Below are 72,089 nucleotides of genomic sequence, written 5' to 3'. Positions count from 1 at the left end.
CCCCTTCCTTTCTTCTTATTATTAGCGGAAAATGAAGTTTCTTACCAACCACCTTACAACTTGCTTTTCCTGCTTCGACTGGGTGTTTTAAAATACTACTATGCTTTTTCCGCAAATCTTTGGCACCTGAATCACACGGTTTGCCATTTTCAGATACGAAATACATACATTTTATGATTTTTCTGAACCTGAAATGTTCCCCTAGACATTTTTATATTATTCAGGTTGTGTTCTTCGAAGGTTTCGATCTCTTCCTCGCCTATTTCTGAGTTCTGTGAGTCTGAATCGTTACTATCTGTATGGTCAATGTTATTTGGCAAATCTACCGCTATTTCAACATCAATCGGATGTCTACTTGCTGTAGTTTTAATTGTTTTGCCTGTTACTTCCTCCTCTCTCTGTATCTCAGAAGAAAGTGGAATTTTTCTAGGCCTACCCCTTTTTTTCAACATAATCGGAATTTCATTTGTTTCCAAATGTTTTGTTTTCTTGGGTCTTCCATGTTTTTTCAACAAAATCGGAAGTTTATTTGCCACGAAGTTTTTTAATTTCTTTGGCCTACCCCTTTTTTTCTGAGTAGATTCTTGTATTGCCACAACCTCAAGGGGCCTTGTTTCAACAATAGGTTGAGACCTCTTATTTTGGTTTCTTGTGACAATAAAAATTTCCTTTTCTTGATCAACTTTAGGTTCCTCGATTGGATTCCTGGATAGGGCGTCAGCGTTTAAATTTAATTTACCTGGTTTATAAGCCACATTGAATTTGTATTGAGCCAATTTTAACCTCCATTTACAAATTCTATTATTATTGTTGACTGGGTTACTGAACCATTTTAAAGCTTCATGGTCAGATACTACAGTAAATTCTGAATTATATACATAAGTTCGAAAATTCACCACTGAGTCCAAAATGGATCTGGCTTCTTTTTCGTATGTACTATAATTCAGTTCAGCTTCTCTAAGAGCTCTTGAAAAATAAGCGATCGGCTTATATTTCCCGATTTCGCCCTGCGATAAAACGCCACCGATAGCATATCCAGAAGCATCCGTAATAATGATGTACGGTTTGCTTAAATCTGGGTATTGTAGAATTGGGGCATTACAAAGGAGGTTTTTGAGAGTCACAAATGCTTTCTCTTCCTCCTCTGTCCACACAAATTCGACGCCATCTTGTAATAATTTCGTCAAAGGTTTTGCAATTTTTGAATAATTTTCGATAAATCTGCGGTAGTATCCACTAAGCCCTAAGAATTGACGAACATTCTTTTGGTTTTTGAGCCTAGGGAAATTTTTGACCGCTTCGATTTTTTTAGGATCGGGTTTTACCCCATTCTCGCCAATTACGTGGCCCAAATAATTTACCTCGGGTTTTAAAAATTCACACTTGTCTGGCTGCAAGCGCAGGTTAGCTTTGCGAAGTCTTTCCATCATTTCAGTGATTTTTTCGTCATGTTCTTCGAGGGTTTTTGCAAAAATGACTATGTCGTCTAGATAGATGAACATAGAGATTCCTTGCATACCGACAAAGACTAAATTCATTAATCGCTGGAAAGTCGCAGGGAAATTTGCCAGGCCAAACGGCATGCGCGTGAACTCCCAGTGACCACGTGGAGTCGAAAAAGCAGTCTTGTGCGCATCTTTAGGATCCATTTCTATTTGATGGTATCCAGACGCTAAGTCAAATACAGAGAAATATTTTGATCCCCCTAACTGGTCTAATATATCTGTGATGTTGGGTAGCGGAAACGCATCCGGAATGGTTTTTTCATTTAATGGTCTATAATCGATTACCATTCTATGTCTAATATTGCCTTTAGAGTCAGGCTTTTTAGGGACTATCCAGACAGGACAATTATAAGGGCTTTCTGAAGGCTTAATTATGCCCTTCAAAACTCCCTCTTGTACCTGCCTCTCAACTTCTTCCCGCAAATTATGAGGAGGTCTATAAATTTTATTATTTATAGGGAGTTCGTCTGTTGTGGGGATACGATGACGAACCAAATGTGTTGAACTCAATGGTTCATCAGGCAATTGAAATCTGTCAGAATATTTTTTTATTATATTACTTACATGGTCCAATTCTTCCGCATTTAAGTGTTCGAGTCTTAATAATTCTTTAACTTTATCGTAACGTGTCAGATTATTTACTTCATTTATTGTATATACTTTATTGGTTAAATTTATTTCCGCGTATCCGGAAAAATTGGACTCTGTATTATTTGGAGGAATTAATTTGTCTTTATTTAACTTAACATCAGAATTTCTTCGCCAATTATCATTCCCTTTTTTCTTTTTAATACTTTTAAATGCTTTTTTATCATATGGGTTGAATATTCTAATTTGATTTTCAAATTCATATTCTTTTTCATGCAATAACTTTTCCTTTAACTCGCGACCCTTTTTATCAACATTTAATTTTTTATTTTCATTTGTACCCAAGGCAATTTTATTTAATTCAACATCATTTATTTTTAATAATTTTTCATCAAAATGCCTACTCAAAGGACTTTTATTTAAATCAACATCATTTATTTTTAATAATTTTTCATCAAAATGCCTACCCAAAGGACTTTTATTTAAATCAACATCATTTATTTTTAATAATTTTTCATCAAAATGCCTACCCAAAGGACTTTTATTTAAATCAACATCATTTATTTTTAATAATTTTTCATTAAAATGCCTACCCAAAGGACTTTTATTTGAATCAACATCATTTATTTTTAATAATTTTTCATTAAAATGCCTACCCAAAGGACTTTTATTTAAATCAACATCATTTATTTTTAATAATTTTTCATCAAAATGCCTACTAAAGGACTTTATTTAAATCAACATCATTTATTTTAATAATTTTTCATCAAAATGACTAGCCAAAGGACTTTTATTTGAATCAACATCATTTATTTTTAATAATTTTTCATTAAAATGCCTACCCAAAGGACTTTTATTTAAATCAACATCATTTATTTTTAATAATTTTTCATCAAAATGCCTACCCAAAGGACTTTTATTCAAATCAACCTCATTCATCTTTAATAATTTTTCATCAAAATGCCTACCCAAAGGACTTTTAATCAAATCAACCTCATTCATCTTTAATAATTTTTCATCAAAAAGCCTACCCAAAGGACTTTTATTTAAATCAACATCATTTATTTTAATAATTTTTCATTTGAAACCAATTTGGCACTCTCCAGAGAATTTCCGGTTCCGGATTCCATCGTTGTCTCGAGCGTGTCGTTTACGGTTTTAAAGTCGACCATATTTATTTCTGATCCATTAATAAACCCTGTAATTTATGGGTTTTCAAAAACAATAGATTTATCATTAATTTCCAAAACATGTTTTTCAAAATTTATTATCGCACCGGTTGATTCGAAAAATTCCGAACCCAAAAAACCCGCGCAATTAATAGGCACTTCATCAGGAATAATTAGGCAGATTATTTTTTTGCCCAAAATATTTGATTTGGCTTTTCCGAATGTATTTATAAGGCCTCCGATATGCCCTGTAAGGTTTTATTCCACCTTCGTTAATCTCGAGGCCCGATGCTTGAGATAAGAGATCGGGGTTGCTCCCGAATCTAACATCATTTTAATCGTCTCGTTACCATTAATCAGCTTGATCTCTATATAGGAATAGTGTTAAAATTTGTTGCATTTATGGTAATGACTGGTTTACTTATTCTACTTTGGTTCTACTTTTTCTTTATCTTAATCATGTCGTTATTTAAATCATTTTGTTTCTTTTTATTATTACACAATCTTTATCAGACACAAACTCAGTCGCTCATATAGTTGCAATATTTTTACTATTTATTGCCTTAATTATTTGTTTACGCCGTCCCTCCTCGCTTAGAGGGACGGTTGCAAGTTTCCCTGCACTCTTTGTTGGAATTTTTTCTTAACGCAATTAATTTCTATATGGTCATCACCTTTACAAAAATCACAACCTCGAATCGAACCGTCTCTCTTCTATTATCCGCATAATTATTACCACCAATGTTCATTATTATTACCATTATTATTACCACTCATATAATTATTGTTGTAGCTTATTTCTATTACCATTATCCAAATATCGGTAAAAATTTTGTAAATAATTTTCAAGAAAATTTTGGGGGATTAGATTTTAATCTAATAATTTATAAAAATAGTACTCATATTATATCAATAAATGATATGAGCAGTTTATTAACTTTTCTAAAGAAATTTAAATTTCCACACGCATGCTAGCGTTCGAACCCAAGTACGGGTGAGAATTATTATTATTGTAATAATCAAAGAAAAATATTTATTTATTCAAATTAAATAAAGTCGATATTATTGTTACTAAAAATTGTTTAACTATTGAATATTTAATAAATAAAAATATTAAATTATCGATTATTAAAACAAAATCGATATTTTGTTAATTAAAAATGTTCAAATGTCACATATTTAAATTATCGATTATTAAAACAAAATCGATATTTTGTTACATAAAATTGTTTTAAGTGTTTGAATGTATAAAATAGAAAAAATTTTGCTTATCGATTATAAAAACAGAATCGATGTCGTATTATATTAACGATGTGTATATGTTGAATATATGTCGATTTTCAAAGTAACCTCGGTTATTTATTTATTGACAGCGTATAAATGTTGAGTATTAGAAATGGGACAATTAATATATCGATTATATATAAAGAAAAAATATCGATTGTTTATTTATTAAAAACGTATGAATGTTGAATATTGGGATAGGAATAATAATATATCGATAATTTAAAATAAACTCGATTGTTTATTAAATGTGTAAATGTTAAAGTATTGAAATGGGAATCATAATATATCGATTATTAAGAATAAATTCGATTGTAAATGTTAAATTATTAAAATCGGAATAATAATATGTCGATTATTTAAAATAACTCGATTGTTTATTTATTAAAAATGTTAAAATGTAAAAATATTAAAAAGGGAATAATAATATATCGATTATTGAAAATAAACTCGATTGTTTATTTTAAAAAATATTTAAATGTTGTATATAAAAAAGGGAATAATAATATATCGATTATTGAAAATAAAATCGATTGTTTATTTTTAAATGTTTAAATGTTAAAATATTAAAAGGGAATAATAATATATCGATTATTGAAAATAAACTCGATTGTTTATTTATTAAAATATTTAAATGTTGTATATTAAAGGGAGTAATAATATATCGATTATTGAAAATAAAATCGATTGTTTATTTTTTTAAAAAATGTTTAAATGTTGTATATTAAAAAGGGAATAATAATATATCGATTATTGAAAATAAACTCGATTGTTTATTTTTTTAAAAATGTTTAAATGTTGTATATTAAAAAGGGAATAATAATATATCGATTATTGAAAATAAACTCGATTGTTTATTTTTTTAAAAATGTTTAAATGTTGTATATTAATAAGGGAATAATAATATATCGATTATTGAAAATAAACTCGATTGTTTATTTATTAAAAATGTTTAAATGTTGTACATTAAAAAGGGAATAATAATATATCGATTATTGAAAATAAACTCGATTGTTTATTTTTTTAAAAATGTTTAAATGTTGTATATTAAAAAGGGAATAATAATATATCGATTATTGAAAATAAACTCGATTGTTTATTTTTTTAAAAATGTTTAAATGTTGTATATTAAAAAGGGAATAATAATATATCGATTATTGAAAATAAACTCGATTGTTTATTTTTTTAAAAATGTTTAAATGTTGTATATTAATAAGGGAATAATAATATATCGATTATTGAAAATAAACTCGATTGTTTATTTATTAAAAATGTTTAAATGTTGTACATTAAAAAGGGAATAATAATATATCGATTATTGAAAATAAACTCGATTGTTTATTTATTAAAAATGTTTAAATGTTGTATATTAAAAAGGGAATAATAATATATCGATTATTGAAAATAAAATCGATTGTTTATTTTTTTAAAAATGTTTAAATGTTGTATATTAATAAGGGAATAATAATATATCGATTATTGAAAATAAACTCGATTGTTTATTTATTAAAAATATTTAAATGTTGTATATAAAAAAGGGAATAATAATATATCGATTATTGAAAATAAACTCGATTGTTTATTTATTAAAAATATTTAAATGTTGTATATTAATAAGGGAATAATAATATATCGATTATTGAAAATAAACTCGATTGTTTATTTATTAAAAATATTTAAATGTTGTATATAAAAAAGGGAATAATAATATATCGATTATTGAAAATAAAATCGATTGTTTATTTTTTTAAAAATGTTTAAATGTTGTATATTAAAAAGGGAATAATAATATATCGATTATTGAAAATAAACTCGATTGTTTATTTTTTTAAAAATGTTTAAATGTTGTATATTAATAAGGGAATAATAATATATCGATTATTGAAAATAAACTCGATTGTTTATTTATTAAAAATGTTTAAATGTTGTATATAAAAAAGGGAATAATAATATATCGATTATTGAAAATAAAATCGATTGTTTATTTTTTTAAAAATGTTTAAATGTTGTATATTAAAGGAATAATATATCGATTATTGAAAATAAACTCGATTGTTTATTTTTTTAAAAATGTTTAAATGTTGTATATTAATAAGGGAATAATAATATATCGATTATTGAAAATAAAATCGATTGTTTATTTTTTAAAATGTTTAAATGTTAAAATATTAAAAAGGGAATAATAATATATCGATTATTGAAAATAAACTCGATTGTTTATTTTTTTAAAAATGTTTAAATGTTGTATATTAAAAAGGGAATAATAATATATCGATTATTGAAAATAAACTCGATTGTTTATTTATTAAAAATGTTTAAATGTTGTATATTAAAAAGGGAATAATAATATATCGATTATTGAAAATAAAATCGATTGTTTATTTTAAAATGTTTAAATATTAAAATATATTAAAAAAGGGAATAATAATATATCGATTATTGAAAATAAACTCGATTGTTTATTTTTTAAAATGTTTAAATGTTGTATATTAATAAGGGAATTAATAATATATCGATTATTGAAAATAAAATCGATTGTTTATTTTTAAAATATTTTAAATATTAAAATATTAAAGGGAATAATAATATATCGATTATTGAAAAATAAACTCGATTGTTTATTTTAAAATGTTTAAATGTTGTATATTAATAAGGGAATAATAATATATCGATTTGAAAATAAACTCGATTGTTTATTTATTAAAAATGTTTAAATATTTGTATTATAAAAAAGGGAAAATAATATATCGATTATTGAAATAAAATCGATTGTTTTATTTTTAAAAATAAATGTTGTATATTAAAGGGGAATAATAATATATCTCGATTATTAAAAAAATAAACTCGATGTTTATTTTTAAAAATGTTTAAATGTTGTATATTAATAAGGGAATAATAATATATCGATTATTGAAAATAAACTCATTGTTTATTTATTAAAATATTTAAATGTTGTATATAAAAGGGAATAATAATATATCGATTATGAAAATAAACTCGATTGTTTATTTATTAAAATATTTAAATGTTGTATATTAATAAAAGGGGTAATAATATATCGATTATTGAAAATAAACTCGAACATTTATTTATTAAAAATGTTTTAATGTTGTGTATATTAAAGGAATAATAATATATCGATTATTGAAATAAAATCGATTGTTTATTTTTAAAAATGTTTTAAATGTTGTATATTAAAGGGAATAATAATATATCGATTATGAAAAATAAACTCGATTGTTTATTTTTAAAAATGTTTAAATGTTGTATATTAATAAAGGGAATAATAATATATCGATTTATTGAAAATAAACTCGATTGTTTATTGTTAAAAATATTTTAAATATTTGTATATAAAAAAGGGAATAATAATATATCGATTTTGAAAATAAAATCGATTGACATTTTTAAAAATGTTTAAATGTTGTATATTAAGGAATAATAATATATCGATTATTGAAAATAAACTCGATTGTTTATTTTAAAAAATGTTTAAAATGTTGTATATTATAAGGGAATAATAATATATCGATTATTGAAAATAAAATCGATTGTTTATTTTTAAAATGTTTAAATGTTAAAATATTGAAAGGGAATAATAATATATCAAATTAATTTGAAAGTAAAACTCAAATTTTTTTTAAAATGTTTAAATGACATATAAGGGAATAAATAATATATCGATTATTGAAAATAAACTCGATTGTTTTTTTAAAAAATGTTTAAATGTTGTACATTAAAAGGGAATAATAATATATCGATTATTTTGAAAATAAACTCGATTGTTTATTTATAAAATATTTAAATGTTGTATATTAAAAGAATAATAATATATCGATTATTTGAAAATAAAATCGATGTTTTATTTTTAAAATGTTTAAATGTTGTATATTAATATAGGGAATAATATATATCGTTATTAAAAAATAAACTCGATTGTTTATTTATTAAAATATTTAAAGTGTTGTATATAAAAAAAGGAGGTAATAATATATCGATTTGAAAATAAAATGATTGTTTATTTTAAAAATGTTTAAATGTTGTATATATTAAAAAGGAATAATAATATATCGATTATTGAAAATAAAATCGATTGTTTATTACAAAATGTTTAAATGTTGTATATTAATAAGGGAATAATATATCGATTATTGAAAATAAACTCGATTGTTTATTTATTAAAAATGTTTAAATGTTGTCATTAAAAGGGAATAATAATATATCGATATTGAAAATAAACTCGATTGTTTATTTATTAAAATGTTTAAATGTTGTATATTAAAGGGAATAATATAATCGATTATTGAAAATAAAATCGATACATTTATTTTTAAAATGTTTAAATGTTGTATATTAATAAGGGAATAATAATATATCGATTATTTGAAAATAACTCAATTGTTTTATTTATTAAAATATTTAAATATTTGTATATAAAAAGGGAATAATAATATATCGATTATTGAAAATAAACTCGATTGTTTATTTTATTAAAATATTTAAATGTTGTATATTAATAAGGAATAATAATATATCGATTGTGAAAATAAAACAATTGTTTGGTTTATTAAAATATTTAAATGTTGTATATAAAAAGGGAATAATAATATATCGATGTGAAATATAAATCGATTGTTTATTTTAAAAATGTTTAAATGTTGTATATTAAAAAGGAATAATAATATATCGATTATTGAAAATAAACTCGATTGTTTATTTTTAAAAAATGTTTAAATGTTGTATATTAATAAGAATTAATATATCAGTTATTGAAAATAAACTCATTGTTTATTTAAATTAAAAATGTTTAAATGTTGTATATAAAAAGAATAATAATATATCGATTTGAAAATAAAAATCAAGATTATTTATTTTTTAAAATGTTTAAATATTTGTATATTAAAAGGGAATAATAATATATCGATTATTGAAAATAAACTCGATTGTTTATTTTTAAAAATGTTTAAATGTTGTATATTAATAAGAATAATATATATCGTTATTGAAAATAAAATCGATTGTTTTATTTTAAAATGTTTAAATAAAATATTAAAAGGAATGTATATCGTTATTGAAAATAACTTCGATTTTTTATTTTTTAAAAATATTTAAATGTTGTATATTAAGGAATAATAATATATCGATTATTGAAAAATAAAATCGATTGTTTATTTTAAAAATGTTTAAATGTTGTATATTAATAAGGGAATAATAATATATATGATTATTGAAAATAAACTCGATTGTTTATTTATTAAAATGTTTAAATGTTGTACATTAAAAAGGGAATAATAATATATCGATTATTGAAAATAAGCTCGATTATTTTATTTTTAAAATGTTTAAATGTTGTATATTAATAAGGGAATAATAATATATCGATTATTGAAAATGAACTCGATTGTTTATTTACATTAAAATATTTAAATATTTGTATACTCAAAGGGAATAATAATATATCGATTATTGAAAAATAAACTCGATTGTTTATTTATTAAAAATATTTAAATGTTGTATATTAATAAGGGAATAATAATATATCGATGTGAAAATAAACTCGATTGTTTATTTATTAAAATGTTTAAATATTTGTATATTAAAAGGGAATAATAATATCGATTATGAAAATAAAATCGATGTTTATTTTTAAAAATGTTTAAATGTTGTATATTAAAAGGAATAATATTATATCGATTATTAGAAAATAAAACTCGATTTTTAAAAATGTTTGTGTGTATATTAATAGAGAATAATAATATATCGATTATTGAAATAAACTCGATTGTTTATTATTAAAATGTTTAAATGTTGTATATAAAGGGAATAATAATATATATCGATTATTGAAAATAAAATCGATTGTTTATTTTTAAAATGTTTAAATGTTGTATATTAAAGGGAATAATAATATATCGATTGTGAAAATAAACTCGATTGTTTATTTTTAAAAATGTTTAAATGTTGACATATTAATAAGAATAATAATATATCGATTATTGAAAAATAAAATCGATTGTTTATTTTTAAAATGTTTAAATGTTAAAATATTGAAAGAATAATATATCGATTATGAAAATAAACTCGTTGTTTTTAAAAATGTTTAAATATTTGTATATTAAAGGGAATAATATATCGATTATTGAAAATAAACTCGATTGTTTATTTTTTAAAAAATGTTTAAATGTTACATAAAAAGGAATAATATATATCGATTATTTGAAAATAAACTCGATTGTTTATTTATTAAAAATGTTTAAATGTTGTATATTAAAAAGGAATAATAATATATCGATTATTAATAAAATATTGTTTATTTTAAAATGTTTTAAATGTTGTATATTAATAGGGAATAATAATATCGATTATTGAAAATAAACCGATTGTTTATTTATTAAAAATATTTAAGTGTTGTATATAAAAAAAGGGGTAATAATATATCGATTATTGAAAATAAAAATCGTTAATTTATTTTTAAAAATTTAAATGTTGTATATTAAAGGGAATAATAATATATCGATTATTGAAAATAAAATCGATTGTTTATTTTAAAATGTTTAAATGTTGTATATTTAAGGAATAATAATATATCGAATGTGAAATAAACTCAGGTTTTTATTAAAAATGTTTAAATATTTGTACATTAAAAAGGAATAATAATATATCGATTATTGAAAATAACTCGATTGTTTATTGTAAAATGTTTAAATGTTGTATATTAAAAGGGAATAATAATATATCGATTGATTGAAAATAAATCGATTGTTTATTTTTAAAATGTTTTAATGTTGTATATTAATAAGGAATAATAATATATCGATTATTGAAAATAAACTCGATTGTTTATTTATTAAAATATTTAAATGTTGTATATAAAGGGAATAATAATATATCGATTATTGAAAATAAACTCGATTGTTTATTTATTAAAATATTTAAATGTTGTATATTAATAGGGAATAATAATATATCGATTATTGAAAATAAACTCGATTGTTTATTTATTAAAAATATTTAAATGTTGTATATAAAGGGAATAATAATATATCGATATAATAAAATCGATTGTTTATTTTAAAATGTTTAAATGTTGTATATTAAAAGGGAATAATAATATATCGATTATTGAAATAGCTCGATTGTTTATTTTTTTAAAAATGTTTAAATGTTGTATATTAATAAGGGAATAATAATATATCGATTATTGAAAATAAACTCGATTGTTTATTTATTAAAAATGTTTAAATGTTGTATATAAAAAAGGGAATAATAATATATCGATTATTGAAAATAAAATCGATTGTTTATTTTTTTAAAAATGTTTAAATGTTGTATATTAATAAGGGAATAATAATATATCGATTATTGAAAATAAACTCGATTGTTTATTTATTAAAAATGTTTAAATGTTGTACATTAAAAAGGGAATAATAATATATCGATTATTGAAAATAAACTCGATTGTTTATTTTTTTAAAAATGTTTAAATGTTGTATATTAATAAGGGAATAATAATATATCGATTATTGAAAATAAAATCGATTGTTTATAAAAAAAATGTATAAATGTTAAAATATTAAAAAGGGACTAATAATAAGTAATTAAATAATTAACGGGCAATAATAATTTATCGATTATAAAAACCGTTGTTATATTTATCAAAACGTATAGGTTAATAAATATTTAAACCGTAATAATAATGTATCGATTACAAATACGATATTTTATAATTAAACTTGTTTAAATGTTGAATATATAAAAAAAATATTCTTCATTATCGATTATTAAAACAACCCGATATCTTGTTAATTAAAATTGTTTAAATATTGAAGAAAAAAAAAAAAAAAAAAAATTTTGAATTATCAATTAAAACAAAATCGATGTTTTATAGATTATTACTGCGTATGTAAAATTAACAATTTTCATAAATTGTTACTGTCTAAATAGTAAATCTTTAAAAGAGGATATTGAATTTTCAAAAATATTTACACTGAAGGTAAAATATATATATATTTGCGGCCGTCGGTAATTCCTAGACAACTTGTCTATTTTGGATGCCTGTTTTACCGGCGATTATAAGATGGTATCTATATTATTTTTTTTCAAAGTAATTGTTACAATTGTTAAACAACAATACTATATTGTTATTATTTATTTATTACCTTGTCTATTAATATTATTTATAAAAGGGTATAAAAGGGAAAAAATTAATAATAAAAAAAATTTATTTATTCCGTTTATTTCACTAAAGTTGATATTATTGTTAATTGTTATACTGTAAATGGTATATATTTAAGAGGAATGATATTAAACTATCGATTAATTAAATAAAATTGATATTATTGTGTAAATAATATATTCAAAAAAAAATGATTATTAAACTATCAACTGTTTAAAATTAAAATTAAAATTTTAATAATTATTGTTGTATAAATTTAAAAATAAATATTAACTATCGATCGTTTAAACAAAATCGAAATTTTATTAATTAAATACCGTGTAATATAATAAATATTTAAAAGGGGATATTAATCTATCGATTATTCCCATTGGATTGATATTAAAATTGTGTTGATAAAAAAAAAATTAAAAACTTGAATTATCGATTATTCACAAGAACTCGAAATTTTATTATTATTATATAAATAACAAATATTTAACAGGAAAATCAATCCCTCGATTATTTAAAAAAAATTTTATTAATTATTGTTGTATAAATAGTAAATATTTAAAACGTAAATATTTACTATTGATTATTTAAATAATATTATATAAAATTTAATAATAATTATTTAAATTTAAAAAGGACGCATTTGACGGCCGACTTTAGGGGGATGCACAGCCATTGCATTTTTCAATGGCGGCTAAGGGTTGCTAGGGCCACCCTTGGCGTTGGCTAGTCCCGCTTTCCAAACGCTCTAGTCACGCATATAGGGGGAGGGTTTGGGCCTTGGAAAATATGGCGGTTTCCCAAGATGTCTGAACTTCTCCCCTAGTTTAATTTCCCTCCGCGTGTCGTGTTTTTCTCGTTTAAATTTCTGTGATGCCCGTATATATATATATGTATATATATATATATATAATACATATGTATATATATATATATAAAAAAACAAATATTACAGACTTGAGTTGTTTTTTGCACAACCCCTTACTTATTGATATTATAAATTTTATTAATGTTTATATTTATATATAAAAAAGCTATTAATAACGGGGCAATTAATATATATATTTTTAACTGTGACCTTTAATTGAATTTTAACAAAAATTTTTTTTTTTTATTGATTCGACAGTAATTTGTTAATATATATTGTTGATTTATCTAAATAAAACAATTAATAAATTTTGTTGTTTATCTTTAAATTATTTAATGTTGTAAAACAAAAATATTAAAATTATTCCACAGTTTATTTTTGGTTACTATTGTTTGTAATTTATTTATATATTTATAATAGGATAATTAAATGTTTTATTATTTAGTATAAAGAGAGAAATATTAACAGAGACTTAACTGATTGTTGGAAGAACAATCACCTATTATCATAATTCATAACAAGCCCTAGTAAAATATATAAAAAAAATTATTTTTTTTTTTTTTATAAGTTGTTTTGGTTAAATTATTGTCTTTTAAAGTATTTAACAGAAATTTTAGAATTAAAATCTTAATTACATGATGTTTGAAATTATGTTGACTTACGAATTAGCCAAAAAAAACCGTGTAATATTTAAAATTTATAATTTTTATTATAGTTTATTCATAAAAGAAAAACAGCTACTTTCCGGTCTCTCTGGGGTCAACAAATGGTTGTGTTATTCGGAACGTACGGGTTTATTTTTTCCGTTATGATTATTATAACCATATCTATTAATTAATGAGTTGATATTAGATAATATAATATTCATTAATAACTTTAATTATGCAGGACAAACCAATTTATTGTTGAAACAAATTATAAACCTGTATATTTGTCAATGAGCGTTTACACAGTTCTTTATCATAGACTTAGTAAATATATATTTTTAAATAAACAATAAGGGGATAATAAATACTTTATTATTTATTATTAAAATATTAACAGAGATTTAAATGATTGTTGGAAGACCAATCACCTATTATTATCATTATTGTTTATAGTTATTCATAAGAAACAAACGTAAAATAAAAAATTTTTTTTTTTTTTTGTTGCTTTGGTTAAATTATTGTCTTTTAAAGTATTAAAAAAAAATTTAAAATTAATATCTTAATTACATGATGTTTGAAATTATGTTGACTTACGAATTAGCCAAAAAAAACCGTGTAATATTTAAAATTTATAATTTTTATTATAGTTTATTCATAAAGAAAAACAACCACTTTCTGGTCCCTCTAGAATCAACAAACGGTTGTGTTATTCGGAACGTAATGATTTAATTTTTCTTTTTGTTATGATTATTATAACCATATTTATTAATTAATGAGTTGTTATTAAATATAATAATATTTATTAATAATTTTAATTATGCAGGAAAACAAATTTATTGTTAGAATAACTTCTGTATATTCATCAGTGAATGTTTATATAGTTCTTGTTATCATAGATTATGTAACTATATTTTTATATAAACAAATTATTTTATTTATTAACAATCACTTAAAGTTCCTTTGTATATATAAAACAAAATATTTAAAATATTCATGTAACTTTTGGTGTAATTTATATTGTATATTTTTTTTTTTTTTTTTTTTTTTAACCGCCACTCACTTACACTGTTTGTTTATTGTTATTTATTGTTACTTGAGATTAATTGTTCACTCTTTGTTGTTAACTTAAACATTTTATGTTATATTATTATTAATAATTATTATTGTTAGCATGATGGTACGCAAATTTATTGTTTAGATTTGGGTTTTAATTATTAAATATTCATTGGTAATTACGTTAAAATTATTTTAAACTAAACAATTACAAATATAAGCACAGTGGTACAAAGGCTTATTGTTATTTAAACTGGATCATGCAGCCTTGTTTGTCATGCCTTATTTTCTCTCTCTCTTTTTTTTTATCGGTCGTTTGTTTGGGGCCAGATGTCAGACGTAATAAAAAAAAATTCAACAGAAAAAGGGCACACTTTTATTATGTGAAAAAAAAATTTGGAGCTCGGGAAATCTAATAGCCCCCCGGGTAGTAAACTAAACAGCAATAAAAAAAAATGAAACTAGAAACTAAACTACATAAAAAAATAAAATTTTATCGTTTTTCTCGAGAAACCCATTAAATTTTTACTGTCAACGTCTTGCACTGCATAAATTTATTTATTAATGAGGGGAAAAGTTTAAATTTTATTTTTATTTTATTTTATATTTTTTTTTCTTGGGAAAAAAAAAATAATAAAAAAAATAAAAACCAAGTGTCAATTTTCACGCACGTACTAACAAAAATTTAGAATTAATTCTTAGAATTTTCTCCCCTTGACAACATTATTTAACGATAAAAAAAAAATTGACGCCAAGCTAAAAAAAAAATATTTCTTGAAACAAAGACAAATGACGCCGAGTTAGAAAATTATTAACACACAAAGAAAAAGGACGCCAAGCTATTATTTTGTCGCGTACCAAAAACAAAATTTAACAATTATTTTTATATATATTATTTTCCACAACAAAAATTTACTCGTTTTTCCGCGAATTTTCCCGCGCGCGACCTAATTTCTCCGGCGTTCTTTTACCCTTCGCGAACACGTTTTTCTATCTTGAAACCGGACGAGCCCCCATGAAATATCGTAGCCGGATTACTTACAAGACATAATTATTTTGCCCTATGAAATAATCCTGCATGATTCGTAATTAATTGACCCAATTCACCCAGCGCACTTAAGACAAACTATAGGTAGGTTTGGGCAGATAGACGCGTAATTTAGGAAGGGTAAATGACACCTGAAAAGGACACGAAAAATATAACATAAACACAAATATAATTTTATAATAAAATAATTGAGACGACACACGAAATTTATTATTCGGAAAAAGCATCAATTTTATTTATAAGAAACACCATGATTTGAATTAAAAATTACATATAAAAACACACTTAATTCGACGTAAAAATTATAAAAATATAAAAATATAAAATACGCAAAAATACACTAAAACAAAGGCCCCACGCGTCGATAATATAGAGAGAGAAACATCAAGTAAATTACGGAGTCAGTGATTTGAAATATTAAAGAAGCGACCCGTTAATTAAATATTGCGCGACCCGGTGAATCATCAACTAGATTGAGAAGCAATCTAGTTGTTAAGAAAATAAATGGAACACTGACTCTACATTTACGTAATTAATACACTTGATTATCGCCGAGACTCTACTTAAAATTACACTGATATAAAACACAAATAAACACTCAATATAAAATTAATAGTTGTACTTACAATGATAGTTGAATTAAAATTACTGGCTACAACGACGTGGACCTCGACCTTGATTTCGATTTGATTACAATGGATACTTAAAGATGTGTAGTGGATTGAGGATGGACAACAGTATTAGTCGTAAAAGTAAAGCACTCGCGTAGTACACAATTTAAATCTTTAATTAATTTATTATTTTATTGAATTTGAAATATATTTAAAACCAATTTAATTAAATTTATTGTATAGCAGAAGGCTATACAAATTATTTAAAATAATTAAAGAATTTAAATCTGATTGAATAATATTAAAATATTGAATAATTAAACTTGTAACTGATTTGACAATAAAAATATTCTAAGTTTTAATCCAAAAAAAATTATTAAATCCTTCCAAGTCAAAATTCAGACATTGAAAATTTTCTAAGTTTTAATTTAAAAATATTAAAATTTTCTAAGTTTTAATTCAGAAAAATAAAATATTTCTAAGTGTTTATTCAGAAAATTAAAAATATTCTAAGTTTTAATTCAGAAAAATAAAATATTCTAAGTTTTAATCCAAAAAAAATTATTAAATCCTTCCAAGTCAAAATTCAGATATTGAAAATTTCCTAAGTTTTAATTTAAAGATATTAAAAATTTCTAAGTTTTAATTCAGAAAAATAAAATATTTCTAAGTGTTTATTCAGAAAATTAAAAATATTCTAAGTTTTAATTCAGAAAAATAAAATATTCTAAGTCTTTAAACCCAAAAATAATCAAATTTTCTAAGTCTTTATTAGAAGAATAAAGCTTCGGCGATTAAGTAGAACTTAATTAGAGCTGGAAGAGCTAGTTATGGTGCAGAGACTGCAGACCAAGTAATCTGTAAAATCTAGATCGATTTAGTTTGGGACTCAATCAACCCTTAGAAAAGTGGGGATCTTTCGGAGACGTTCGGTTTTCTCCTGGTCCATTTCCTATTTTCCTTAGTCTACTTTTTTTCTATTGGTCAGCCCGAAAGCGTGATCTTTGATTAGTAATTAAAAATATTTCTAATTAAAATTTTATAACATGAGTGGTATCAAGAGAATCCTTGTAATTTTGCGATTCTGTTGATATCACTCACTGTACTAATTTATATGTTAAATTAATTAAGAAAATTGGCGGTATTGCCGCTTGGCATTAGTGCCGGCTCAAGAAAATTATTGAGGGGGCCAAGTCGTTGGTTCCCCAAAATATACTACTGTTATATTGCGTAAGATGGAGCTCGGGGTATCGAAATATACCCTGAATATATAATAAGATAAAAAGGTTTAAACAAAAAATAAAAAAAATTGGTGCGCCTACCGCAGGACATTACAATTGTAAAATATAAATAAATAAAAAAATAATATTAATGATAAATTCCATGTATTTAAAAATGATTTGACTTGTTTATTTTTTCCCCTACCTCTATAATAATCATAATAAGAATTTCGGATTTGTTTGTGTTTTCGAAAAACTACGTCAGTCTTTATTTGGTCGTCATGGATATTGCTATTGCTGTTCTTGGTTTTGTAAAAAAAGATTTGACTCTTTCACCAAAAGAAATTGCTGTGTTTGGTATAAATAAAAAAATAGCTGGTCATTGAAAACACGTAAACTGAAAATGAATTGGTTCGATGGTAAGTCTAAGGAAACACAAGTCATCAAAGTTTTAGAGACGATCGCATCAAAAAGCAGACGTATTTTGAGTTCTGACAATGAAACCTGTAAATATCTCGAGAAAGTACTATGCACGCCAATCAGAGATGTTAATAAAGAGAGATTTTGGCCTGAATTTATCAAACAATTACCACCGTCGACAACCTGTATTCACCATGGGCTACAGAAAGAAACAGGATGCGCCCTTCAAGTTGCGCGTCAAATAAAAAAATGGATGAAGAATAGATATGAATTTATTAAACAAAAAAATTATGCTGAGGCTGTTGCTATACCAAAATGTACGCCAGTCATTTAAGTCATTTACGTGTACCTCGTAAGCCTGAAATAGATTATCCAGGAAGTATACGTGGTGTGGATGAAACTGATATTTGAAATAAAAATTGTAAAAAAAAAAATTTGAGAAAATAAAAATCTAATTTATATCTGAAAAAAAAAAAGTCTTAAAATTTATTTCCATAGGTTAAGACTAATATTATATATTTTTATTTTATATTTAGGTTCTGTTTTCAGCCAAAAAAATAAAAAAAAAAGATTTTAAAAATAAGTTATATTTACTTTTATATACTTTTTTATTTTGTGTCTTTCAAAAAATAAACTAAAAAACTCAACTGAAAACTATATTAAAAACTTTACACCTGTACGATTTTCTTATTCTATTCCTATACTACGCTTGCCTATGCTCTATATGTATTTTACCGTTGCCCCGTGACGTCGTCCATGCATTTTTTCTACGCGCCCTTACGATCTCATGCAACCTTTTCCTATACTATACCATCCCATGCAACCTATGCCATACACAAACACACACACCCATACCTCTCACTCGCACCCTTGATATTTTCATTTTTATCTTATACGGGCTCAAGCACCCTGTACTAGAGGCCTATGCACCCCAGCACAACACACTCTCAAGGGGAGAGGAGGGAGTCGCATTCTTGAGGGTGCCCAAAAGAAGGTGGTTACCTTCTACTATTGTCATACACATATATATATACGTATATATATTAGAAATATATAAATAAATATATATATTTTCATAATAACAAGCATAAAATATTAGTACAATTATTCATTTATAATTTTATTTTGATGAAAGTATTTTATGACTGTGTTATATTAATAAGACATTTTTATTCGTTCTTAAATTTACGTAGAAAAGAAATTAAGAACAAAAATAATAAATAATGTTTAGCAATATAAAAAAGGAAAATGGAAAATATAGTTATTAACAACTATTTAGTATTTTTCAATCATTTTTTGAAAAAGTAATGTCTGCAATTAACGATTTTTTGATGCCAGTATATTACATTTTACATTTACTGCACTGTTAAATGTTGATTTACTTGTAGGTGAACCGTGATATTTTTAAATAGCATCTAGGAAAAAAGTAAGTGATTATTTATTTAGAAAAAAATTAATATTATTTAATTATTTATACTGATTTTTAAGAAAAAAAACTAACTAAAATTTGCATCAAGTTTTTTCCGGTCTAAGGTTTTTTTTTCAAGCCTGTGGAATTTTTGGATTTTCCTCCACCATAATTGCTAACAAGCAAAATTTCAAGTGGAATTATTGCTTCTATTAATGCTGCTGTCATAGTTGCAAAGTTTTTTGAGAAGCTGAAGTACTTTTTTCACCTTTACTGTCTTTTTTATTTTCACAAGCTTCTAATTTATTCTCGATTTTATCTTCCATTGATATTTTCTTGGTTTTTTTCTAAAAAGAAGTTTAGAGTAGCTTTAATATTCAATATTTTGGTTTGAAAATCTACAACTATCTTTTAAATAAATCAATAAATAAAAAATACGTAACTTCGTTGTTAAAATTATTTTTTAATATGAGTAAAAATATATATTTACCAAGGGGTCAACCGTTTCTAATAATGTTATTTTACTTACTTTTTTTCTAGATGCTATTTAAAAATATCACGGTTCACCTACAAGTAAATCAACATTTAACAGTGCCGTAAATGTAAAATGTAATATACCGGCATCAAAAAATCGTGAATTGCAGACATTACTTTTTTAAAAAATGATTGAAAAAAATACTAAATAGTTGTTAATAACTATATTTTCCATTTTTCTTTTTTATATTGCTTATCATTATTTTTCCAAATTATCCGATGGTCTGAGTGATGTCATTGTATTGTAATCTGTTACCACTGTAACCTGCTTGCATTGTCTCTTCTCTCCTGTTTCTATTGACGCGGCTTGCTTGATGAACTCCCCTCAATTTCTTTTCTAATGCATGTTGACCTGATATTGTTTTCTTCTTTTATTACTCTCTCTTTTTAATTTTCTGACGGCTATCATTGCAATAGATGCAATATTGCGGCGTTGCCATTAATAACACAATAAAATCCACAGGCCCCGAAAATTCGTGGCTTCCTGTGAACTGCACTTTATTTATTTATTCTAGGATCAAGAAAGATAAGGATCCGGATTTTTACCCTTTACAATATTATATTTTTTTCTATATAAAAAAAATTCAATATGAAATTTAAATTTATAAAAATAGTATTCGATTTTAATTTCGTTTCCTTTTATCATACTTGAACAATTTTGTTATTTACCAAAAAAAAATTCAAAAATTTTATATATTTTGGTTTTTAATCAGCATTTCTCAAAAAAAAAAAATTTCTATGTGTGTAATGTCCTGCGGTAAGCGCCGAACTTTTTTTATTTTAGATAAATTGTATTTTATAAAATTATATATTCAGGGTCCAATTGGATACCCCTAGCTCCATCTTATGAATTATAAGGGTAACATTTAAGGGAGTAAACGCATCCCCGAACACCCCCGAATATTCCCGACCTACCCTACGGTCAGCTTGTGCCATTGACCCAGGATATCGATCAGTTCACTGGGATCTCTGATCCTGTGACTACCAGCTGTAACTGCTTTAACTGCTTCAATAAGTGTTTTACAAAGTCTTAGAATAATTTTAAGAGTCACCAGCCGAAAACTGTAAGTTACATTTATCCAATATTTCATTGATTTATTTTGCTTAAATATTTTTAAGTATCTTTACGTAATATTTGGTTACGCAAATTATTAATTTAAATTCATTAAAATCATACTGGATATAACTGGTAATAAATTCAGACCGCATGGTCTAAGTTGTCTTGTTCTTTTAAATTAAATTCAAGTGCATACTTTTGTGTTAAATTATTTAATCAAATAAATATTGAATAAAGTAAATTATAGTTGGCTGATTTAAGCAAGAATTTGCTTGTTAAAAATATTTAATTCTTTTAAATATAACAATCAACGACCTCGTGGTCATGAATTTGGTCTTAACTACGACCTGTAAAGTATAGTAAAGCGTTTTATGTAATTATTAAACCAAACAAATGTAAAAGTGAACTTCGTTATAATTTTTATTGTAAATTCAGTGTTACACAAGTGCGTCAATTATCTCAAGGTCCACGTCGGTCCAAATTTAAATATGTTATACTCAACATCAATACTATTGGTAGACTCGTGGTATTTTCATAATAAATTTACCATTTTATTTAACATTATATGTTTTGTGTTTGACTCAAGTTCTTATAAATTATTTGTGTTTAATTTGTGTACTATTCTCGCGTATTTTTCAGGTTCCTTTTTACCTCTCCCTACATTACGCAATTTAATATCTCCCTACCTTTCTTATGCGCCCTGGCTGCGCAGGATAAACAGGGTTAATAAAAATACATATCTAACTGGGTTATTTTATAGGGCAATATTGATTGTCTAATAAGTGATCCGGCTACGATATTTCATGTGTAATGTATTGTTTATGTATTATTTGTATATTTGTTCTCGTGTATCAAAAAAATATATCAATTCATATATATATGTATATAAAAAAATTGAATTTTAATTTTATTAGGAATATTTATCCCGATCATTAGTATTTTTTTTGTTTTTTTTTTTTTTAATATTATTTTTTTTGTTTATTCTTTTCCTATCTATATTTTTTTCGTGTATTAATTATTAGCAATTTTTCTTTCAACGAGCTTTTGTCAGGTTTATAATATTCTAGGTTCGATTTTAATCTCGCCCTATCCGGTCTACGCTCCCCTTTAAATTTTTCTACAATATTAATTTTCGATTTACCTTTGTCAATAACTTTATTTTTAAACTTCATTATATCCAACTTTAGTTTTTTATCTTAATGTTTTCATTAGGTCATCTTGGGACTCATTCGCTTTAATATCTAATTTCTTCGGACTCATAATATTTCTATTTTTATTCTTATTATTATTTTCATAAATTTTATTCAAATCAGTTTCATTCAACACGTCATTGGTTTTTCCATACGGTTTAATTATTTTTATTACACTCTTAATATTATTATTACTATCTTTGAGTTTATTTTTTTATTATTAACTTTAACAAAATTATTATCATTATTCAAACTTTTTCTATCAACGTCATCATTATTAACATTTTTCTCGACTTTATTGGCGTATACCCATATATTATTATTATTTTTGACAGTTACTTCGTCGATTTTTACATTACTATTTTTTTCTTGGTTACTTAAACATCTAGTTTCTTCTTTATTATTGAACTCAAAATCTTTTTCATTATCAGACTCATTATTATTTTCATTATTTAGTTCATCATAATTTTTATTATCACTCAAATTATGCATTTCATTATCAATATTTTTTCTAATTTCCTTGAGTATTTTTCTCGAGTTTCCTAGCATTTTTTTATTAAACAAAAATATTCCGTCATTATTGGGGGAAATCTTTGTTTGATCACGTTCATTATTAGTTTCTTCAATAAATTTAATTTTTTCGTTAGCTTCTTTTGCAATAGTAATATTTATATTTCGCGTAGCAATATTTATATCTTTATTTTCATTCATTTCAATATTATTATTATTATTCGATGAGTCTTCTGATACAGATATTTTATCAATAAAATTTACTCTTTTTATTTCATTAATATTATCATTTTTATTTTCATTATTTTCACGTTTCGTATTAAAGTTTACTTTTTCAGGTTGTACGATAGGTTCATAATAATTGACAATAGTATCTTTCGACGTTGATGGTATTGGGTTCATTATATCATTTTTATTTTCAATTTCAGTAATAGAATTTAATTTATCATTTATTTCTGATTTTGAAATTAATTTGACTGTATTAGTTGACTGTATTATTAAATAATCAAATTGATATTGCCAATGCTTTTGCCAATGAATTTAAAAAACCTACACTTCAACTGTTAATAGGAATACTTTTGAAAATTGCTTCGAGGAGTTAATTGTTAAATGCAACTCTAAATGGTTAAATAATCATATTGTTAATATCAGCCATATTAGTATCTCTAAAGCACTTTTGAAATTACCTAATAAGCGCACTATGGGGATGGATAATATACCTGCATCAGTAATTAAATATTGCCCTGATGCACTATTACATCCTCTATATATCATTTTTAATATGTCAATTGTTAGTGGTACATATCCTAGCTATATGAAATCTTCAAGAGTATGCCCAGCTTTTAAAAGTGGTGATAAATCGAATGTATCTAACTATCGTCCAATATCAATCTTACCAGCACTTTCTAAAGTATTTGAGATGTGTTTATACGATTTGATTTATTCTTATTTTGCGCCATTTGTCTCTAATTGTCAACACGGTTTTTTACCAGGCCGTTCTACTACTACTAATCTATTAGTTATGTCAGACTTTATTAGTATACATTTGGCTAATAAACAACAAGTTGATACAATATACACTGATTTGTCAAAGGCCTTTGACAAGCTTGATTGGTTAATTCTACTAACTAAACTGACGTCTATTGGTTTACCTACATATATTATTAAACTATTAAAATCTTATCTAACTGATAGGCAATGTTTTGTATATGTTAGTGGACCGCTTTCTGTTGCATACGTACCTACTTCTGGTGTGCCCCGAGGTTCTAATCTTGGGCCACTTCTGTTTAAGGTTGATTCCCAGTCACATCACCAAACCAATATTTATGCCACGAAGGGCCCGTATATCAATAACGCTATTTTTTATTCCCGTGTCCTAAAATTTTTTGTGGCGCCACTGATGAAAAAAACAAATTCTTTAGTAGTATGTGTGTCGTGGCTACACACTAGCGAGCAAAGATTACATCGTACACTGAAGCCATGCTTGTGTTCATGTCTGTGTGCTGCGCTTCTCGCGAAATTTTTGAATTTCAAAGTTATTTATTTTTTAAACTCAGAAGACGAAATACTAAAAATTTATATCAAAAAATTTGTCTTTTCTAGCACTACAAACTGATAGAAATTTAACGTTTTCTGTTGCGTTTTGAAAAAGTTATTAATAAAAATATGAGATACCGCCTATACCTTGCGTGTTAAAGTTGTCAACTTTGACAGTAAATATCTCAAAAAAACCGAACAAAAAAAAATTGAAAAAAATTGACAATGTAGATAATTATTTCATTTAAACATAAGATAAAAAAAAAAAAAATCTGTTGCGATTTCAGATTTCAAGAATCAACCTTAATATATTTATAAATGACTTACCAAACTATCTCAGCTGCCAGGTGTTAATGTATGCTGATGATGTTAAATTATTTTTACCAATATTGTCTGATAACGATTGCACTGTACTACAAAGTAATATTGATGCATTTGTTAGCTGGTGCAGCATGAACAAATTAATAATTAATGAAAAAAAGTGCAAAGTTTTATCCTTCAACAAGAGTAAAAATATAATATCATCTTCGTTTATAATTAATAAATTAAATCTAGAAAGAGTTGATTTTATTCGAGAATTAGGGGTAACTTTTGATATGCATCTTAAATACGATCAACATATTAACAATATATGTAGAGAAGCTGTCATATCTCTTAGCTTTATAATGCGATTATCAAAAATATTTATTAAAGAAGAAACATTAGTATTATTGTATAATGCTTATGTTAGACCAAAAATTGAATATGCATCCCCAGTCTGGACCATAAATAATAAAAAGCAAGCTAAAATAATAAATAAAATTCAAAGACGATTTCTAAAAAATTTAACATGGTTTAGTACTGGTGAATATCCAATTCGAGGGGTTTGTGATGATGTTTTATTTGGTGATCGCAATGTGGTACCACTACATGTACGTAGATGTGTGTCAATTATATCATATTTCATTAAAATACTAAGGGGTACGATTGATTGCAATCACTTGCTAAATAATGTTGTTATCATTGATATTGAAAAAAATAATAAATTACGTAAATTCTCCCCGTTCATAATATAGACTGATAAGCAATCAAAAATGTCGCCAATATCTGTTATGGTTGATATTGTCAACAAGGTCTGTCGTTCAACCTGTCTATTTAGTAGGATAATTGATACATCTAATGGCATATCTAATGCATTTTTAACCCAATGTGTTTTGGCTACTGAAGGATTGAAGGATAATTACCTCATTAATATAAAAGACTTCTAAGTCATTATTGTTTTATATTGTTTTATAGCGCTAACATCACTACCTTCTAGTATTAGTTACTAATTTATTTCGACTAAGAATATATCTCGAAACTATTTATATGTATATTTTAAATTTTCTAAATCTTCTAATATAAAGTATAAATATTGTTATAACTTTTGTAAATCAGTTCCCTGTTAATGGAGCAATCTGTTGGGAATATAAATAAATAAATAAAAAATAAAATAAAAATTAGTTGATCTGATTAAGGGATTGTCTATTTTTGTGTTCCTCCCTCTTGGTCCACCGGCCTATCCCCGTTTTTTTGAGCTTGACGTTCAAGACATTTTTTCTGAGCATTTTGTAATGCAAAACAGTTATTCATATGATGTCTCAGTTTTTGGCAAAAACCACAAACTAAATTATTATTCGTTTTATTATCATCTTTTTTATATTGACTGATATCATATGACATAAACCCATTATTATTATAAACATTATTATTTAAATTTTTATTATTAACCGGATCATTTATTGGCGTATAAGAATTATTAAAATTATAAAAATCATAATTATTATTGTAAGATTTTTGTAAATAATCATTTGTTGAATTTTTATAAGAATTATAGTAGGGCGTATTATTAATATTATTATTGTAATAAATTGGGAAATTAACGTGGAATAACGATAATAATTTTTCACAAATTTACCTTCTTTTTATTTTTAAGTTTTAGTTTTGCCCTGCACAATGAAGTAACAATAAGCGGGATTAAAACCAAGGGATAATTTTGAGGTGATAGGAATGGAGTATAATGGATTAGACGTAAAATAAAAACTGAGACACAATTTTAATTTGAAAATTATATGGAATATATTCAAAAGACATTATATATTTTGGCGATTACAATGAGATTATATTTGAGTTACGAAATTGACCAAGACTACCTTTTGTAAAGAAATTCGCGGTGAAATTATATTGATAAAATAGATTAAGTACTTGATAATTTTTGACAATTATAATTACGGCATTTGAATAATAAATTTGGTAATAACTTACATTTGTTTGAAGAAAAAATGTATTATACTTGGATTGGATTTTATTTGACCAGAATGTGAAAAGCGGACTCTGACTGTGCGACCAGGGCTTCTTGGAGCTTCAGGTAGATTGATGTGGTGATTTAAGTTGAATTCGTTTTATGAATGAATGATGTTAACAATGTAATGAGTTTACTTGTAAAGATGGTTTTTGATATACTTGAAATTTTATAATTATTGTAATACAAATGAGATTGATTTTACACTTTACTGATGAAAATGAAAATGAAACTTAGAAAATCTTAAATGCTTGTGCAGAGATTTTGACTAAGTTAATTAAATGAATTATTCAGAGCACAAATTAATGGAGGCTAATCGATCGTAACTGTGGGTCAGTAGCTCGATTAGTTCCAATTTACTTGTTTGACTGAGATGTATGAACTAACTTATTTCCGGGCGTGTGGCCTGTTTTTAAGGAAGGGCCCTGTCGCTGTGTCACACTTGTTTCGTGGACTTATTCTTTTTCTTACTAGATTCTGGAGGCGTCGACCCGTCAGATTCCGTACTTTCCATTAATTATACAATATTTAGTTAATAAATTTAGCGCATGATTAGACATATTTTAAATATAAAATTTAGTTGGATTTTATTAGCAAATAAAATCAGTTAAATTGGTCTGTTAATTATTTCAAATGTTCTGCAGAATATTTAGGTAGTCGTTGTTGGTCATATTACTTAAAATTAGTTTTCGATTATATTTTATAAAAATAGTACATAGATTAAATATTTTGTATTTTTCCAGATATATTTATTTTACAACTTATAGTTGTATTAATTTTAAATTGTATTTCAAACTAGATTCATAAAATTGGTTACGTTCAGAATTTATAATTTTCTGTTGGTATGAGCAATGTAATAAATGGTGTAGTTCACACTGAGATTAATGGCGGGCCTTATTTTAGCTGTTGAGGTCTGTTCATTACGAGTAGATGGCGCGTAGACCTCCGCTTTAGGCTTTAATGAAATGAAAAAAAAATTATGTGCTGAATATTACATGTGTTGGTACCGTAGGATATAACATTATTATTGATCTCGACTGGATTCGAACCAAAGTTCCCAGGTGAATTTACATTTGAATTTTTTTGCGTATTTAAATTAATATTTTGACTTGAAAAGATAGGTTCGTTTTGATCATAATTTCTAAAATTGTTATTAAAATTATTATTATATTTTCTTGAAAAATTATTATTATATCTTTGATTTGAAAAATTCCGAGAAAAATTATTATTTGATTCAGTGATTACTTCCGACGGGTTTTCGATTTTATTTGCTCGCACGGTTTTAACTTCTTTTGATTTTCTAAGCTTCAAACTGTCAATATATTCATTATAATTTTTTTTGGTATTATTCCACACTTTCAAAAAATCTGCAATAATCCTTTAATAAATTGACTTATAGTTCTTTCTTCAATAATAGATTTACTCATTGTTCCAAAACCATCATTGTTACCCTCATTACAATCAATCGAATCGTTATACAATTTTAATACTCTACTTCCATACTCATCAACATTCTCATTATCATTCATTAATACGATGGATAATTCATTACAAATTGACTCGAAACTTTTTCCAGTGTACGTAACTGTACGGAGCAATACGTCTAGCTCATCAAGAGATGTAAATTCTGTGTTAGCGATTAGACTAATTTTAGGATCTGTAGATTTATTTTTAATAGAAAGCATAAAAGCTTGTTTCCATTGTGGGTCTGAAAGTTTCAAGGCTGACCGACAACTACCAATAAATCCTCGAATAGAATTTGTTTTTCCGTCATATTTAGGAATTACGTCTAGAGCGTCTCGTAAGAAACATTTACCGACTGTAATCGTTTCAACTGGCTCTACTGTTTTTACTTCTAAATTTTTGTGATTAATGAAAGAATATAGAGGTCTACTTAATTGTGAATTTGGACGTTCGGTTTTTAAAGTAGAATTTACATGATTGTCATTGTTATCATTAAAAAAATTTCATTTAAAATTATCTTTACTTTGTTGATTAAAATTTTCCATAAGGGAAATCACATACTCGCGATTGACTTGAGGTTCTTTTTGCAAGGCCTCGTTTTCACGTTGCAGCTGATTAATTATCTCCTTCAAAACATTCTCTTTCTCTTAATTCACATATAAAAATTATACGTTTCGCGTTCATTCTCTAATCTCTCAAGTTGCTGACGACACTCATTCTGTTCCTTACACATTCTTTCTAAATTTTTATTTGCATGCATAATTTCTTCACCCAGAGTACCATTTCTATCTCTTAAAATTTTATTTTCCTGAATTAATTTAATCACTCTCTCTTCTCACCACACCATTTTTTTGTTAAATTTGAATTTTCATTGTATAAAATACCATTAGTAAAATTTAAACGATCAGACGCAACTTTCAATTTACCAGTAATATTCACCATTTGATCTCCACATTCTGCATGTTGTTTTGATTTTTCAATTGTTTCTTTAGTATTTGTATATTCGACCCCATTAATATTTTTTTCTAAATCCACCTCATCCACTTTCCGCATCTATTTTTCTCCCCCGCATTGCTTCAGTGTGTAGGTCTATCTCTTCATAAATATGAGAGATCGGTGATCCCCTTCCCGACCGATACGATGACATTTTTCGCTAAGTAATATTTCCAACAGACAAAAGAAATGACAGAAAAGAAAAAATTCAATTCAATTATTTTAAAAATTAATGCATGTAAAATTTGACGCAATTAAATATGAAATTCGAGTTTGTTTGTTCATGTAAAAAGAAAAAATATAAAAGATACTTTATAATTGATTTATTGATGATAAAAAAAAAAATTTAGTGACTCCTGCGACGAAGTATAAAATTCATAGAATTTATAGACATCTATATATGAATGAATATTTTTATTTTCTTTATGTAAAAAAAAATTTATGTAAATGTATAGTGTACCCAAAATATTTCATAGCTCAAAAAAAAATTTAATCCGCACTGAGTTCTGAATCTACGTTACACATTACAAGATCCCACTTCTGACATCAATTTTGTTACGTACCAAGCTAATTATTTTATATTATCTATGGAATAACAAAAAAAAAAGGAAGTGTGTTTAACTGAAAAATAATAAAATAATAATTTGAGAATAATATAAATTAATGAGCTTGATATTTAACTTGTTTTTATAAAATCTTCTTGTTTTGTTATTCCCTACTGGGTAACGGGTTAGGAGTGAATGTGTATGATTGTAGATGTACCTTGATGTTAGAAAAATCCGAAACCAATATTGTTGAGAGCGTGTCAATCTGGATGGTCGCCTTTTGATGTTGGTAGTCTTGAATAATCCAAACGGTAAAATAAACTTGAAGCACAGAAAACAACACCCCGGAGAAATGTCACAGTCAATTATTTTATAGTATTAGGAACAGTCAATTTTTAAAGGAAAAACTAATAATTTTATCACAAAGATTATTTAATTTAAATTCACTTGTAAAATTTTATTTATTAAAACGTAAAAGTTCAATCGATTTTATTATTTATTGAATTTGATTTGATTTTATAAAAATTTATTTAAATTTAATTTAGATATTGTCCAAACAAAAGTTGTCGCAAGAGTGAAGCTCTTTAAATTATAAAATAATAATTCCCATAAAAATTAAATTAAAAAGTAGGGATGGTCCTAGGTGGAAACATCTTTGACTAATCACTATTGATGGTTCTCATGGTAGTCAGCGTTTAATTATTGCTGAGACATTATTCGAAATAATTGTTAAACTCAACGGATGTTAAATATCGTGTTGCTGATTTAAATGCAACTGTGAGTTGAGAAAATAAAAGTTTAAATGAAAAATAATATTGAAAAAGTAAATAATATTTAAATAAAATGTCAATGATGCTAACAGTGAAATATAATTATTAAAAATAAAAGGAAAAAATTTATGTGCTACTCGACATTATACTATATCCCTTGAATTTACTAAATTTTATTTATTAATTAATTATTTTTAATATGAAAATACTGGTGCGTAACAACATATATTTTATATATATTTTATATATATATTTTTTTCGTGGGGGTGTATATAGCTGTTTATAATCGTATTATATCGTATATAGTTGCCCGAGATGAAAAATATTCTATATACAAAAAAAAGGCTGTCGTATACGGCTGTTTCCGTCCCACCAAGCAGACATTAAGCAGTCGTATACAAGTATACGTATATTATATATACAAATATTGGTGAAATCATGATTTCACCTGCAGGTGAAATAAATTCAGATTTCCATTAGGCAAAAACGGATGAAAACCTCAATGTGAAAATTTATAAAGAAACATAATCAAAAATAAAAAAAAAAATTTTCTTCAATTATTTTTTTTTTGATTGGTTTAAATAAATATTTAACTAGATGTCACTAGCGAGAGAGATTGATTGATTGATTGATTGATAATATATGTTTTATTGTCTAAATTTTAAACAAATTACAAAATTGGTTGATTAGGTGAATATGTGTGAGTAAGTATATGCAAGGTGAGAGGTATGTGAGTTTTGTACATATGATCTTCTTGATATATATGTAAATAAATAAGTCGGTAAGTGAGTGAGTGATAAGAGTGAGTAGTTGAGGGGTGGTATGCAATTTAGAATTTTCAGAGCAGGTTGACAGTATGTATATGTGTATTTGATAGTGCAGCTAAATTTCATTTGTGAGTAGTCTTGTTTTAAGCCTGTTTTTGAATGTGGTGACATTATCAGCATCTCGGATTGACGAAGGAATTGAGTTCCAGATAGATGGCGCTGTAACAGCGAATGCACCTTTGAAAGTATCAGTTCTGTAGTTAGGTATAAGCAGGGCTTGTTGATTGATTTGGTTTCGTGCAGGTCTATTGGTGCTAGAAGCAATGAGCAGATCTGATAAATATTCAGGTATACCATTGTTGATAATACCATACACAAGAGTTGCAGTATACAAGTAGCGCAAGTTTTCTACACTTAACAATCCAAGTCCTCTCCTGGCATCAGACACAGGTTGATCCACTCTGACTCCAGTAACGAATATGACTCCACGATTTAGAATTCGTTGTAGCTTAAGATCTAGGCACGTGCCAAGACCATGAAGGGCCACTATACAGTAGCTGATATGAGGCATGACAAGTGTATGAAGAAGTTGACAACGAAGCTCTTGGTCAGTGTATTTAGCAATACTGTAAAGTTGGTAGAAAATTGAGTTGGTTTTAGACTTGATCTGTTGTATATGTTCAGCAAAAGTTAGTTTAGAATCAAGTATGACTCCGAGATTTTTGACTGTTGATGAAAATTTAATAGGAGCATCAGTAGGTCCAAGGTTGGCGAGTTTACTGTAGTCAATACTGTTGATAAAGCGACGAGCTCCAAATATGATTGCCTGCGTCTTTTTCAAGTTGAGAGACAGTCTATTACGTTTTCCCATGCAGTAATTTTGTCAATATCTTGATCAATCTGTTGTAAACATTCATCTACGTCAGCCATGGAACAGCTTCTGTAGATTTGCAGGTCATCAGCATATAAGAGACGCTTGCAATTGACAATTTGAGGACAAATATCATTGATATACATTGAAAACAGTAAAGGTCCAAGAATTGAGCCCTGAGGCACACCAGAGGTTATCGAGAGCCAGTTTGAAAGACTATCACCATCACCTTTAATTGCTTGTGTTCTGCCGGTAAGATAGGATTTCAGCCAGTTGATGACGCAATCAGAAAGTCCGAAATTCTTGAGTTTGGTAAAGAGTAAATCATGAGGAACTGTGTCAAATGCTTTGGAGACGTCGAAGAGTACCACTATTGTCACTTTCCTACTGTCCATGTTAGTTCTGATGTCGTTAACTAATTTTACGAGGGCAGTTTGTGTACTATGACCTTTTCTAAACCCGCATTGAAATGGATCAATGAGCTGGTGCTGGTGTAGATGTTGTACCAGTTGTTGATAAACAATTTTCTCAAGAACTTTAGAGAGATAAGGCAGTATAGCTATTGGTCTGTAGTCTTCCTGCACTGTGGGTTTCGGTTTCTTGTTTATGGCAACAATAAGTACTTTTTTCCAGATAGCTGGAAAAATCGACTGTTGAAGAGACCTATTGAATAATGAGCCCAGAGATGGTAGCAGTGCAGGAAGAATAGGCAAGATCATCTTTTTAGAGATTTGATCATAGCCTATTGAATTTGATTCAATACTTCTTGCCAGAGTATCAATTGTTTCGAGACTAATGTTGCCGAAAGTAAAAAGTGGCCCATGAAATAGAAGAGATGTTGGTGATGGAAGGTGAGTTTGAACAGCAATTGTGGTGAAAGATGTGAAAAATTTATTGAGCTCTTCTATGTCAACACAAAGGTTGCTGGATGACTTATTTTTTAATAAACCGAGACTCCTTAATTCTCTCCAGGTCTGCGTAGGATTTTGATTGACTAGCCTGTTTTTGTAGTACTGTACACGAGAACTAAGAACCCTGGATCGGTAATGAGCTCTGAGACTTCTGTAATTTAAGAGGTCGGAGGTAAGTCTGCTTCGCTTGAACTTTCTATAATGAGCTTGTACTTGTTTAGCTTCATCTCGTAACTCAGAGTTGAGCCAGGGAGCAGTTTTTTTAGTGTTGATTCGAAGAGAAGTGAGTGGTGCAAACTCGTCAATGATTGATAAAACATTAGTAGTAAATTCACAGAATTGCATGTCAACATTTGAAAAGGTAGTTTCATCAAACGTTGCCAGTTTAGTAAGAAGCTGATCATGTACCAAAGGTTGCTCAAGATTACGAAGACATCTAGTTTGGATTGTTTTCGGTTGGCAAGTTGGTACTTGAAAACTGAGCTCAAACCATAGTAGATGATGTCCAGCAGCAAAAGTGTTGTTCGTCTTGTCATATGACAACACTGTGTCATTTTCATCGACCATGCAAAGATCAAGCCATGTTTGTCAGTAATTTGTAGTGTGAGAGAAGCCATGTGGAATTAGTTTTAGCGAGTTATCATCGATGAAATTTCTTAAATACTGAGAATCAGCATTTTGTGACAGCTGATCGGCCTTAAAATCACCAAGAATGACCCTGTGCTTGTAGCCATCTGTCACATTGCTAATGATAGAGGAAAAAACAAGAAATGCCACATGAGGTGGCCTGTAGATACTTGCTAGGATTATTGGATCAGCAGCTGGTACCTGTATTTCACAGACTATGTACTCTACAATGCCAGGCTTACCTAGTTGTGTTGGATTAGATCTTTTAATGGTTTGAGTATTAAGAGAGTCAAGCACGTAAATACCAACTCCACCACCATTATTATTTCTATCATTTCGAAAAAGATTGTATCCTGGTATTTGAATAACAGAGTCAAGTACAGCAGGTGATAGCCATGTTTCAGTGAGTGCAATAACATGCAGAGGTGACACTTAATCAATATAACAACGTAGTTCATCTAGATGAGCACGAATCGAATTAATGTTGATGTAACAAATTTTTAGTAAACTAGAAGAGAGTGTATGTGGAGAGAGTGAATTAGGTTTTTGTTTTTTATTTACTTCAGTATTGTTACATTGTTTGTTGTTGTTTATAGAGATCAAATTGTCACTTGTAGTATGTCATTGTTGTGTATTATTGTATTCTTCAGGTCGTGGATAAAGTTCAAGCAGCTTGTTGATATCACCATCACTAAAAACCAGGTGTTGCATTGATTAATCATCTTTTTTAACATGAACAACGGCATTTTTTGCCCATACATATTTAAAACCAGATGGTTTAAGATTATGACGTGTTTTACCAAGTAACTTGAATGTTGATGATGATAATAAATCACTAATGTAGATTTTTTTATTAACAAAGCTTGATGCACCAGGTATATTGAGAGTAGAGTATTGAACAGGGGGAACTCGTTTAGCAGTAATTAATATATTTTTACAGATTGCAGCATTTGCACATGTAACTGCAATAGAAACAGGCGATGTTGATATAGCAGAAGAAGAAGTGCTGGTTGATGCAGAGCTGTCAGGACCTGAAACTCTTTTTATTAGTAACCTACAGTTGGTCAATTCATCAGGCAGATATTTTATAGGTTTCTTTGAAATGTTATCATACTCATCCTCATCGTCACCTCTTCCTCGCTTTAATGAAGCTGTGGATCTGTCAGAGCCAGTTGGAGATGGCGGTGTTGTATCAATTTTGTCAGTTGAACCAATAGTTAATTGAGTAGACATGATGGACTTCTCTTAAGTACACAGCTACTGTATTTATTATATAGTAATGATAAGTAATATTGTGCTTTATATAAATCAATACCTATTGAAGATTATAATTTGTGATGATAGATATTATTGTGCTTTGCATTAGTCAATTGTTGATAGAAGTAGATAGTTATTAGAGACGATTGGATGGATCTTGATGAATTTGTTTGCTGCTTCAACGATATCAGTTGGAAATTGCCAAACATAATCCAAGCATTTGACATTTCATTCGAATGATTCTTTACCATGCAAGTTTTTTATCCTCATAAAGGTGAAACAATATATGAAGTGATACAAAAGTATATTTACAAAATCGACGGAGTTGTGGGACCTGGCTGCATGTGTATGAACTTGAGTTTTTGAAAAGCCCAGAGGATCAGCAAGACTGAATGGATAGAATCCATATTAGTTAACTGATTTATAAATAATTATAACTTAATTTTTATTATTATAAAACATCGCTTTTATTCAAATACAAATATAATATTTTGGCGATAATACATCTGAGTAATGTAAAATAATAAATAAATTTATATAAAAAAGAATAGAATTAAAATTTTGTGTGTTTTCTTGAGATAACCATAAAATATTTTCTAGAAATAGTTTAACTTATTAATATGTATAATATACAATCTCATTATTTATTAATTTATATTTACTTTTAACTCTCTGATTAACTGAATAATCATTTTATAGTGCTGTGTGTTTATTCGCAAATCGATACTTTCAGACTTTTCAAAAAATACCATTGTTATCAAAGCTTGAAACAGCTTTGCACGGAATTCTTCACAATATAATCCTGTTGATAATGAAGCAGTATTACTGTCATTTTTTAATTATTATAAATACAAAATCTAGAAAGAATTTATTATAAAATTGACTATTCAATGTAAACACAATCAAACCCTAACGGTACGACCCAACCCCTTATGAACCGTTATTAAACGGTCGTCTCAAAGTTGGAATGTGCGCAAAAAAAACCGCAAACAAACCATTTTTAAACCTAAATATAAACAAAGTAGAACTAACCGTTAATTGACCGTTGATAAACCTTGTTCAAACCCAAATATTTTAGATTAAAATAACTAACCAAAAACTAACCAGAAACTAACTTTTCGGGTCAGCATTTATCGTTTACTCATAGTTTATTTAGAGTTTGTTAGTGGTTCGTTAGCGGTTAATTCAACTCAGTTTATTTGTGGTTGGTTAGCGGTTTGTTAGCGGTTAATTATCTGATTATATATCACAGTAAAAAAATGACTGTATAAATTCGTTTATATTGAAAATAATCTGAAAATATGCATAAATAACACGGTTTTAATAATAATTTATCATTTCAGTCATATAAATATGGTTACAACATACAATATTGTATATAGACGATACAAATGAAAAATACATAAAAAGAACAGAAAAAAATGGAGCGATAGAAAAATTCTATAATTATGGATGTATATATTTAGAATCTCCAGAATCTATTTCAGAATCTCCCATAGATTGATTTCTCAAAGGACCTTCTTCTTTCCGTCCGCTTCTAACTGGTGATTCCTCATCACTAGAACCACTTACATGTGGATAACATAAACTTATGAAACCACATGCTGATGTTCTTGACGTAAATTAATCACCAGATGCCAAACGTTGTATACCAATGGAACAAAATGATCTTCAAGATATGCTGGACTGTGTTGACTTGCAATATTACGCGACAATTCAACTGCTTTGTCACGTACAACTGTTTCTTCAACAGCTGCCAATGCTTCAAGTGGTGGCTGAAATTCATTATTTTCAATTACAATTAATGTAAATAAATACATCGATAAGTTTATTATTGTCTGACTTATTTACTTGAATGTAATATTTTATTTTTTTTTTTTTTCTTTTTTTTTTGACGTCTAAATAATATTTTTTTAAGTAGATGATTGATTTTATGAAAAAAAACAAAAAATCAAATTAACGTTAAAGTGAGTATGTTAGTTTTTTCATTTAAACATGTGAAAAACAAACCTAAAGTTTGCTCGTATTTATTTTTTATTAATTAATCAAGTTATATAGTCTAATCAATAATGTTAAATTGTTGAATGTCAATTTAAATAATTATCGTTTTTTTTCAAACACTTACCAATAAACAATAAACATGATCAAGTCCACCTACGAGTGGTGTGAATGTTACAAGTTGTTCAGCGAGTGCCAATTAAATTTCATCTCCATCATACATTGTCCACGTCAAAAAAGGCATCAACTCACTACGAGTACGTTCAGCACCAAGTGCCAAGGCAATCGTTGAAAGTTTTTCGATCGAATTAAATCGCAGCTATAAAATAAAAGTATATTTATTAATTGAAATAAAATAAATTCTTTATCATATTTACATTTTTAACAATCGTTTCAAACAATTGTCGATCAACTGATATGATGAAATTAATCAAAAAAAAACCGCCGTAGTTGTACCTCACTGTTACAAATACTTGCTGACTAAGATCAAGCTGTTTTTTTTTTTCAAACATAAAAAACTTTGGTACTATTTTCAAAAATAATAATTATTGTACTTACTAGTAAATTTTCATTTTATGATTCATCTATCAAAACTGCAATTGGATAAAGGCTGTCGTTGGTTGATGAGTCGGCTGCTGCCATTATTTCCTCAACCACAAATTTATCCAAGCGAAATTTATTTATTCTCACTGTTTTAGTATAAGCCTCGGGCACAATATTGCTTTTTTTATTATTTTATTTGTTTATTTATATGATTTTCCATTGCCTTATACACTAGGGCACAACACTCTAACTTTTTTCTTTTTACAAGATAATGTATAAAAACAGTCTACGTTGCTTCCATCGATTGATAGGGGCTTTCTTTGACGGCGGACTACTGCTCACCGTCACTACTCTTATATATATATGTGTAAGTGTTACAGTGGCGCATTAGGAGTCAATAAGAGTAATGACGGCGAGCAGTGGAGGTGGTATTTCTGGCAGGCATTCGCCGTGGAAAGAAACGCCTAACAATTATGTAACAAGCGGTGATCAAATATGTATTGGATTATAAATGTGTGATGGAAGTATGGAACTTGACAATTTTTTTTTGTAATTAAGTATTTGTATGTGCGAGGTTGTATGTGGTTCTCCATGAATCAAAAGAACACAAAAGAATAGATTGTCATATCATGAAAATATTCAACCAATGAAAAAAAGACTTCTAGTTTCAATCTCATGCCAGAAAAATTTCTCCGCCATCAATCTCATGCCGGAGTGATTTCCCCATCATCGATCTCGTGTCGGAGTAATCCCCCCCCCCATCCATCAATCTCATGCCGGAGTAATTTTTCCGCCAACAACCTTATGCCGGAGTAATTTCTCCGGAAATGGGCTAAAATCGAAGTAATGCCGGAGTCATGGCGGAGAAATATTTCTACCAGGGATATGTCGGATTAGTAGATGTAATCCAACCACAAACAAACCCTATAAAAACTTCAAAACTCAGAATAACCTGATTCCAATCCACGAGACTGATTGGGTCATATCGTTGTGGCAACCTCGAAGTAACCGAAATCCAACCGAAGTTATTGAACGGTTAAATAACGGTTACAGCAAACTGGTCTTCGGTTCATATAACCTTAGAATAACCATTATACAACGCGGTTAGAGACGGTTGTCTTTGCGCACATTACAACCGTCAGGTAACAGTTATCCAACCACGAACAAACCTTAGAAAAACTTAACCCTAAAATAACCCGATTCCAACTGACAAAACGGGTTGGGTCGTACCGTTAGGGTATGGGTGTATTGTGCAGTGCTGCTACCTGGTGTAGAAAATATGAGTGATGTGCAGTGGTGTGTGTGAGCGAGTTATTATTATTATTATGCTTTACCAAGTTAACCTCAATCCAAATGACACACGAAAAGAATTTTTATTATCCAATTTGAGCTATAAGCAAGACAGCGAATGCAAGAAGCAATTATTGCATAAGAAGCCTTGCAAAAAGTTGCATGCAATGATCCTGAAATCAAAAACGCCCGTAGGCAGTTCGTGGCAGTAAAATTACAAATTAAATGGAGCTCAGAAATCTATGACTGTACTATACTCACAAGAGAGAGAGAGAGAGAGAGAGTCTAAATAAAATACAGGCACCTAGCTAGATCCGAACCCCCGAACAAGGATTTTTTGATATCCCAAATGAATTTTTTTTTTTTTTTTTAAAATTTATTTGTAATAAAAGTAAAATACATTTCATTTGGTGTTAAGTTAAGACGTAGAAAAAACTTGAAAAGCGTCTATACAATATATACAAGGGAGGAGTTTGTTGAAGACATGGCCTGGTGGAAGCAGGCAACTCGAATCCAGTCTTGATGTATCAGCTTGTGTGTACTGATTCGGTTATTCTGGTAGTTGTATTTTTGAAGTGTTGAACTGATGCTTTATTATTGTTGTCTTTGTTGGAAAAGGCCTTTGGCAAAACCAGCAAATCAAGTAATACCAGATGGTCTAATACTACTATATATTAAAAAAAAAATGGATGAAATTTTTTTTGTTGTTGTGTATCTTGGGACTTTGGTTTTTAATTTATGTTATTATATCTTATTTCTCTCATGATATTCAGTCTTGTTTCAAGTTCTTTTATATGTTGGGCGTTTTGATTGAGCCACCAGTATTTTTTTTGGTTTAGACGATGGTTTTCTTGATCGACAGAAGGTATTTCTGTTGAGAACTTAAATTTGTATTTGAATTTAAGAAAATCGTCTATTCCCATCGGAATTTTTTTATCACCTTTGTTTCTAGCCCAGAGGTATATTATTGGTATATTATTGTGGTCTTGGATAAGTCCCAAATGATCCAATTTGACATACGCTTGTGGTGTGATATATGTTGATATATTCATTTTGTTTAGCATTGCTACTGATGGTACCAACATTGACCGAAATAGTTTGTTGTTTAGCTCTTGAATTTTGCTGTACTAGTCTCTTGTTAGTTTGATGTCGAAGTTATCTTTTCTTGTTATATTTGCATTTGCGTATATCATTTTGTTGCTGGTATAGTGCTTGAATCCAGTATGTGCTGGTCTGTATATTGATAAACAGGATCTTAGATATTCTCTTTCAAACATTCTTATTGCTTCCATCTCATTGGCACTGATGTTCTACCGTATTGGTGCAGCATATGTTATTATTGGCCTTATTAACAGCGTATAGCACTTTTGATCTTGAGTATAGTTTTTTATTGTAAAATAATTTACTATTGGTTCTGAATGCTGCTTGAGCCTTTTTGAGGGCTTCGTCAACATGTTTGTCACCTCTTGCCAAGTGGTCTAGGTGAAAATCAAGATATTTTACTGTTTTTTTCTGAGGTATTGGAGTATATATATTTTTTATTCTGTCATTGATTTCAATTGAGAATTTTTGATAATTAGTTCTGTTTAGTTTTGATAATTTTTGTGCTAGTTTGTGTATTAATATTGTCTCACATTTTGTTGGGTTCATTTTTAGGTTCCAATCCAGATAATATTGGTTTGCTTTGTTTACTAGGTGTTCTAGTGTATCTCTGATAATTGGTAGTTTGTTTCTAGCTACATATATCACTAAGTCATCAGCGAAAGCTAATGAGTATGTGTTGTTGTTATCATTTAGGTTGAATGAGTTTAATATGCCTCCTGTTAGTATGTTGAAAAGTATTGGCGAATTAACTGTGCCTTGTTGTAAGCCTTCTATTATGTTGAATGTTTTGAAGCTAATGTTGGATTCGTCCCAGGTAACGAATGAATTGCCAATGATCATATCAGCTATTGTAAACATTAAGTTTTGTGGGAACTTTTTTTCGATTAATTTGTATATTAGTCCGTTGATCCATGTCGAGTCAAAAGCTTTTTCAAGATCTATGAAGGCAGCTTCTACCAGCTGATTGTCTTGTTAATGTATGTTAATATGGTTCATCATGACGTTGATTGCATGAGTAGTTGAGTGCTTATGCCTGAATCCAAATTGATTATCAGGAATTACTTAGTTGTTGTTACAAAATGTAACAATTTGTTTATTTATGACACATTCATACACCTTGCTTATGGCATATGTTAGACTGATGGGTCTGGTGCTTGCTGGGTCGTTGGGATTCTTTCCTTTTTTTTGGAATGGGCAATATTTTTGCTGTTTTTCAATCTTTTGGAAAATATTTATGATTGAGTCCGTTGTTGAATAGTATTGTAAAGTTTTGGAAGTGAAACTTCTTTACGGAGGGTAGCGACAAAATTCGAGGCCCCACTAGAGTTACGCTGAGCGTTACACACTCCATCTCATGCCCGGTCACGCGCTATGTCACAAGCGGATAAAGAGGAGAGAGAATTATATAGAGAGTACATGCAACTACTCCGGAAGAAGTTTCACTTCACCCGCGCCTACTCGCAACACGCATTTTTTTTTATTATTGGATATGGTAAATGTTTTAGGATTATAGGTGGGATGTTGTCTAGCCCACTGGATGTTTTATTTGGTAGTTTTTTAATGACATCGTTAGTTGAACACATTTTTAATTCATTGTTGTTTTTTGTAAGATATTGTGTTGGATTGTGCGCTAGATTTTTGTTGTCAAATGTGGTTATTGTGATATTGTTTTTTCTGTCTTCATTTTATTGTTTTATTAAATTTTCTGCTGTATTGTTAATTATGTTTGTGTTTTTAGCTGTTGCATTTAGTCTTCTTGGTGAATTTATTGTTTCATAGAATGCTCCTATGACATTTAGTTTGTCAATTGGATCTGTGAATATGTATTTGTTATTTTCTATTGGTGTGTTTGGTAAATCACAGTTGCACCTGTCTAGTACATTGCTGTTGTTTGTGTCAATGTGTTGGTCTTGGAGTTCTATTGCTTGTTTTTTCCTGAATAATCTGTTGATTATTGGGAAAAATTTATTGTGATTTCTATGATCGATTTGTGTAACTTGTGCATCCCAGTAAGCCAGGTTTGTTTTTTCTAGTTCCACTCTTATTGCTTCTCTAGTTTGTGTTATTTGTTTTTGACTTGTTTTGTTTATAGTTTCTTTTTTGTTGGATCTGTTTTTAATAGTTTATTATATTTTGTTATTAGTTTGGTTTTTTTTTTTTTTGTAATTTTTTAATTTTTGAGTTGAAGTATTTGTGTATGTCAGCTTTTGATTTTATTTTTCGTACTGTAGTTTCAATAGTGTTGTTGATTGCTGTTTCAATTTTTACCAGGTGTTCATCAATCTCTTTTATTGAGAGCCTTCTGTCACTAGGTAAATTAATGTTATAATTTTTTTCTAGTTGTTTCGTGAATTTAGCCTATTTATATTTAGCTGCTTGTGGTTTTTGGAAATTTATGGTTTCTGAAGCTGTTAAATTTATTGTAAATGATAATGCATTATGATCATTGTCATAAGCTATGGTTTTAATTTTCCAGGTTTAGCTGGATCTGTAGATATGTTTAGCCTTGAGTCAGCAATGCACATGTCAAGGTATGTTAGTGCTGGTGTGAATGTTGGTTCAGATGCTGTGTAGATCTTGGCTCTATATAATGGGGCTGTATTTTTTATCTAAGATGCTAGGTATCTGCTTCTTGAATTATTTTGTCTGTCACCAAAATTTTTGTGTCTGGCATTAAAGTCACCAGCTATGATGTAGTAATTATTTAGATCATCTTTTATATCAATCATGTTTTTTATTTTTTTGTAAATTTCATTCAGCTGGTTACTGAATATTTTTGTTATATTATTTGATATTCATTGTATTATAGAGGCTGATAAATCATTTTTTAAGTTTTCAATCCAATCATGATTGTTGGTGTTTTGTATGTTGTTTGGGTTGTTTATCTGTTGAGGTTGTTGATGTGTGTTGTTATTCGTGGTATTAGCATAAGATGTGTTGGTTCTTAGTGCTTTTTGACCATCAAATAATCTTGGTTGTTGTTTATTATTATTTGTTTTATTTGTTGTATCTTTTTGTGCTTGTAAGTTGGCTTTGATAACTGGGCATCCATAATATGATGCTGGATGTCCTTGTAATCCACAGTTGGCGCATTTAAGTTTGTCTTTAGTTTTTGTGTCTTTTTCTATTCCGGATTTACCTGGTTCATGTGATTATGCACATTTAACACATCTGAATTCCAGGTTACAGTTGCTGCTTGCATGGCCGAGTCTTTGGCATCTTTTGCATTGAAATATTTTTTTCTTTCTCATAAATTCCCATCTTACTTTTTGATAAGCAAGATATTCGATTTTGGTGACATTTTTTTGGTTTGTATCAGGTGATATTTGTACCATGTGGTTTGTTATTATGTTTGTTATCTTTTGTCATTTTAACTTTAACTTTTTTTTTATAGAAAAAATGTTTAAAATAAAAATCGGTAATTGCTTATATTTTGGATAACTTTTGAACAAATTAACATAACAAAGTTTTATTCAGCTCATAAAATTTGATGATGAATTCCTGAGAGCCACCCATATGGCGATCATTTTTTTGTTAATAATAAATCAGCTAACAAACGAAATTACTTTCAGTAGCTTCTCAGTTGTAGTATTTTCATAGAAGAATAATATGATCCTAATACGATCTTTCTAACTTTATTACTTTGCAAGATATGATCATTTTCTGAAAAAAGTGTATGAATTCAACACTATAGGCTTCACCCACGTAAAAAAGGTGAAAAGGATTACTTATTTTCCTGAAATGGACACGAAAAATATTACACAAACACAGATATAATTCAATAATAAAATAATGGAGACGACACACGAAATTTAATATTCGGAAAAAGCATTAATTTTATTTATAAAAAAACACCATGATTTGAATTAAAAATTACATACAAAAAACACTCTTAATTTATTGTAAAAATTATAAAATATTAAACACTCAAAACATAATTATAACAAAGGTCCCACGCGTCGATAATACAGAGAGAGAAAAATCAAGTGAATTACGGAGTCAGTTATTTGAAATATTGAAGAAGCGATCCGTTGATTAAATATTACGCGACCCGGTGAATTATCAACTAGATTGAGAAGCAATCTAGTTGTTAAGAAATAAATGAAACACTGACTCTACATTCACGTAAGTACTACACTTGATTATCGCCGAGACTCTACTCAAAATTACACTGATATAAAACAAAAATAAACACTTAATATAAAATTAATAATTGTACTTACAATGACGGTTGAATTGAAATTACTGGCTATGAACGACGTGGACCTTGACCTTGGCTTCGCTTTAATTACGATAAATATTTGTAGATGTGTGGTTGATTGGTGATGAACAACGGTATTTAACTTAAAACAAAACACTCGCGTAACACAGAATCTAACTTTATAAAAATGGTAATCGTTGGTTTATAAATTCGTTACCTGGTTATTTATTTAATATATTTGTATTCTCGAAATGAATTGAGACAAATCTTTAATTAATTACTGATGTTACTGAATTAAAATATATTTAAAACCAATTTAATAAAATTTATTATATAGCCGAAGGCTATATAAGTTATTTAAAATAATTAATAAATTTAAATTCGATTGAGAAATATCAAAATATCAAATAATTAAACTTGCAACTGATTTGAATATAAAAATAATTAAATTTCTCTAAGTCAAAATTTAGATATTGTAAAATTTTCTAAGTTTTAATTCAAAAATATTTATATTTTCTAAGTTTTAATTTAGAAAAATAAAATATTTCTGAGTCTTTATTCAGAAAGTTAAAAATATTCTAAATCTTTAAACTCAGAAATCTTTATTCAGAAAATTAAAAATATTCTAAGTTTTAATTCAGAAAAAATAAAATATTCTAAGTCTTTAAACTCAAAAATAAAAATATTCTAAGTTTTAATCCAAAAATAATTAAATTTCTCTAAGTCAAAACTTAGATATTGTAAAATTTTCTAAGTTTTACGGTGAAACACAAGTTGTTCTGTTTTACCGGTGAAGCCTATGTGTTTTATATAGGAAAAAATTAAAATAATAATAATAGTATTTTTTTTGCATGTAAAAGCATACAGACTTTACCAGTAAAACAGAACAACTTGTGTTTCACCTTAATTCAAAAATATTAATATTTTCTAAGTTTTAATTTAGAAAAATAAAATATTTCTAAGTCTTTATTCAGAAAGTTAAAAATATTCTAAATCTTTAAACTCAAAAATAAAAATATTCTAAGTTTTAAATCAAAAATAATTAAATTTTCAAAGTCTTTATTAGAAGAATAAAGCTTCGGCGATTAAGTACAACTTAATTAGAGCTGGAAGAGCTAGTTATGGTGCAGAGACTGCGGACCAAGTGAAGTGAAAAATCTAGATCGATTAAGTTTGGGACTCAATCAGCCCTTAGAAAAGTGGGGATCTTTCGGAGACGTTCGGTTTTCTCCTGGTCCAATTCCTATTTTCCTTAGTCTACTTTTTTTTCTATTGGTCAGCTCAAAAGCGTGATCTTTATTTATTGATTAAAAATATTTCTAATTAAAATTTTATAACATGAGTGGTATCAAGAGAATCCTTGTATTTTTACGATTCTGTTGATATCACTCACTGTGCTAATTTATCTGTTAAATCAATTAATAAAATTGGCGGTATTGCCGCTTGGCATTAGTGCCGGCTCAAGAAAATCATTGAGGGGGCCAATTCTTTGGTTCCCCAAAATATATTACTTTTGTATTACGTAAGATGGAGCTCGGGGTATCGAAATATACCCTGAATATATAATAAGATTGAAAGATTTAAAAATAAAAATAAAAAAAAATTGGTGCGCTTACCGCAGGACATTACATTCCATTTATTAACATTATAATTTTTTTTGTGTGGATTATTTAATTTTTTATATTATTATAATAGAAATACACTGTTTATTAATTATTAGAGTTTTGACAATGTTTCTCGTATTGTTTCTTATTTTGCATTTATTTTATCATTATCCTCAAGATTTTTTACGGTGTATAATTTATCATGCACGGAGAGAAATCCACAGCATATATTACTGTAGTGGTATCGTAAAAATCATAGCCGACGTCATTAAAGCGACTAATTCCCACTTATTATAATGATTATTATCATATTTCATCTAAATTTTTTTACTGTAGTCTACCGGAATTTTTGGAAGTCTTGAGTTAATGGTATACTTTATGCCAGAAATTACTGTAGTGTACAGCAAGTTTTCCCGCCAGATGACACGAATATTTATTGGAAATCAAGTGTGTTCCTAACCTCTTCTAAAAAAGTTTATTGTTTTTATTTTATTTATGAATCTAAATAAAAATGCGGTGAAACACATGGAAATTATAAAATGGTTTATTTTTTAAAAATTAATAAACACGTTACATTTTTATTTTGATGTTTAAACAATAAGGTTTTATTTAATTTTTTGTGTTGTTTTTTTGTTTTGTTTTGATTAAAATTACTGTAGTGTAGTAGGAAATTCTAGTCGATCCTGGTGGCCTCCCCACGCAACTTCTCAATTTCCAGTAGACTACAGTAAAATTTGTTCGATACTCTACAGCATTATTTGCTGCGGATTTCTCTCCGTGGGCTATTTCTCCAGAAAAAATTACATTGTTTCAGCATGAGTTCGTTTTTTCCCCCTAGCACTGTATACAGAACCAGAATCGCATAATAAACGACGGAAAAAGTTATATCTTTGATTCAACAAACCTGAACAAGGCACATGTTTGTTTTCTCTTTTATTCGAAAAAGATGGCGAATACCAATCTTTTTGATCTTCACGTGGAAACATTTTGATAATCATGTCTCGTAAGTCTTCAAAGCGTTGAGTTCGAACCCTGGAAATCATTGTTCAAAAATTTACAATCAAATCTTAACTATCAATGTATGTACGCGGTTTGTTTTTCTTCAATTTTGTCGATAAACAATGATGCTAGTTTAATTTAAAGAAAAAAAAAAACTTACAACATCGAAGTATCCGTTCGCATTTCAACATGCAAAATGGCATCAGCCAACAGGGATCGTGTTTTCATAGACAATGACTGGTGTTGTCGAAAATGATTCAAAACAGCTATACCAAGTACAGACCTTTTAAGAGTATCTTCAAGGTTAATAATAGGATCACATGTTTCAATTGTCACAACTTGAGATTTCGTTTTTACATCAATCTCTTTTTGGCTTGAACTTGATTCAGCACCGCCTATAAAAGATCCAATTAGTATTTTTGAATTGTGACCGAAAATTTATATGTATATATATATATATATAAAAAGTGTTACTTAGTTCAGAATTATTTGATTTTCTAAACTCAGAATTCCAACGTTTCAAAAATACTGCTTGAGGACCAGTTTTTGGTATAAGTTTTTCAATCATACTTTGAGTCAAGCACTTGAAAGATTCTTCTGAGACCTCTTCATCTGAAAATAAAAATGGATTGATTACAGTCGAAATAATAATCTAATATAATTGTAGCTTTCATTTTACCAATCTAAACTATGATCGAGAAATATTGTGGTGCATACTTTATTCGTCCCATAAACAAAATTTGAATAATCCCTGAAAGATCTCGCAGTGATCTCGTAGAGATTTAATTTCCTTATCAGTGGTCTCATAAAGAAATTTCTCTTAACGAAGTTTTAAATACACTGCAGAAAATTTTTTCTATTTTTCAGACAAAAAGTTCTGAATAATAGAAGTTTCCTTCTTGCAAAAAAATATATTTGTATTAAGAAAAAATTGATTTGGATTAAGACAAAGACTTCTTAATCCGAATCATAAAAAATTTCTTAAATCATGAAAAAAACGTCTTGATTCAAGACAAATCGTTTGTGTTTTTAGAACTTCTTGAGTTATGAACAAAAGTGTCTTGAATCAAGACAAACTGTTCCTGTTTTTAGAAGTATACTTCTTGGATTATGGATAAATGTGTCTTCTACTTAAAACTAAAATTATAACATTTTGATATTAAATAATAATTAAATACAATAATAAATCAATTAATTAAATAAACAAGTTAGTATTCGAAGAAAAAAATTAATATTTCCGTCAATTCCAAAGTTCTTGATGTATCAGAATTAATTTTTGATTTCTATATCCAATCTCGCGGTCACTCGGATAACGCGCTCGCCTCCCGCCCCATAAGTTCGCGGTTCGAACCCCGTCTCAGTCATTGAGTTTAGGAAAAAAAAAAAAAAAATTAATCATAAAATTGATTGAGTCAGCAACAGAATAAATAATTAAATACGAAAAAAAAATTATTTCTTTTTTACGGAGGCGAAGCAATACGTATTAAAATCACTCGCAAAAAATAAATAATGTTCATATCTTCTAAACTATTTAAGATAGAGAGTTTAAAATAGGCTTAAATTAAAGGTATTGAAAAGATCTACAACCAAGGATATGGAAGAAAAAATTTTGATTATTAGTTTACTAATTGTTGATAAAAATAGATAATGGAAAAATTTCAAACTCGAAATATTAAGAAAACTAAGAACAAATCATGGATGCAATTTTTTACCAGGATGGTTTTTTTTTAAAACTCTACAAAATTACGATTTTTTTTTTTTTTTATTGTTGCTAGAAATTTGTTAATTAACAGAATATCAGAATTTGTGTTTTTTTAGACACTTCATAACTTTTTTAAAAATTATCTCACTAGTTCTATTTGGTCTTAAAATTTTCCTCATCAAAATCTCTACAGCCAAGGCTATATTTGAAAATATTAATTTTTAATTGTAAGATGATTGTTTATAATAATAGGTGTCATCGCGAACTTTGTAATGAATGAAGGGTCTTTAAAAAGTTGGACTTGGAATTTCTATCATATCCTTGGCTGTGGAAATTTTTATGAAGAATTTTTGAATGCAACATAATTTTTTTGCGTTTATTAATTCAAAAGTTATCGGATATCCAAACAATTACCGATTTATTATTTACAACAATTTCTTCTAAATAAAAAGTTTGTACGCATGCGCTAATCAAAAAATATATTTCGATCGGTAAGTCGGTATTTCTTTTTATCGATCTTTCATTTAATTAGTAAGATTAAAATTTAAAAAAATAAAAATAGTAAAAGTTTTTGATCTAAGTAGAAAAATAAGATAACTGTTAACTTTTTTTAATTTTTTAGAAATTAAATTACAACTAGAAAAGAAACAACAAATATATATATGTATATAGTTAAAAATATATACATGTTATATTGAGGTTAGGTTCAAATGTTATCATTGTTATTATTGTGTACAGTATTTATATTCAGATAAATATTTTAAAAAAATATATATTATGTACAGAGCCGGGAAGTTCATCTGTTATTTCAGTTTGCCGTAAGCACCACTGCATCATGGTGAAATATAGTTTAAAAAAATTAGCGTGTTGCGAGTACGCGCGGGGGAAGTAAAACTTCTTTCGGAGTAGTTGCATGTCACGCTGAACAATAATAATAATAATAATATAATAATAATAATAATACTGACAATAATATTCAAATACATATATTATTAGTTAATAATAATTATTAGAATTTATATTTCGAATATTCCCGAGCTAAAAAATCTCAGTCTTAAAAATGTCGAAGTCTTAAAACAGTCTTTATTTGTCCAACTAGGAAGACTTCGGAAGACTTCCAATTTAAGACCTCAGGCTTACGAAGTCTTCCATTTAAAGACTTCGTAAGCCTGAGGTCTTTCAGAGGAAGTCTTCCATTTCAAGACCGTAGGCTTCCGAAGTCTTCCATTTTTTTATTTTTTTTTTATTTTGAGCCGTAAAAAAAGCAAAAAATAAAAACCTACGAAGGAACGATCATAGGTCTCTGGTGTGAAAGTCGGATAGGCTGACTACTCAGCCATTTGTTCAATTGATATTTATGGAGATTATTTACCTTATAAACTTTTGACTTCTAATTTTTGTTATTTGAATCAATTTTATATTATAAATATCTGAATAAATATTTAAAGTAAAATTTAATTTAGATCTATTAAAATTAGAAGAACTTGATTTTTTTTTCTTAAAAAAAATATATCAATTTTAAAAAATTATGTAATAAAATGAATTAGGTGATAAGAGCAATATGTTAATACGAATTAGCGAGATATAGTCGTTTTTATAGATATAAATTAATTAGAAACTTGATAACTTTATATCGGGTAGTTTGAAATTTTTCTAAGTTCCTTAATTTTTGTTAAAATAAATTTACAAGTCTTTAATTTCAAGACCGCAAGCTTTCGAAGTCATTTATCTTCAAAATTTATTTTATTTTAATTTAATTTGAGGGTGGACCCGAAAATAAATCCCGCTGTGATATGAAAAATTTTTAGAAAACCTGGAGGCTTCCGAAGTCTTCCAAATCAAGCGTTAACGCTTGATTTGGAAGACTACGGCAGCTTTGAAAATTATCAAAAAAAATTGTAATTTTATGTGAAAGACTTCGGAAGACTAATAAAGCGCGTTTTAAGACTTGGAAGACAGTTTAAGTTCAATAAAGCGCGTTTTAGGACTTGGAAGACCTCGGAAGACTGAGATTTTTTAGCTCGGGTTATTATTATAAATTTTATTATTTATATCGTCACATTAATGGAAGAAGGGCGTAAGTGCCATTTTTGGGAATTTTTTTTTTTTAAAGAAAAAAGGCGTAAGTGCAAATTTATAAATTTTCGGGCTTTTCATCTAATTTTGAAGCTTAAAGAAGAAAAAAAAGGGCGTATGTTCAGGGAATAAGGCCATTTTTTCCATCTACGACCCAGGTAGGAATCGCCCAGCCGTAACGATTGTAACAGGCTTGGTTGTGTCCCAAGTTTTTGTCGAGCCTGTTACGATGGTCTGACCCTAGGTTCCCACAAAGCCTTGAAAATCAGTCTTTAACAAAGCTTGTGTCAAGATTGGATTTTAAGTTTGACACAAGCTTGTGATTCAAGACTGTGTCAAGCCTGTGTTTTTTGTTTTCCCTGGCCTCACACGAGCCTTGTGTCAAGTTCGTTTTACCAAGCCTGACACGGGGCTTGACTTGTACATATATTCAATAAAAAAAAAAAATTATATTAATTAGATCTATAAATTGTAAATAGAAATTTTAAATAGCAAATATTAAATTTCGACTATCGTGCCAGGCTTTTACAAGAATTGTGTATATCAAGTCTCGAATAAATTCATTCATATCAAAAATTTTCAATGACTTCTTTATGAATTCCCTGGTGGTTGAATTGATAGAGCGTCGGAATTCCACATGAGAGACCTAGGATCGATCCCCTGTTTCGCCGTTTATTTTCGTTCGAATTATTATTGTTAGCTCAAATTGTATCGCGTAAAAAATAATAATATCAAAATTAATAAAGTATTAATAATCGATTATTTATATCGTTTATAATTTTTTTTGTAAAATTGCGTCAAGCTTGGATTCAAAGCTTGTGTCAAGCCCGACACACAAGCTTGTGCCAAGCTTGGATTCGAAGCTTGACACAAGCAAATACATGGTTATCATTCAAGGCTTTTACCAAGCTTGACACAAGCTTGTCCCAATCGTTGATTCCTACCTGGGGAGGTTCAGATCGTCTTTTTTTTTAACTATATTTCACCATGTTGCCATGGTGCTTACGGCAAACTGCAATAACAGACGAACTTCCCGGCTCTGATTATGTATATTATAACAGATTTGTAAGCTGATGGAAAATCAATATTGCCAAGTACGCCGAGCCTGGTCAATGATGTTTATGTTTCCAGAATACGACTTACAGCATTGTTAAAGAAGTCGTTCATTCACGTAGACATGGAAATATCGATAATTAATTATTATATTGCTTGGCGATTGTTTTATTTCAATTTTATTATTGTTATTTAAATCTCAAATCAATATACGTGCCGAGATATAATTTTGAAAATTCTTAAAAACACGAATTATTATTATTATATGAGCCACGTTGAGGATAATAATAATAATTCGTGTTTTTTTCAATTTTCAAAAATTGATATCTCGGCCGTATGACAATTAATTTGCTTGAGGGTTTAAAATTAACTTATAATATAATATAAAATTAAAAGTATTAAACAATCGCCAAGCAATTATGAGTTGTTTTAATTATCGATATTTTACCTGTCTTACCTGTGAACGGACGACAAAAAAACTGCTTGACAATAGGTATAACGTATTCTGGGTATAAAAAACTATCATTTAACAGGTATTCGTACGTGGCCGTTTTGTGGCGATTTTTTTCCATCAGCTTACGGACTATAATGATAATGATAAATATGGTTCCGTAATTTAAAAACCCGCATTCGCCAGAGTTTTGAAAATTTTCAATTTTCAACGGGAAACGATTTCGTTAACAACATTTCTTCCTTTTTAAAAATGTTTTTGCCAAGCACTTTATTATTAAATGTCAGGAATTTTTTTTTTTCAGTAAAAAACTCAATTTTCATAGTATATTTGGAAAAGGGTTATATTGTCAAAATCATATGTACACGACTGCATGTGAGAAATCGCGATTCTCACACAAAACCGACACACGTACGACAATATAGATTTATCTTAAATTTTTTGTTCATAATTTATAATGATAAAATTAAAATAAAAAAAATTCTAATGAGCCTGAAATTATTTGAATATTATTTATCTAACAATATAATAACAAACAAGGGCCTGTCAAGAATTATTTTTTATATAAAAAAAATGTATTTCATTTTTTTTCAAACGAAATGTAGCTCGGAAATGTCGTGCAATAAATCAAAACTTAAATTTGTTGATTAAAAAAACTTATCTTGGTAGGAAAAATGTTCAGACAAAAGATTAAACATAGAATTCAAAATATGACAATTTTCTATAGCTAGGGTTCTTAGTCGATATTAGAACTGGTTTTGTTTGGTTTTTTTATTTTATTTATTCCATTCTAATTCATTATCATGAATGTTGTATTTTATTTTCTTTTTAAAGTGGATATATTGTAAACAAACTTGTGGCAAGCAGCACATAAAATGACCAGTTTTGCAACGAACCTTTGAATGCAGTTTCCCATTTTTTCAGATCCCACTCGGTTAATTTATTAATCACCCACTGATCCATTATATCTTCTTTGAAAGTATAACGAATAAATTATTTCGTTAAGAGAAATTAGATTTACGATAGAACAGCATTCAGTAATTGCTGTAATTGAACCAAAAAAATATTGCTTGTAGACAGTTATAATCTATTCAACTATATGTTTGCAAATCGAAATAATTGAGCTTTTCTGTCACTGTAAGAACTACGATTGCAACTGGCACTGTGTAACTTACTATTGGTTGTGCAGTTGTCGACGTCGGAGTACAGCAGAGGGGATCTCAAGGCAATATGACATCATCAGAAATAAAGAATCTGGACATTTTACTATAGTAAACAAATTATTAAATTTTTCGTATGAATTTTACTAAATACTCTGCAAAAGATATGAAATTTTTGGACAGCAATAAATATAGTTATAGACATTCGACAAATAGTTTAAGTATTAACGTCATTTGATAAAAAAAGAATAAAAAGCACTGAACGTAGCAAATATATTCAAGGAAAAAAATAACAATTATTTATCACAAAATTATATAATTCAATTCTAATGTTACAATAATTATAACATTAAAACGAAGCATAATTTTTTGATTAATTATGATAATTTTGAAAGAAAAATTCATTAAAAAACGTTTCTATGACATGATTATAGAATATAATAGAATTATTAAATAAATGAATGATTCATTCATTATTTATTAAATATTTTCATTCAAATATCTACATTTATATTATACTCATTATGTGAATATTAGAATTATCTATACAAATTTCATGATACGTTTCTTGTAATATCATGAATGTTCATACAAATATGACAAACAAGTATGCTGGCTGAAATTATATTGAAAACCATTAGCAGTTGCAGGTGAAAAATTCGTAATTTTAAAACAAAATGTATTGTAAGAATGTCGGTATGTGATAATTCAAATGTTCGAAAATATTAGATTAAAAGGAAATATGAGAAATTGAGTTAGCAAAAAAATTAAAAAATAAATAAACAAATGGCTCAAAATAAAAAGTAAGACACTAAGAAAACTTAATTATTTAATTAAAAGAAAAAATTTTTTCTAATTGATCTAAAATTTTGCTAAAAAGAAATTATTTTCGATTGTAAAACAGAAAAAAAAAAAATTTCTTAATCCAAAAACATTTAGCTGCATGGAAACTTTTTTTTTTTTTTTTACAAAAGTATTTATTAAAAAAAAATTATTCTTTTCCAGTACATTCTGACAATCAAATGTAAGTATTCACACGAAGTGAATTTCACATGAATTCCGCGTTTGAAAACTACTAAAAAATCGTTGAATACGAATAATATTTTCTGTGTTGTGAAGCAGATACGTAAAGAAGAATTATCGTTGACGTTCACTATATGTACGGGCTCAACTCATATTATTGGAGGAGAATATGTGCTGATATGCCTACTCTACACACTATGGTTCCACCTCCCATACCCTGATTCGCTTCGAGTAAAACGGAGAGCCATCACCGTTGCAACTTTTAAATTATCGAATCTTGTGATTCCACATCGTTTAGTAAACGTGAAACAACATACAACGTGAAAAAAAGAGTTCCAAGTCGCAAAATTTGTTTTCTGGTATGTTTTTATATTTAAAAGACGAATTTAAGTCAAAACTAAGTTGGTATTAAAAAAAATAAAATCATTCTTGAGAAGACGAAAAAATTTCTCAAATCACATATTAAATTATTATATATACTAAAAAGGTCTTGATGGTAGAATAATATAACACAAAAAAAAATATTTTTTCTTCATTCATGAATGGTTTTGAATTTTAGAACAAAAGTTCTTGAAAAAAATTGAGCCGTTTCTCCAATTTACACTGCAAGACACACACGGCAACCGATGTTCAATTAGTGTAACGCCCTGCGCTTGGTGCATTATCGGCCCATTAATGCCGGATCTGTGCGGGAATCATGTCAGCTAATCATTGGCGAAAGCTTGCCAGATATCAGCCAATGCAATTTCCTGTGATAGACTGACGTTTTCTGGATTCAATCTTGATCACTCCTTGGGCCAGTCCTAAACAAATTTTTATTTGAGTAATACATTTAATGTTTAAGGTTGTTAAATTTTATCTGATTTTATTTTATAACATTTACGAGCTTTTGAAAATCAGAGATATTTTAATTAAAATTATCAGGCAATTTCAATAGTGTTCAGCTCTTGAATATTATATATCAAATTAAAAAATAAAGAATATACAAATTTTCCCAAAACAAAAAAGACTGATGTGGAGTTCTCGAATAATAAGTTGTAAATCGAAGAATGTCGAATCCATGTATATACTATAAATATTAAAACCACAATATTTTTTTATTTTTTATTCTGATCACATACACATGAACATGCATGTTTATAAACACAAAACTAAAATAGCCAGTTAATATGCCTGAACACAAAATCACTCATTATATTATTTAGACATAATAAAATATGAATACGACTCATTACAATTGAAATAAAAGATAAAAGTTTTATCACATGCAAGTAAATGATATACGGACAAATAGAAATTATAGCAGTATTGATAAAAAAAACATGCCGAAAATGAATCACTCAATTGCAGTGATATTGGTCATACACTCGAGTATCATGACTGAGGCTTTGTACTTGAGGCTTGTAACTTTTTTTCAAGGTTAACTAAAAACTGGTCAACGTAATATTTTTCGGCAAATTTTTTATTGAATTATTGATTGCTTTGAATGTTATCTATACTAATTACTCAAACTCATTAGTCATTATTTATTTTTAATTAATGGACTATGATATTTATCGATTACTATTGTGACGTACTCGCTTTTGCAATTACGATTTTCGCAATGTAATTCGATATTTTAAATTTGAATTAATTCTTATCAGCATTTTGTCAAATTGTAAATTAATAAATTCTTTTCTTTCCGTTTTGCTGAAACATACAATATTTTAAGGCCGTTGAACCGAAGCTGAATAAAGTCAGCAATAATTAATTGATTGTCATGAGAACCGCTTATAATTATTGGTCAAAAGGTATTCCTATCATAAAATATTCTTGTTACGAGTTCTATAAAAACCTACGTATTTTCGGAAACAATTGCTCTCGTGAATAAATAATTATGAAGGTAACATCTACCTTTCTTTCGGCATATTTTTAAATCATGTAATTTTTACAATAAATAAACAGTTTACTTTGATTTGTGTTGTTAAATTAATTAACATTTACCCCGTTTTTATAATCAAGTGATTATCATCAAGACATTTTCCATCTACAAGGTCGACCATCCAAATTGAAAACGCCTTAAAAACCTTTTTGGTATTCACGTATAACATCTTTAATAATAAACTACGCATATTCACCTTTAATCCTGTTATCCGGTTGAGAATAACTAAATAGAGGACTCAAAAATATTGTTTACTGACTTGTTTATTTTATTATAAAAACCAAAATTAAACCTGTCACGTAACACTATTAATTTAATTGTTCAAGGTTTATTTTTTTTATTTTGTATTTCTAGTAGAAAAATAAATACATCAAATTGAAATAAAACGGTTTACAAATTAATTTTGAATTTTTAAACAGCCAACAGTTTGTCGAATACGAGCAATATCTTATCTGTACAACAGCGGATATGAGTAAAGCTTTGAAGTTTTATATGCATATAGTCATTTATATTATTAAAAAGAAATATATATATGCCTGCTGATGTCTACTCTGTATATTATAAACCATGATTCACGGTCCACCTCGCTTGTGCTAATTTTTCTCAAGTAGAGAGGATTACTTTTTCCACTTCCAAGGCTTCAGTCACATGATTCGACACAAGTACAGAGAAAACATCAAAAAACGAACATAAACATATAGTTCTTGACAAATTTCGTTAGCTGACACATGTAATAAAACTTCATTCTTATTTATTTGTAAATTTCAATCTTATACAGTGACTTTTTTTAAACAAAAGACGTGAATTGTACAGTACTTCAGCTAAAGTTCTAAGTCTTGGCCCAGCTGGCTTGCATGCAAGTGCGCTCGTGATGAAATTTCGTCTCTAAAAACAGCCTCTGAAAACTCTGCAGCCTCTAAAAAATGTCACTAAAGTGGCCAAATTAGAGGTAGTTCAGAGGCTGATGAGAGCCTCCTGATCAGAGACAGTAGTCTCTGACAAATTCTAAACAATTATCCACAGGACTCTGATGGAGAGAGAATTGCCTCTGCATGATTTTTGATGTTGGAAAAGGCCTGATGGTAAAACCAACATGTCGTTATTTTATGATCGAAGTTGAAGGATGGTATGATACGTGTTGTGATATCATTATGATATTTATAATTGTTTTTTTTATTTTATTAGCATGTTACTATTAATTCATAAATAATGAATTTAGTTTATTAAATTTCAGTTATTTAGTGTCAATATTTGCATTAGATTCAATAAGACAATTGACGTTGTATTCATGAATGTCGGGTTTTTTTAACATACTATTTAACTGGTTTGATATTAAGGTTGTTAAAGATTATGATGTGATTTATTTATTGATCGCATTGATAGAATAATCACATAATGTGATCAAAAAAATATTAAAGTGTTTTTAAATTGAAATGTGATCAATAAATAAATCCCATAATGTGATCAAAAATATAAATGTGATTTTAAATTAAAAATGTCTATTTTGTTATGATTAGTGTGAGTGCTGTGTGTGTGAGTTTGCAGCTGCACATTCATCCAGTAAATTAATGATTTAGCTACATCTTGCGTTCGAATTTTGAATTAATTAAAAAAACAAAAACAATTTAATCCATGGCGCGTAAACACACACGTGGATTCAGACGCCATAATGATAATAATTTTCGACGCTCGATTCTGATTGGTCAACTTAAAACGTTAATAACTCAGGCACAAAGCGTCGTAGACCCAAAATTTTAAAAAATTCACTATTTAAAATTTCACGTACAATCTCGTACTATAGCTACTGTTCGCGACTTACGCTTCATCCTGTAGTGGAGAAAGGGTAAAAAAAGGTAAGAAAAATAGTGGAGAAAGGGTGGCGAAATGGTTGAGAAAAGATGGAGAAAAGTCTGAATAAATTCTAGGTGGAGAAAGGTTCGAGAAATTTGTCCGCCATTTCTCCAACCATGGGTCGTTTTCGGAAAAAGGTGGAAAAAAGTCAAAACAAGCAGAGGAACCCGAGTAGAAATGTGTTCAGGATAGCCTGAACCCTGATCCGGATCGGATCAGGAATTCGTAAGGTTATTCGTGTTCAGGTATCCTTACCACATCCTTATCTAATCTGGATAAGGATATGATAAGGCTTTCCCTATTCAGGTATCTCCATCACAAACTGATTCGTTCTAGATCAGGATAACCTTGCCGACCGTTTTCCCGAATCCATTTACCCGAATTACCACTTTCCCGGCGGACAATTTCCCGAATACCGAATTCCCGAATCCATTTTCCCGAATTCTATTTTCCCGAAGGGTATACTTCCCGAAATAAACTTGATTTTTATATAATTTTTTATGTTTATTTATTATTAATTTAAAGATTAACATTGTATGCAATTGTTCGCAAAAATTACTTTGAATGTGCCATCTAAAAACCAACAATCACTTTTGGCCAATATCTCTAGATTCCGCCGTGTTGAAAATACAAGAACTCTATTTTTTTTATCATCATCTTCATGCTCGTCTTCAGCTTCGTCCTCGTCAATATCATCGTGGAGGGAATCATAAATTAAAAAAGTCTCTCCAGAAAGTGTTTTCTGATATTTATCTGGAAGGTCTGTTAATTCAGTTAGCGTCGTGGGGTTAGGTGGTAAATACCGACGTCGAGCTCTTCGCATACATTTCTTTAAACTTTCTCTTTCCGGTAATTGACTTAAAACACCTTCAGATAAACCTGCTAGTTCAGTACGTAAAATTTGTGCTGGTGGTTGCTCTGGGTGTTCTTCAGCTTTTCTTTTTAACTTATAAGTTTTTATTTCAGCATAGCATTCTTCATGATTTCCAGGGTGGTCATGCTCCGGCTCTTTTAAAAAAATCGTTTTCATTTGTACTGGATCAAAAATAGTTATAGCTCGTGCAGAACACTCTTTTCCACGTAATTTTCGACAATCCCAGTAAGTTTTTGCTGTTGTAGGTTTGCGAGATCGTAAATAAATGAAGCCATTGGAAATTAATTTAGTTTCACCCAAAAGAATTAACTCAGAATTTTCCATGATTGAATTAACCAAAATTTAAAATGTTTAATAAAAAAATAAAATTATTGATTTGTTTATGAAATAAAAAAAAAGAATGTTTAAAAAAGTTTATAATGAATTTGTTTATAAAAAAAAAAAAAAAGAATGTTCAGAAAGTTTATAATATTTTATTCGGGAAAAAAGTCATTCGGGAAAAACGATCGGGAATATGGAATTCGGGAAAATGGATTCGGGAATTCGGTATTCGGGAAATTGTCCGCCGGGAAAATGGTAATTCGGGTAAATGGATTCGGGAAAATGACCGTGAATCCCTTAACTTATCTTTAACAAGGACATCTTGATCCAATCTGGATCCGGATTTGATCAAGTACAAATTATCACATAATTTTTTTTTTTTAATACAATTTGCCTGATCCAGATAGCATCAGAATAACCTTAACTTATCCTTAATAGAGATATCTTGATTCAATCTGGATCCAGACTTGATCAAGTGAAAATTAATAAATAAATTATTTTTTAAATAACAATTACCTGATCAAGATAACATCAGGATAACCTTAACTAATCCTGAAAAGGGACATCTTAATTCAATCTGGATCCAGATTTAATCAAGTAAAAATTAAAACATACCCAGCTAACCAGTTTCTCGTAATTTTCCAGAAATTTTCCGGAAATGGTTTCCAGTAATATGAACTAGAAAATTTCCGGAAATTTTCTGGAAATCATTACTAGATTTGTAAGAAGCCTTTCTAGATATATTTATTAGAAATTTTTTAGAAAATTTCCGGAAATCATTTCCAGAAATGTTTATTAGAAAATTTCTAGAAAATTTCCGGAAATCATTTCAAGAAATGTTTATGAGATATTTTCTAGAAAATTTCCGGAAATTGTTTCTTATTTTTATCAACTATTTTAATGAAAAACTTTTCTTGGAATTTTCTAGTAAATTTCTGGAAATCATTTCCAGAAATGTTTATTAGATATTTTTTAGAAAATTTCCAGAAATCATTTCCAGAAATGTTTATTAGATATTTTCTAGAAAATTTCCAGAAATCATTTCCAGAAATAATTATTAGATATTTTCTAGAAAATTTCAGGAAATTGTTTCTCATTTTTATCAACTATTTTAGTGGAAAACTTTTCTTGGAATTTTCTAGTAAATTTCTGGAAATCATTTCCAGAAATGTTTATTAGAAAAGCTACTGCTTTTTCTTGGACATTTGTATTTTTAAAAAATGAATTTACATGTATGTTATTCATAAAATAAATAAAAATGTCCAAGGAAAAGCAGTAGTTAAGGAAAAGATGTAGCTAAAGGATTGAGGTTGCCAAAGAATTGTATTTTAAGCAACATTATTTCCTTGTAACATAATTCTTTGGCAACTCTATAGATAACTACATCTTTTCATAACTACTTTCCATGGATATTTGAAAAAAATTTACATCTATTTTATCGATAAAATAAATGAAAATGTCCAAGGAAAAGCAGTAGCTAAGGAAAAGATGTAGCTAAGGAATTATGGTTGCCAAAGAATTATATTTTAAGCAACATTTTTTCCTTAAAACATAATACTTCAGTAACCTTAATTCCTTAGCTACATCTTTCATAGCTACTGCTTTCCTCGGACATTTTTATTCATTTTATCGATAAAATACATGTTTTATTTTTTTTTTTCTTAAATAAAATATCATGGAAAAGCAGTAGCTAAAACCAAATCAACTAAGAATTATAATTTATGAGAATATATTACAAAGCAACATTATTTCCTTGTAACATAATTCTTTGGCAACCATAATTCCTTAGCGACTGCTTTTCCTTGGACATTTGTATTTTTAAAAAATAAATTTACATGTATTTTATTTATAAAATAAAAGAAAAATGTCCAAGGAAAAGCAATAATAAGAAAAAGATCTTTCAACAAAATATGTAACTTAGGAATTAATACTGTAAATTATGTTTTCAAAAGGAAATAATTCGAGTCACATTAATTCATTAGCTACATCTTTTCATAACTACTGCTTTTCCTTGGACATTTGTATTTTAAAAAATAAATTTACATGTATTTTATTTATAAAATAAATGAAAAATGTCCAGAAAAGCAGTAGCTAAGATAAGCAACTAAACAAATGTAACTAAAGAGAGAGTAATACTGCTTGCCAAGAATTATGTTTCAAGGGAATAATTCCCGGGTCACATTAATTCCTTAGCTACATCTTTTCCTTAGCTACTGCTTTTCCTTGGACATTTGTATTTTTAAAAATAAATTTACATGTATTTTATTTATAAAATAAATAAAAATGTCCAAGGAAAAGCAGTAGCTAAGAAAAAAGATAACCAACTAAGGGAATTAATATTATTTTATATAATTGATACTGCCAAAAAAATTATGTTTCAAGGAAATAATTCCCGAGTCACATTAATTATACTACATCTTTTCATAACTACTGCTTTTCCTTGGACATTTGTATTTTTAAAAATAAATTTACATGTATTTTATTTATAAAATAAATGAAAATGTCCAAGGAAAACAGTAGCTAAGGAAAAGATGTATTAAGGAATTACTGTATAAGGAATTAATGCTGCTAAAGAATTATGTTTCAAGGAAATATCGAGTCATTATTATTATTCTTATTACTGCTTTTCCTTGGACATTTTTATTTTTAAAAATAAATTTACATGTATTTTATTTATAAAATAAATGAAAATGTCCAAGGAAAAGCAGTAGCTAAGGAAAAGATGTAGCTAAGGAATTAATGTGGCTAAGGAATTAATGCTGCCAAAGAATTATGTTTCAAGGAAATAATTCCCGAGTCACATTAATTCCTTAGCTACTGCTTTTCCTTGGACATTTGTATTTTTAAAAAATAAATTTACATGTATTTTATTTATAAAATAAATGAAAAATGTCCAAGGAAAAGCAGTAGCTAAGGAAAAGATGTAGCTAAGGAATTAATGTGGCTAAGGAATTAATGCTGCCAAAGAATTATGTTTCAAGGAAATAATTCCCGAGTCACATTAATTCCTTGCTATCTTTTCACTAACTACTACTCCTTGGACATTTGTATTTTTAAAAAATAAATTTACATGTATTTTATTTATAAAATAAATGAAAAATGTCCAAGGAAAAGCAGTAGCTAAGGAAAAGATGTAGCTAAGGAATTAAGGTTGCCAAAGAATTATATTTTAAGCAACATTTTTTCCTTAAAACATAATACTTCGGCAACCTTAATTCCTTAGCTACTGCTTTTCCTTGGACATTTTCATTTATTTTATGAATAACATACATGTAAATTCATTTTTTAAAAATACAAATGTCCAAGAAAAAGCAGTAGCTTTTTTAATAAACATTTCTGGAAATGATTTCCAGAAATTTACTAGAAAATTTCAAGAAAAGTTTTCCATTAAAATAGTTGATAAAAATGAGAAACAATTTCCGGAAATTTTCTAGAAAATATCGAATAAACATTTCTGGAAATGATTTCCGGAAATTTTCTAGAAAATATCTAATAATTATTTCTGGAAATGATTTCTGGAAATTTTCTAGAAAATATCTAATAAACATTTCTGGAAATGATTTCTGGAAATTTTCTAAAAAATGTCTAATAAATATTTCTGGAAATGATTTCCAGAAATTTTCTAGAAAATTTCAAGAAAAGTTTTTCATTCAAATGGTTGATCAAAATGAGAAACAATTTCCGGAAATTTTCTAGAAAATTTCTAGTAAATATTTCCAGAAACGATTTCCGGAAATTTTCTAGAAAACATTTCCAGAAACGATTTCCAGAAAATTTCCGGAAATTTACCAGAAATGCAAACCGGAAATTTGTGGTTAGCTGGGATAATTCATTTTTTAAAGTACAATTTGCCTGATCCGGATGGCATCAGGGTAACTTTAAATTATCTTCAACAGGGATATCGTGATCCAATCTGGATCCAGTCTTGATCAAGTAAAAATTATCACATAATTTATTTTTTAAAATACAATTTGCCTGATCCGGATAGCATCAGAATAACCTTAGCTTATCTTTAATAGGGACATCTTGATCCAATCTGGATCCAGATTTGATCAAGTAAAAATTATCACATAATTTATTTTTTTTCAATACTATTTGCATGATCCGGATAGCATCAGGATAACTTTAAATTATCTTCAACAGGGATATCGTGATCTAATCTGGATCCAGTCTTGATCACGTAAAAATTATTACATAAATTATTTTTTAAAATACAACTTGCCTGATCCGGATAGCATCAGGATAACCTCAACTTATCCTTAACAGGGACATCTTGATCCAATCTGGAGTAATTTCTATATTTTCCGGACTGAACACGTACAAAAAAAATAATTATTTTATGTTTTGATTCTTTCTTTATATTTTTAATAGTTAATTATTATTTATCTATATTTTTTGTTTATTTATCTGCTAACTTATTCATTTATTATTTACGAGTCAGCCGTGTTCGGCTTCGCCGAACTTGGTTGTATATCTATTTTTGATCCTTCGAAAAATTAAAAACAAAAGAAATAGGTATGTAGAAAAAATTCAATTTCTACATTCTGATAAACCGGACAACATTAGGAACCAATGCATTTTTTTATTTCTTTTCTTCTCGATAAAATATATTGTTAGATCAAAAAAAACCCAGGAGATGATGAAAAAATTCAATATCTACATCCTGGTGAACCGAAAACCAACATTACAAACTAAAGCGATATTTTTAATCTCTTCTTTTTGAAAAAATATATTTAATAATAAGAAAAGCCCTGAAGATAATTGGAAAAATCATTTTGACCTCCTGGTGATCGTAAAAGGTAACCTGGGTGATTTTTTTGTGGAGTTAAACCCTCCTGAGCTCAAACTGAATATTTATGTTAAATTTCATGTAAATCAGACCAATAGTTTGCGTAAAACTGCGTTTCCAAGGATCCGGCCATGTCTTTTTATTGTATAGATTAATTCATAAGAATGAAAAAATCTTCCCGAGTATCGTTTGTCAGAATGGCTCAGTGGGTAGAGCGTCGCCCCCATATTTTCAATTCCGCGTTCGAGGGTTCGAGACCCGGTCACTGTAAATTAATTTGGGTCAGGTTTAAGAGCAGAATATTTAGGTTCAGGTTTAGGTTAGTTCCATAATGTAACGTTTATACATCCGTCATATATTAACCACTATATGTTATAAGAAAAAATATGGAAAAAAAATATTTTTTTTTTTCAAAAATGCAAATGTTCCCTGGTCCATTTCGAATCATGTATCCTGATCAGGATTGGATCCAGATCCCGGATCCGTTTTGGATCATGTATCCTTACGTTATCCTGAAGACGACATCAGGTACCCTGATCCAATCCGGATCCGAACCTTACCAAAAAACATTATCATCCTGATCCATTTCGGATCCAGAATCTGGATCCGGAAAGGATTTGAAATCAGGATATCCTGATCAGGTCCTGATCAGGACCTGACTGAAATTTCTACTCGGGAATATTGTCACTAGGGCCCATGAGAATAGTAAAATTGAACCTCAACTTTATTCGTATATTATTATTCATCAATCATAAAAATAATAAATTATATTGTTAATTTTATTTTCATGATTTGCAAATTTTTCAATACATTAAATAATCAGTTGAGCGTCGTGAGCAGTAGTAAGTAGGCGTCAGTGCATGTCATTATTTATCTCGAAATTACGAGTATTACGATAATTTTTAATTAACCATTATTAACTAATCATTATACATAATTTTAATCCATTTATTATTTATCGTGAGAAGAATATTTTGTGAATTTTGAGGCACATAAAAAGCTAAAAATGATTTTATAATATCAATAACAGAAGATTTTTTTAAAATTATTTTATGTACACTCTTTTTTTTTTTGTTCCTTTTTAGATACTTGGAAATGATCGGAAAGAAAAAAAAAAGAGTTGAGCATTTAGTCTTTAAAAACTTATTTTGATCAATATACTCTTGGCTAAATGATTGTTTCTATCTTTCTCACTCATTACTTTTTTTTTTTTTTTTTTGTCTGAGATGATATATTTTAATTTAGTTTATTAATTTTTTTTCAAAATTATTAATCAATGTATTAAGAAAAAAAAGGATGATGATGAGGATAGTTGTTTGTCAGATAAAACCGGTATCCATCTACTTCGAAAAAGATCATAAATTTAGATAAAAGGAAGAAAATTAAATATAATATAATAAAAAAAAAGAGAATCAAGAGAAAATAATAGAATAATTATACATGATTTAAATGATTAAGAATTTAATGAGTATGAAAAATCAAACTTCTTATTTTCACAAATATATGAGTAAATTAGCTTGTAGTAAGAGAAAAAAAAAACAAAAAAATACAACTGAATAAATAAATTCTTTAATGAATTTCAAGTTTTAAGAAATGAAGCCAATATCATTTTTCTATAACGTCGATTTACGAACAAATTTACTGTTACAAAATCTCGTTACCTATAAAACTAATTATATCACCAACATAACATATAATGCACTCCCGAGAATCAGGAAATATTTAAGAATTGTTATGAAAATATATAGTTAGAAAAACAGAGAACGTACACTGGATGATTTTTTTTTTTTTAAATATCAAATTAAAAAATCCAATCAATGAAAAACAAATTATGGAATTATTTGATGATGAGTCTTGATTTTAAAGAAATTGTGTGGCAGTTGGCATGTTGGCAAATTGCACAATAATAAAAGAATAAAAGGTAACTAAGGGAATCAAAAAATGCTATATGCAAAAAATAGAGAAAACTTAGTATATAAATTATTATGGCAAGAATGTATCAAAAAGAAAAAAAATTAATACAACAAAAATTCAATTATTTAATATCAACTAATGGAGCCGATCTGTCAAATCGCACACACAAAATGTACTGATTGAAAATAAATGATAGATTTTTCAATTTTTTTTTTATTTTATTTTTTTTTTCTTTTCAATTTTTCGAATAAATTTTAAGATGTTTGTTAATTTGTATTTCAAATTTTTGAAATGAAATTGCTTCCTATTTACATCATATTTATCGCAAATACGTAACTGACAATAGTGAATTATTCACTTGCCAACATATGAAGATATTGGTTATTGAAGAAGATAAATCATGTGAGTTAAATAAAAAATCATTATTAATTAAATTTATTTAAAAAAATTACATATCACGTACGTATACACGTATAGGTAATATTTTTTTTGCTGGAAGCCATCTTTAATTCTTCTTTTTCCCATTATTATTTCGATTTCAGGTCATTTAATTTCGTAAAAAAAAAAAAATTTCAATTAAAGATAACAGAGTAAAAAATATCAAAAATTTTTAATTTAACCTTGATTCCACAATCCTTTTTTTTAGAGAATTTTAATTTCCTATTGTTTTCGCTTTTTTCTGTCCCCCCCCCCCCCTTCCCGAAAATTTTCTCAGTCCCTTATTGTATCCATACACGATAAATATGGAAAAAGACCAGGAAAATATCAGTAAATATGGAGAAAATATCAAGGAAAAATCACTGAATATAAAGAAAAACACGATAAATATGGGGATATACGAAGGAAAAATCACTTGGTCGAAAGAAAAATACGATAAATATGAGGACATATCACGAAAAAATCATTTAATATAAAGAAAAACACGATAAATATCAATATTATTATTATTATTATTATTATTATTATTTTGCAACGTGAACTTGTCACATGATTCAATGTAAACATTAATGTGTCATAAAAATCTTTTTCGTTTTCCATCATGAACGACTAAATTATTGATGAATATAATATAAATAATGATATGAAAATTTGAATATTGAAAGAAATTAGTAAATATTGGACACAACAAGAAAATTCATGGTAAATAGTAATGGTAAATTCAATAAAAATAAATATTTAGTAATGACGAAAAAAAATTCTATAGGTTATCTAAAATCGTACGTTGATTTTTCGTTCATGATAAATAATGCCAATCAAAAGTGCTGCCATTAAAAACTGTATTTTTCTAGACGCTTAAATTAGTAAGAGTAATCATTTATCAGGTAAGTTCAATTAAAGATGTCAAAATTATATAGGTTAGTGTAATTAAATCAACTTCAAGTGAATAAAAATCGATAAAAAAAAAAAAACAAAAAGAATCTGTCATAACTTTAACCAAAGGAAAATAGAATTTGCGAACATTAAATTATTATCATAATAATCAAAATTAAAAATGGGTAAAAGAAGTCATTACGAGGATAAAAAATCTCAAAATGAACCAAAAAAAGATAAATTAGTTGATGCAAAAGGAACAAAACAAAAACCGAGAAATAACGAGACAAAAATAGCAATATTAAAAATAAATACAATATGGTAAGTTTGAAATGAAGAATAAATGTACAAAAAAATACTAAATGAAAAAAAATAGTGACACCATTCGAGCACGAATCATGCAAAAAAGTACAATACGAGAATGGAAAAATGAACGTGGCAGTGGAAAAAAATTTACAATGGATATTCATGATGGAAGCGATAAAATTCGATGCATTTTTTTTGGAGAAGCTGCAGAAAAATATTACGAAATATAATTGAGGTAACGATACATAATTCTAAACAATAATGTATAATATATAGACGAGTTAATTAAAAAATAGTCTATTGTGATACTAGGGGGTAAAGTAGTGTTTGATAAAATTCTGCTTAACCCCCTAATCTCACATATATTTTTCCTCACGTGGGCATTTTTTTTCTACTTTTTTAAACGCGTTTGTTGTGGTAAAGTGAATTATTATCTCACTTTTCGCTGTACACGTCTTTTTCACTTTAACCAAAACTTCCGGTAAAATGATTTTTACGGTAAAATGAAAGTTACGCTTCCGGTAAAATGAAAGTTACGCACGGTAAAATGAAAAAGACGTGTGGAGCGGAGAGTGAGATAATAGTTCACTTTACCTTTACCCCTCTATGCATCTAGCTAAAAATATTGTACTATTATTTTCTGTTAAATTGACTCTTTTAATATAAAAATTTAAAAAAAAACATCACAAATTTCGTTGACAAGTATTTTTTATGTTCGATTTTCCAAACAGCAAAATGTACCATTTTGATTCATCATTTTATCATAACACAAACTTGTCTAGGCACTCGGTGTGTCTAGTTAACAATATTTTACTGTTATTTTCTGTTAAATTGAATTTTTTTACATAAAAATTTTGAAGAATACACAACTAATTTTATTAACTAGTGTATCCGGTATATCCATATCATTTCCGTATATCTATCATTTTCACGTTGACAAATAAATTATTTATCTGCGACACTTTAGTTATCTTCAGAATATCCTAGCTCTTTATACATTTTAAATTTTACCTGAAATTAATTAATATTAATACATGTAGGTATACATATTATTAAATGATACTTTTTATTGTGTAATTTTTTTTGCTGAATAACATAACTAGTCCACCAGCTGTATGACAATTTACCAGCTATTTAGCAATATATAAAAATCAAGAATTAAGATCCTGATATAATTTATCTTATTATATAAGAAAAGAAAAAAAATATTTAAAATTAAAAAAAAAAATGAGAATTTGGGAAAAATTGGACTCAAGTGCCGTCGGAGGTACTATTCTACATTTCCTGTCAAATTTTGAGAATTTTTTATACACCCATTTTTAAAAAAACCATGTTTGAAATTTTTTTTTTCCCTAGAAGTAGTAAAAATATTTAAAATTTTCATAAAAACCGAAATTTTAAAAAAGTTGGACTCAAGTGCCTTCGGGACCACGTCAGCTATTACCAGCCGAAAAATCAGATTTTTAAATATGTAAACTTTTGTAAAAACCATGTTTGAAATTTTTTTTTTCCCTAGAAGTAGTAAAAATATTTAAAAGTTTCATAAAAACCGAAATTTTAAAAAAGTTGGACTCAAGTGCCTTCGGGGTTATTTTACATACTCTGTTGAATATTTGAAATTTCTCACGTACTCAAATTTAAAAAAACCATGTTTGAAAATTTTTTTTCCCCCAGAAAAGAAAAAAAATATTTAAAATTAAAAAAAAAATGAGAATTTTGGAAAAATTGGACTCGAGTGCCGTCGGAAGTACTATTCTACATTTCCTGTCAAATTTTGAGAATTTTTTATACACCCATTTTTAAAAAAACCATGTTTGAAATTTTTTTTTTCCCTAGAAGTAGAAAAAAATATTAAAAATTCTTTTGAAAATCAAAATTTTGAAAAAGTTGGACTCAAGTGCTCTTAAGGATCATGCCAGCTGTCACCAGCCAAAAAATCAGATTTTAAATCTGTAAATTTTCGTGAAAACCATGTTTGAAAATTTTTTTTTTCCCTAGAAGTAGAAAAAAATGTTAAAAATTCTTTTGAAAATAAAAATTTGAACTCAAGTGATCTTAAGGTTCATGCCAGCTGTCACCAGCCAAAAAATCAGATTTTTAAATCTGTAAATTTTCGTGAAAACCATGTTTGAAAAGTTTTTTTTCCCTAGAAGTAGAAAAAAATATTAAAAATTCTTTTGAAAATCGAAATTTTGAAAAAGTTGGACTCAAGTGCTCTCGGGGATCACGCCAACTGTCACCAGCCAAAAAATTGAACAAAGTATCTATGACGTATTTCTCAAAAGTTAGAGCGTTTTTTAAAAATTACTAGAAAATAAATATACTAATAGAGACTTTGTATTAGGCTTAAACAACCCATCTTTTACAAATCCATCGCCCCACATTGGAAAAAGGATTATCTGTTCAGTCACTTTTTTTTTTTCTGAAAAACTAAATTAAAAAATAAAAAAAATCGGTTTTTTTTAATTATTAATAAAAAATGTGTTTCATATCCCGACATGAAATTTTGACTCTGAAAACAGCCTCTGAAAACTCTGCAGCCTCTGAAACCTGCCTCTATAGTGGCCAAATTAGAGGTAGTTCAGAGGCTGTTGCAAGCCTCCCGATCAGAGACAATAGTCTCTGACAAATTCTAAAATATTATCTGCATGACTCTGATAGAGAGATAATTGCCTCTGCAATCGAGTCTCTATTTTAGATTTAATCCGGGCTAGTGGTCACTGATATTATCATGTAATTTTCAAATCTTATTATTTCTGTAACTAACATACCTTCATGACTTCTTGACACTTTTTTGTAATGAAAAAAAAAACATTATGTGATCAATGAATTACTGAATGAATAAATGTATGTCAATCAACATAATATCACAAAAACAACAATATTATATTCTACTACTCTCCCGATTATTATAATTACTATGATTATTAATTATGAATAATATCTATTATTGTTATAAAACTATTATTATTATTGTTAATTATTTGCTATAAATATTTGCAATAAAAATTATTATGCAGCCAACAAATTTTATTGTGCCCGCACAGTAAAAGTCATTGTGCCGTGTTTAACAAATTTTATTTGCTGGTAAAACATCCCCGGTAGAAATTCAGTCTCATAAACGTCTAAAAACTAGCTATTTTTACTAGATTCAAACTCCGATGTAGATAGCTTGTAGATTCAAAATGAGACGTTTACAATTTCTATATAGAAATGGACAATTGGCTAGTCTATGGCTAGTTCGCTAGTTACTAAAAAAAAAAATTATTATAATAACGCTGTATTTCCTTAATTTTTTTTTTTGTACAACTGACCGGGATCGAACTTATTTACCTAGCTACCTACCTGAACTTAGTTTCTAAAAGCGAGTGTATTACCCCGAAGCCAACATCCCGTGTAGGAATTGCCAAGACTCACAACACGGCCAAGTCTTGTCCCAATAATGGCATCCAATGCTTGGCAGCCAATCGTGCGCCATCCATGAGCCAAGGCTTGGCTGACTCATGGCTGGTTATTTGCTTACCAAGGCTTGTATTCCAATGCTTGGCCAACCATCTTGGTTGAAGAAGAGGTGGCCAGCTCTTATCAAGCCATTTATCGGCCAAGTCTTGGTAAATTATTGGGTGGCCAAGACTCGAAACAGATGATTAAGCCAAGGCTTGACTCATTAAGGGCTAGCCAGCCATTGATCGACCGTTCATCGGCCAAGTCTTGGTTAATTATTTGGCGGCCAAGACTTGGAATATACAATTAAGCCAAGAGTTGGCACATTAAAGATTGGTGAACTTGACTTGCCATTTGTCGGCCAAGTGTCGATTGTTCGATGGGTCACCAAAATTGATTATTTTTTATTCTTTCGACATATGTGAATATCCCGAGTGGAAAAATTTTCAGGATGCCCTATTTGACCTCAAACCCTGATCAGAAACGGATCAGGATTCCTTATTCAGGGAACCTGACTCATTCCTGACCCGAACCTGGTCAGGACACCTTACGATTTCCTTAAGTCAGGTAACCTTATCCAATCCTGTTCAGGAAAAGAACAGGAAACCTTGACGTATCCTGAATAAGGTTTCCTGAACAGATTCTGACCAGGATATTATCAGGAAAAATTTATCAAATAAATTAATTTTTTTTATTCAGTTTTCCTGTTCAGGAAAGGAACAGGAAACCTGAACGTATCCTGAATAAGGTTTCCTGAACAGATTCTGACCAGGATACTATCAGGAAAAATTTATCAAATAATTTAATTTTTTTA

The 72,089-nt window shown here is 27.9% G+C and overlaps 1 protein-coding gene and 1 long non-coding RNA gene across 3 annotated transcripts; both read right to left on the bottom strand.

The window, feature by feature from the left end:
- Positions 1 to 36,934: 36,934 nt before the first annotated feature.
- LOC122849157 lies at positions 36,935 to 38,427 on the bottom strand. Its single transcript, XR_006373508.1, has 3 exons — positions 37,897 to 38,427; positions 37,466 to 37,657; positions 36,935 to 37,115 (listed from the first exon to the last, which is right to left on the bottom strand). It is a non-coding gene; the product is annotated as an uncharacterized LOC122849157 (long non-coding RNA).
- A 7,134-nt stretch (positions 38,428 to 45,561) lies between these two features.
- LOC122849129 lies at positions 45,562 to 53,516 on the bottom strand. 2 transcript variants are annotated; one of them, XM_044147726.1, is made up of 5 exons: positions 53,258 to 53,516; positions 47,554 to 47,691; positions 47,240 to 47,474; positions 46,985 to 47,112; positions 46,799 to 46,920 (listed from the first exon to the last, which is right to left on the bottom strand). In XM_044147726.1, the coding sequence occupies exons 1-5, from the start codon at positions 53,322 to 53,324 to the stop codon at positions 46,835 to 46,837; spliced, it is 654 nt and encodes a 217-aa protein (XP_044003661.1). In that variant the 5' UTR covers positions 53,325 to 53,516; the 3' UTR covers positions 46,799 to 46,834. The 2 variants fall into 2 exon arrangements, with proteins under 2 accessions (XP_044003660.1, XP_044003661.1); XM_044147725.1 differs by having other exon boundaries at positions 45,562 to 47,112.
- Between the last annotated feature and the right edge of the window lie 18,573 nt (positions 53,517 to 72,089).

The sequence above is a fragment of the Aphidius gifuensis genome, linkage group LG2 (genome assembly GCF_014905175.1).
Source record: "Aphidius gifuensis isolate YNYX2018 linkage group LG2, ASM1490517v1, whole genome shotgun sequence".
NCBI classification, from domain to species: Eukaryota; Metazoa; Arthropoda; class Insecta; order Hymenoptera; family Braconidae; genus Aphidius; species Aphidius gifuensis.
The sequence above is the reverse complement of the archived record's forward strand: the minus strand, read 5'-3'. Positions and strand labels throughout refer to the sequence as shown.

Bases quoted from the DNA above. Each gene is read 5' to 3' on its own strand.
- LOC122849129 (XM_044147725.1), bottom strand. From the start codon at position 53,324: ATGGATCAGTGGGTGATTAATAAATTAACCGAGTGGGATCTGAAAAAA. The intron at 47,692-53,257 runs GTTCGTTGCAAA...TTTTATTTTCAG, and splicing joins ATGGGAAACTGCATTCAAAG to ATGAAGAGGTCTCAGAAGAA. The intron at 47,113-47,239 runs GTAAGTTTTTTT...AATGATTTCCAG, and splicing joins CGAACGGATACTTCGATGTT to GGTTCGAACTCAACGCTTTG.